At 45.5% G+C, this 72,089-nt stretch overlaps 1 protein-coding gene across 1 annotated transcript; it reads left to right on the top strand.

Moving 5' to 3' along the window:
- Window positions 1-44,614: 44,614 nt before the first annotated feature.
- On the top strand, window positions 44,615-59,193 carry LOC120839571. Its single transcript, XM_040209881.1, has 5 exons — window positions 44,615-44,728; window positions 46,038-46,204; window positions 50,516-50,601; window positions 52,813-52,884; window positions 59,021-59,193. The coding sequence occupies exons 1-5, from the start codon at window positions 44,615-44,617 to the stop codon at window positions 59,191-59,193; spliced, it is 612 nt and encodes a 203-aa protein (XP_040065815.1).
- Window positions 59,194-72,089: the final 12,896 nt, after the last annotated feature.

Genomic DNA, 72,089 nt, shown 5'->3' with positions numbered 1-72,089 from the left:
TAAATTGCTTCTCACCTGTCGATCGTATCCATACGTCCCACAATATTCGTGACGAAAACATTTGAACACAAACTCCAAGAACCCTCTCTCTGTCGAGAGAGAGGTCTATCGATTGATCGACCAGAGTCATCGTTGGCTAGTTGTCACACAAGTCACTCAAACCATAGCAGGACTTGTTTCACGAATCCACTCAAACGCCGTAGTATCAAGCGAACAGACACACAAAAAAAAAGACTACCCGTGTTGGAGCGTTTAAGTGTTTCTTAATAAGCCATATGACTGGCACGAGGACATCGAAAACGAGGAGAAAATCGGCCAGAGACGTCTTAAAAGGGAGCGCGTGGCAAGGAGCTGGCGGCCGGGGGAGCGCGTGGCCTGGGCGCGAGACGAGGCTCGTGTTTGGAACGGTTGGGAACGACACGTCAGATCGCATCGCTTGCAGCGTGTAGATAATGTAAATAAAAGTTTGCTTGAATGTAACCATCGACGACTGCCAGAGGTTCCTACATTGGTGCCGAAACCCGGGAGGAACGACTGAACGAAGGAAACCTGGTGGTTTACAGCAACTTTTCATCAAGCCAAGCCAGAACGATCGGCGATCATGGACGTCCTCAAGAAAAAACGGAAGACGCATCGGATGCAAGTGACACGACTGACTGGTGAGGCCGACGCGTTACTACTCTTAGCTTCGCCAAGCGTCAACGACCTCGAGGTTCTAATCGAGCGTATTCATCTGGCCCGCGACCAACTGAACGACGTGGACGCCGCGATCGAACCTCTAATCACGGGACAAGATGCAGAAGCAGAGTTCAGTCATGCGATCGAGTATTCGGACAAGATCGTCACGTACCTCACCAGACTTAAACAAAAGATGAAGAGCGTGGAGGGCAGCCACCCAGCAAGGGGATCATCGAACGGAGATCGGAACGGAGGATCCTCGGTGACATCAAAAATCAAACTCCCAAAATTGAAACTAATCCAATTCAACGGGCACCTAAAGGACTGGCAACCCTTCTGGCAGCAATTCGATACCGCCATTCATCAAAATCCGGAACTCACGCCGTCAGAAAAGTTCAACTATCTGCGATCAGCGCTGACCGGCGATGGAGCAGCCGCCATCGGTGGATTGCAGCCGACCGCTGAGTGTTACGCAGACGCCATCGAGCTCCTGCAGCAGCGGTTCGGGAAGCAAGAGACGCTTATCCAGGACCACATGGAAGGTCTCATGGACATACAGCCAGTGCCACCACAACGGAACACCCGAGCCCTACGGCGTTTATACGACACTCTACAGGCGCACATCAGAGGCCTTAGAGCGTTAGGGGTGGGCGAAGAGGCGTATGGAGCTATGCTCTACACAGTTCTTTTGCGAGTGCTACCGAGAGATATCACTCTCGATTTCAACCGGAAGATGTCGGCGGAGGAGACCGGGAATGCCAACGCCGCAAGGGCATCAATGACAGACGCCAGTTTGGAATCCGCCCCACAGCAAGTACAGCTGAGGGCTCTGCGGTTTCTCCTCGACTTTCTACGCATCGAGGTGGAGAGCCGCGAAAGGACATCAAAACACCAGCTGGAAGACGCCGTCGGTAAGCCCAGACCTTCTTCTCTGACGCATGGCTCTGTGAAGAGGTCAACGATCAACGCTCAGACTCGCAGTTCCACCGCGGCGGCATTGCACGGCAGTGTGGACGTCTTAGAGTGCTTCCTTTGCAAGTCAAAAGCGCACGGAACACCCGAATGTAACGCAAGAATCGGGCTAGCGGAGAAGAAGCGTAGGTTGCAAGCAGACCGGAGGTGCTTCCGCTGCACGAAGGCCAATCGCATGGCAAGATTGTGTCGAGGAGCACCCAGCTGTGGCAAATGTCAAGGCAGGCACGCCTCCACCATGTGCGACCCGAATTACGCGCCGGGAAAAATGTCCACCAGATCAAATGAGACAGAACCGAAGGAACCGGCACCGGTCGCTATGCATGTGCGTGGAAGGAACAGCAAGCCGGCAGTGCTCCTACAAACGGTTACTGCGTGGGCAGAAGGTACAAACAGAAGGAAGCTTGCCCGTATTATCTTCGACAGCGGCAGTCAGCGCTCCTTCATAACTGAAGAACTGTCTCAGCGACTGGACTGCAAATTTCTCGGGACAGAGATCCTCACAATATTCGTGTTCGGGGGCGAAAGCACTGAACGTACGTTTCGCAGGGTTCAAGTAACTTTGCGAGACCAACTCTACAACAAAAGATATGACATCGACGCTCTCGAGACACCTACCATATGTGAGCAGGACCTTCCGAGCCCAGATGAAGCCATCGGGGCAACATTAGAGGAACTTGGCTGTCCCGTGGGAGACAACATGACCGGACTGGAACAACGCGGCGTCGACATACTGCTGGGATCAGACCACTACTGGGAATGCACCACAGGAAGAATTCACCGACTGAGTGGACGCCTGACTGCAGTAGAGACCGTATTCGGATGGGCGGTTCAAGGGCGAACGATGTCAACCTCCGCGGTTATTAGTTGTTCCCAGGTGGTCGTGCTGAGAACGGCGGTGCAAGAGCCCCAAACCTTGCCAAGCTTTAAGCAATCCTGGGAACTTGATAGCATGGGTGTCATCGATGCACCGGTGGAGGATCCTTCGGACAATGACGTCACGCGAGACTCTGAAATCAAGATCGCCAGGACCAAGGGGACATACGAAGTCGGCCTTCCATGGAGGGTAGACTTCAGGTTGGCAGACAACAAGGTTCCTCGGATGCTAAAGAAGAACTGTGAAAGCGCAACGTGGCACCACTTGCCTGCAAAGAAGAACCCCGTCGGCCTCATGTCACGAGGTCTTCCCGCATCTGGATTGGTCTCCGATCCCCTCTGTTGTTCGGGGTCTAGTTCGTTGCCACTGCCAGCTAAAGAACGGCTCAAGGAGAAGCGCGAGGAGCCACGTCGAGATAAGCTCGAGGAGAGAGGATCGAGAGCAGAAGTGTTTGAAGTCACAGTAACGCCCATTCCAAAGTTGATCGATATCTCGCGATTCAGCTCTGCTTCAAGGATCAACAGAACAACGGCTTGGATTTTTCGATTTCTCCACAACGTCAGGTCAACTGAAAGGCGAACGGGACCACTGACAGCCGAGGAGATCGAGGCAGCTCGAACTCACTGGATAAAGGAGGCGCAGCGCTCGGCGTTCGCTGCCGAGCTTCGCTGCGCGACCAACTCTACGAAGACCCCGCCTGGTTCACCCCTCCAAGACTTCGCCACTTTCATCGATCAGCGGGGAGTACTTCGCATTCGAAGTCGCCTCCAGTCCGTCAGCATGACGTATGACAAACGAAACCCAATCGTCCTGCCCAAGCAGCATCGATATTCAGCCTTGCTGGCAATCGACGCGCACCGACAGCTGCTGCACGCGGGAGTCAGAGATACTCTCGTGCAGCTCCGTAACCAGTATTGGATTCTGCGGGGCCGAGAGCTGGTGAAGAAAGTGGTGCGTGCCTGCGTGACCTGTCAGCGCTTTAGCGCGACCCCCGCGAGTGCCCCCACGGGACCCCTGCCGGATGCCCGGACAACACGAGCGGACCCTTTCGAGGTAGTCGGCACGGACTTTGCGGGCCCCCTCTACGTCAACGGCAAGGACCTCACATGCAAGTCCTACGTGGTGCTGTTCACGTGTGCAGTCACGCGGGCTGTGCACCTGGAGTTGGTTCCAGACCTGTCGACCCGGAGCTTTCTCTTTGCCTTCCGTCGATTTGTGTCGCGCCGAGGGCTGTGCCGCGTAATTTATTCCGACAATGCGTTGACCTTCAAACGAGCGTCGAAGGAACTCACGGAACTGTGGAAGACGTTGCGCCACCCAGACGTAGTCAACCACTTTGCGAACGCGGGTATCCAGTGGAGGTTTATTGTCGAGAGAGCCCCATGGTGGGGAGGATTTTACGAGAGGCTTGTGCGCTCGGTAAAGGTGTCTTTAAGAAAGGTTATCGGAAGGAACTGTCTGGACACAGAGGAATTGACCACCGTTCTGATTGAGGTAGAGGCCGTGTTGAATTCGCGGCCATTAACGTTTGTGCACGACGCGGTCGGAGAGGGGACCCCGCTGACGCCGGCCAGTTTCCTAGTTGGAAGGCGGCTGACGACACTTCCGCCGACGGGTGGGGACACGCTCGCTTCCACACCGGAGGAGCTTCGCGCGCTCTGGCGGCAGCGAAAACAACTGCTTAACCGATTTTGGGGAACATGGAGGGAAGAGTATCTTCGAGAACTCAGATCAGCGTACGCCACACCGAACAGGCAGTCTGCGCCCATCAGAGAGGGTCAAATTGTTCTGTTAAAAGAGCCGCTTCCACGCCGGCTATGGAAGCTCGGGCGAGTAGAAAGAGTGTTCCCCGGCCGAGATTCTCGGATCCGGTCGTGTGAGATCCGAGTGCATCGCGGCACCATATTGCGAAGGCCAGTGCAGCTTGTGTATGCGTTGGAGTTAATGGAAGTTTAGAATGGACTTCCATCCATTCGGTGGGGAGTGTGTTGGAGCGTTTAAGTGTTTCTTAATAAGCCATATGACTGGCACGAGGACATCGAAAACGAGGAGAAAATCGGCCAGAGACGTCTTAAAAGGGAGCGCGTGGCAAGGAGCTGGCGGCCGGGGGAGCGCGTGGCCTGGGCGCGAGACGAGGCTCGTGTTTGGAACGGTTGGGAACGACACGTCAGATCGCATCGCTTGCAGCTTGTAGATAATGTAAATAAAAGTTTGCTTGAATGTAACCATCGACGACTGCCAGAGGTTCCTACAACCCGAGACTACTGTGATGACAGAAGGAATACGACGGGAAACAATTCTCAAAAGTACCACACACAAGAGCAGTAACGACGAAACTCTTAACTTTGTCGACCCATCTCTTGCTCGTGTGCGCTCCCTGCGACAATGACTGGATTTTTTTTTTCGGCTTCCTTCCCTTCTGAAATGTCTCAGCGTTCCTTTTCAGACAGTCAGCAGCTCACACACAATGTAAATTTACCAGATTCAGAGCCCGTATGAGAGAAGAATTCGCATCGAAGAGAACAGAGCCAGTTCATTCGGAAAGTGTGTGGAGCTGCGGGACTGCTCGTGGTCCCGCGGTTACGGAGATACTCATAAATATAAATTTGGTACTCTCAACCTTGGTAACGCGTTGTATATTATGTTTATATTATATATATAACAAATTGAACAAGACTGCGCCTTTAAAACGTATAATAATGTCGGATAAACGCGCACGAACACCACCGTGCCGCTTGACAAGAAACTTTCTTTTCACGTCGATAGAATCGATAGCAGATATTTTCTCACGTAGTTGCGCCATGGCCTTCGTTCCTCCGACATTGTGACGTAACCTCTCAGAGCGCTATGGTCCTCTTCTCTAGGAGGTGTTGGTGAATCCCTCGGCACTGCTTTCCCAAGCCTCGCTCCCTCCCCTTCTCTCCCCCCTCCCCCCGCCTCCTTGCGACGTGACGTCCATGGAAACGTGCCAAATGTTGGAATCGGCACCTGTCGTCTTACTCTACAATCTTTTCCGAATACGCTTCCAGGTTTGCCAGTTAGTATGCTAAAATCCACTGTATGGAGCGAAAGTGATTCCCAGCTGCGCTCCTTTGTGTAAAAAGTAACATCACAATTTTCTCACAAGGTAAAAATAATGAAAACATTGAGCAGCGTTGGCGCATCAAATATTGAGGAAATATCGGGAAGAACACATGAGAAATTCAGAAACCGCTACGGCAAGTCTTCGGTGGCCGTGTTCAACGAGAAACACAAATGTGTAAGTCGCATGAACATTTCTAGCCACGTCAAGAATCCATGAAAGACAACTAACAACAGGGCGTCCTTCAGCAAGCGTTACAGGTGAGAATGATAAAAACACCGGCAGGTTAATTTGTGAAAGAAGTCAGAGTAGCATCGCGGACATTTCTGAAAAACAAAAGATTAGTTAGGGTTAGGGTAACCATACTCCTCAGATTTAAAAACGGGACATCAAGGGGAAGGGGAGGGGGAAGACAGGAAGAAAAAAGTTCGGCTACATTTCAGTTCAACGTGAATACGCGCACTCGTTGAGTATAGTTGAGTTCACAAGCACTTTTCTCACCTGTTCTGCCAAACATAAATATGCCAAATGTAATATTATACAAAAATGCACCGTACAGACGTCTCTCCGAACAAAACGTATTAGACAATCAATCGCCTAAAAAGCTTTTTATACTATGTATGTTCTAATGTTATTGTTTATAAGTATTTATTTATAAGTTTATAATTATTATGAGTGTTTAACTTACTGTTATTTTGGTCATTTTATATCACTGCAATTAGTTCTGTGTTTCACTTATTCATGTCATAATTTATTTTCTATTCTGACTGCTGTAAATATGTTTTATTATTATTGCTACCATTAACAGGAGGTCCCTTTCCAGTCTCTGACTCTAGGACCTCCTTCTGTAATATTTCTAATGTATTTACCTTTGATCTACGCACAATAAAACCAACCAACCTAAACCAACCAATACACCGTCACAAGTAACCTTTTCTTTTTTTTTTCAAAATCCCCCACCAGGTGGTTGCCCAGACATCAGCAACTAAGGCTCGTCGTAATCAAGTTTATTCCTCCTCCTTCCACTCACCTGGTACTCATTTCGCAAGCAAGTTCCCACAAAAACGGGACCTTTGGCCATATTCAGATAAAATGACAGGACGATAGAAATTAACTTCAAAAACAGGACTGTTCAATTGATGACCAGAAGTTTTATCGTCAAGGTAATAAAATATCGAAGTAATACAACGGCGAGGTAATACAACAGCCACAGAGAGTCTGCCTTCATAAAATGCGTTTAGAATGTCCTCCTCTTGATGGCTGTTCAGAAACAAGCCCTACACTATCCCTATAAAATGGTGATTCCTTAACTACTAAGTATATTTTTAAGCGTGGCATATTGATTGACCAATTCTGCTGGATTTGTTTAGTCAGTTACAATCCAGCTAGATTTGTTTTGTCAGTCACAATTTTTTTTTCTTTTTACTTTTTTTTTCTTTTTACTTTTGCGTTTTGACTTGATTGCAATAGGAGAAATTTTTTTCTAGTTTTCGTGCCTCTTTTACGTTCTGGTTTTATTGCAGTAAGACGCTACGTAGCTGAAGAACCAAATGGAAGGTAGGAATAGAGCTCAAAGCTCCGATTTGCTCAAAAGAGCACTGCTTTATGCACGTGTTCAGCCTTGTATAAATCTCTTTTGGTTGGTGGTCCTTTGATTTAAATGCGGAACAAAGGTATATCAAAAGTATCGAATTAGAGACAACCGGTAATAAAAATACATTAGGGATTATTTTTGCGTAAAAGGTGTGATTTATTAGTGAATATAGTAAAACTGGTCTGATATAAACCACGAGGTTCAGGCATGTTTCTATCGGCCTGGGGGGCTCCAGTGCTTCCACAAGACACACAAGACCTGATGGTGTAATTCTAGCATAAAGCGGTGCTGTAGCTTTGATTGTGTGCTAGCCACAGTCATACGCGTGGATCTCTAAGCGTCTGTTTACATGCGGAGGAGAGCGTTTGAAAGTGGAACAAGTCTGAAATCAACCAAATACAGTTGCAGCTGGCGCCTTCCTTGACCAATTAAAACCCAAAAATTCGTGCCTTCGACTTTTATGTCTTGTATTATCTCCCATAATTATATTGACTAATGTAGTCGCTTCTGATAGCTTAAGCGTTCACGAGAAACGACAATGAACGTGGTGATGCAAAACTAAAACGCAACTCATATATTCGGCAGTGCACGCAAAGGGTCCATGTGCAATACATTTCGCAACAAAAAAAAAAAACAAGCACCAATAAAAAAAAAACGGCGTTCTGCGTTGCAGAAAGTGCACATATGCTCCAATGCCTGATGTATACTCTGAAAAAGTATGAACAATAGATAACCTTTACCTTGAACAAACATTGCCGAGAGATTCTCCGGAAAACGGAAATCCTGTTGAACTTTGATTTCCGCATATATAATTTTGCTTTTTTATTTCTTTAGAAGCTGGTTAGTAGAGAATCTTGGAATTAATAAACCAAAATATTAGTTTGGTATATGTTACCAAAGCCGTTTCGTGCAAATACGAAATTCAAACAAAAAGTTTCAAAACTTGCAGGACTGGAGAGGCACAAAACGCATGTAACGCGGTGCGACTCCATGCTGTCCTTCTTTGCCGCTTATATATATATATATATATATATATATATATATATATATATATATATATATATATATATATATATATATATATATATATATATATATATATATATATATATATATATATATATATATATATAATTGGCAAGTAAAACAACGGCGTCAATTTCAGCACTTGGCGCGTGTTTATGGACATTGCATGGTTTACGAGAGGAGATGGGGAAGGAGGGGGCACGTGCTCCGGGGCTTAGGTAAACCAGGCTCAGTGATTCACGTGCTAGCCTTGAGCCAACTCCGAGATTTGATTATTCTTCATCAAGTAAGCAAATCTGAGATCCGACTAAAGTCTAGCGCATGAGTCACCCAGCAATACATTTCCAAACCTCACCCTTCACCTTCTCCTTCTTCCCCGTTGAATAGGCGACGTGAGGCAACACTCATATGATCAGATAGCCTAAGGGCTGAATTTTTTCTGCGTTACCAAAAAAGGCCACAGTAGGCCAGAGATTGGACACGACTGCGGCGTCAGTGTTCAGCAGGAACCCGTGTCAAATCAGTAAGAACACGACTTCTTACCGAACGCTGACGCTGCAGTCGTGTCCAATCTAAGGCCTTCGGTGGCCTTTTTTAGGAACGCACAAAAATTCAGCACTTAGGCTTTCTTACCTGGGAAGTGGTGCGTGAGGTCCACGAAAACACATTATCTGCAGGAATTCGGCCCTGCTGTCTTACTCAAAAAGCTTTATTTTTATTTATTTATTTTTCTTTTTACAAATACGCTTTTTGGCGTATTTCCCAGTTAGTGTACCATACTTAAATATAGAAAACGAAAGTGATTCTGAACTCCGCCATTCGCTTTAGAAAAAAAAAAATTCAAAGCTTTCTCGCCCCTTAAGAAGTGTAAAGAAAAATGTGAGCAGCATGGGAGCACAAAATCTGCAGTAAATATCGGAAAGAGCACATCAGACACCAAGGGACTGCTTCAACGAGCTTTTGGTTACTGAGTTCTACGATTAACACACACATATGAGTCACATAAACGTTTTAAGCCACGTCAAGAACCGACCGAAGACAATGAACAGGACGCCCTTCGGCAAGCGTAACTAATGATAATGTTAAAACATCTGGCTGCTAATTTATGAAAGCCGTCAGATAAGCATTTTGAATATTTGTGAATGACTCGATATTAGTCGCAGTTCAGTCAGGAACCTCATATTAACCACGTCACGGAAAAGGCTAATCAAACTTTAGGCTTTTTAAGACGTCACTTACACCTGGCAACACGGGAAACGAAACTGATTGCATACACATCTCTTCTTCGTCCCAAGCTGGAATACGCATCTCTCATCTGGAACCCGCATCAGTCATATCTTATTGACAAGTTAGAAGCCATTCAAAACCGTGCCATCCGCTTCGTTCTCCGCAATTATACCCGTACAAGTATAACAACACCAAAAGGACAAACTAATATACCCCTTCTTGCTGACCGACGTAAAATAACACGACTAACTGCCCTTCATCACATGTACTATCATTCACCCTCAAGGAAAGAAAAATATTGCCGAGCTGCGCACCCATGCCTCGGCACGCGCAGACAACTCACAGAAACTTCAGCTTGCCACTCCTAGAACTAACACTTTTAAATTTTCTCCCTTACAGTTATCTATATCAGACTGGAATTCCCTCCTTGACGACATCGTGACAGTAAAAGAGCCCATTAGAATTTGTTCCGCAATTGCCACTCTTCACAATATGTAAAAAAGAGCGGAAGGAGGAAAAAATTCCTAACTCTTGTTGACTTGTATCTGTATTGTTGTTTTTGCCCTTATGTAAAGCCCCTACCGGGCGCTATAAGTGTACAATAAATGAAATAAAATGAAATGAATGTTTTAAGGGGAAAAAAACTAATCACGAGACGAATCTCCGTCAAATCTGAGTCATGCAGTCTGACGAGCGAACAAAAAGAAGAAATAGATGCAGCAGATCTTCCGAGACCTCATGACTACAATTTCTGGTTCAGAAAAACATGACTGCCCTCACTAACCCTTCATATTCTGCTGATCTTTTTAAAGTCAAAATGTGTATTATCAGCCGATTTTCATGGACTCACTCTAACGCTTGGTTGTTACAAAAAAACAATACCGAAACAAGCTATATCCATTGGGAATCATATAAAAAGACCTCAGTTCCCCAGGAGTATTTTAACTAACCACCTCGAAATTTTGAGGCAAGTGTTTTGCCGACCGAGCTATCCAGGGTTGGTGGTCGCAGCACGCAAAGGCGACGTCATTTCCGTGGCGCGCGAAGGCGCTGTCCCGCGCTTCACGTTTTTTCCTCTCATGGGGCGTGATCTCACGGTGTATGTCAGAAGTGAGAGCGGATCTTCGGTAGGCGGTGCTATTCAGGCGCCCGTCTCTGCTTCCCGGAAAGGCCTATCACACATTATGTGCGTAACAGTCTTTGTCAGTATGATCCATAATTTTGATTTAAACAAATATATATCTGATCAATAGAGGAATATATTCTTTTTTTCAGTTAAAATTTTCAGGAAAAGACAATCCTTGTTTCTGGACGACCTTATGGAGGACTTTATCAAGCAAGTTAGCACTCGCGGAATCGCTGGGACCGTTTTATTACCTCACAAGGAGACAACTTTCAGGGACGTCAAAGCCGAAAACTCTTGATGTTATGAATTCAGGTTTTGAATAGAACGAGTTCGAAAACATTCTTGTACCACATGCGTATATAGACACAAAGTGCTACAAAAAGCAACATAATTGTTAAGGGAAATCTCTCTCGGTTTATCGTAGTAACCACACAAATTTTCGGAATACACAAGAATATTTCTTTCCAGTTCGATATTTCTTTATCTTTTGACAACGCACTCTCTGTAGGACCGTCACCTTCACTAGGGTCTGATCCTTCATCTGCGACGCGGGTGAGATCCCGGATGAGTCGTTCGCCGTGTTCTCCATAGCTGCTATGGAGAACACGGCGAACGACTCATCCGGGATCTCACCCGCGTCGCAGATGAATAATCAGACCCTTGTGATGGTGACGGTCTTACAGAGAGTTATCTAGAGCATATTTGTTCCGTAACTTCAATAGCAGTGGCGTCAGCCGGCAGCACCACCTTCAACCACTGAATCTATTGCGTCAGGAATGCACTTTTTTTATCTATTTATACCAGACTCCCCACTCACTGCCGCTAAAGGCCTACACCAGTACGAACTTTATATAGTAAAAAAAACTACTGCAACCGGATTTACATTTCGCCGTAGAGGACAGACCGACCACACTGCCATCGTTTTCAGATCTCTTGTTTTTTTGTTTTTTTTTAATTTGTACGACAGGTAACAGCGCAATTGGGCCCGGTTAGTATTTTTATCGGGTATGACATTGCACGATAACAATTGCTCATCGAAATCCGCGGATTTGCGCCTCAAATTTACAAAATGAAGGAATTTCAAAACGAGTTTGCCCACCAGCCGGATATAAGGTACAGCCCATTTGGCGGAGCAGACGACGCACGGAGTGAGAAGGGGAGGGTATTTATCACTCTCCGCTCCTCGTTAAGTTTTGCGTGTGTGTGTAGGCGTTGTAAAAAGAGAGCAGGGGGCGCGTTGTTAATACGCGGCGCGAAGTAGTTCTTACAGGATTTTGTTGTCGGAGGCAGAAGCGATGCTTTTGGAATTTGAAACGTGCACCTCTTCAGAAGATAACATATATCTAATCTAAAATGCACCTACATATATCTTCATTCTTAGCATAAAGGAGGAAATTAGTAGTGATCCGCGAGGAGCCGGACCGCCTTTATTACGGGTCTTGAGGTGAAAACGAGTGTAGTCTTTATTTTCCTGTGTGGTGAAAATATTGGGTGGGATGATTTGTGCGAAGCTGATCACTGAGTCGGTTGCGAGCGTTACCCGGCTGGAACCTTACGCGTTCGTCTTAGGAAAGGGTGTGGTATTGGGAGTGCATACAAAAGAAGGGATCTCGGTTAGAGTCCCAGTGACTTGAGCCCAGTCTAAAGAGTCAGGACACTACTTGCTTAAGATTGTTGAGCAGAAGCGTCACATTTTTCGCTGTCGCATCGCGGATTCCTGAATGACCCGTCGTCTGGTAGTTTCTGTGTGGAGCTCCAACCTAAGTCGAACTTGTGCGCGGTGACGAAAAGCGCAAATGACTGGGGAGCTTACATCTATGATATGGCGACCAATTGTGGACATTTAGTCGGTAGAGTCTTACTTAAAATTAACTGTACTTGGTTTGGCGGCTGTTTTTAGTTTCAGAACACGTTAATCGTTGGCGTTTCATCGTTAAAAAGCTGAGCCCGGATTCTCAAAACCATATTACGACAACAATTTCGGAAATGTAACGTAAGCAAACGTTACGTGCTTTTCCGTATTTTCGAAGCATGATATTCTTAACTTTTTGAGTGAGATAAGGCAAAGTCTTACAACAGGGGTCCAATTCCTTTTACGAAAGTGTTCGCAACTATTCGTCCAATATCACTGCCTACGTCCGATTTGTGCTTGAAGGGCAGCAATCTAACTGTTGTTGAGGAACAAGCCATAACGCGCGATTCGGGGCAGTGTGTTCTCTGCAATTTTTCCTTGTCGAATTCAAAGTGTAGGGTAATTAGCATTTACGCGGCGACCGTAAAAATAAGCAGCTTTCGTTGTTGTTGTTGTTGCTTTACATTTTTTGTTATTTAGCGAGCGATAGACAAGTGATCGCCACCATTCTGATCGCCACCATCAGCATTTGGCGGAAATAAACACTATTATTATTATTATTATTATTATTATTATTATTATTACGTTACTGGCATATTTTAAGTGTGTTTGTGTGCCACAAGACCGTTCGAACCAATCTCGCAGTAGAGACTAAGCATGCAAACTGCGAGACCAAAACATTAAAGATTCCGAGCCTGAGGAGGTGGCGCACTGCGTGTCGGCTGGAAACCACGTTATGTACATCCACGCATCACCAAGGAAGTAGTCACGCGAGGCTCAGACGCCGTCACCGTGTCAGACGACACGGTGACACGGTGTGGTAACTACAAGGTCACTTATGTATTGTTTAGGAATCACACTTTAGTTATGTATACGTTGGGACAACGTAAGCCATCCGCTTGCTTTTCATTGGGATATTTGGAAGTTTATTGTAAAGCTCTTTGAATCTGCGAAATGGACTGGAATGGTGCGAAGTAAATTGTAAACAAATATAGCAACGTGTCTGATAATAAACTTTGTAGGGAGTGGTAATTATTGATACAAGCTGAATTGGCGCAATAGAATTGGGCATGTTACATAAAACGAGAAGAGCCTGGATGAGAAAAAAAAAAGACTCCGACTAGATTGACAGAGGCTTCATGCCCAGGAAGGGAAGACGCCGGGAGTCATCAGGGACGACATTAATAATATTAAGTCATAACTAATAAAAGAAGATGGACGAAGATTGTTATTAAGGGGAAAATGTGGGAGCCTGAGACGCAATGTTGCTTGTGGGAGAAACGCCCACCAAACAAACTTTTGTGATGAAAAAAAAAAATAAAAACTACGCTAGCGGCAATTAGATCAGGAAAATGAACTATGATGATCTACTAACTTGCGATCAGGCTTGCTTACCCAGCAACCTTTCGTTTAATATTTAAGAAAAATGTTTGATGAAAATATACAAAATTCTTCTCCTATCTTATATAGCTAGATACTGTTAACGATCACTTTTTGAATGTACCAATCAGCGTAACCGAAATCAAGAAGACGATAGATAAGCTCATCATCGGCAAGTACTGTTGGTGTGGTTTACAACATTAAATTGTCCTGAGGCAATGCTGACATCGGACAGAGCGGCAGATGTGAGAACGAGAGGTTTAAGAGCCCATGCTCTATCGGTTAGATCATCGCCAGAAGGTAACTTTTCAGTTGCTATTGTTGTTTATTATTTATTTACGTCAACCATAGCGTACAGGATACTCGAGGCTCGCGGAAAAAGCTGCCACAAGGTCAGCTTGACAAAGCTACAGGCCCCCACATTGACATTTATGGAGCACTATAAAAATAATGAACAAACCATACAGTTTCCAGCATAAACATAAAAAATATAGAGAGAGAATAAAGAGACGCAACAACGGACTGAGTCAAAGTGCGTCATAACCACACAATAGAAGGATATCTTGAAAGGCATTACCAAGAAAAAAGATCACGTTCATGCGTTCATGCACAACAACTCTCGAAATTGAATAATATTTGACAGCATTTTTTTACGTAAGAAACGTCGACTGGAGGCCGAAATACCAATGGAATGCTTTAAACGTAATACCTAAAAGCTCAATATTTTTGCAGCTAATCTATTTAGTAAGCTTGGTAGTTTATATTTTAAAGTATCTTCCCCGTAGATTGTTCTATGAATGATAACTTTCCAAGGCTCCCTACTGCGGGTTCTGTATTCTGTAGCATTATTTTGTAAGTTAGCTAGTCCTATAGAAAAAAAGATGATTTAGTTTTCACCTCTTGTTTAAAAGCTTTAGAAAGTCGATAATCGCACATTTTATGGATTGTTAATACATTATATTTTACAAAAAACTCATTTGTGTGAAAGTAAGACGGAATATTTTCACCAGCTCTTAGGAACTGTTTTTGTAAGACACGTATTCTACGTATATTTGCTTGAGTTGTGGATGCCCAGACTAAATGGCAGAAATTAAACCTAGGTAAAAGCAAACTATTATAAATTAAAATCATAATATTTCGCAATGTGATAGGTGCGGTTGCAAACCCGTTCGTGATAAAACGAGTATATTAAAACGACACAGTGTATACGGATGACTAAATAAAGTTTAGAGGCTCCTAATATTTCGAAGCAAAAAGATAGGTGCGTAAGTTTGCCTTTTGTCGCATTATTTGACAAAGAGTTGGCATTCTTAGACAGATTTAACAAGTTGGGAAGGGGGGGGGGGCGGTGACTATATGTTTTTTGATGATTCATGATGCCTGTCGACTTGTGTTTTCTTCCAATTAATCAGTTCAGAGTTAGCGCTTTGTTTGTACACGTTGTCTTCTTGTCCTCTGTTTTTTTTAGAGCTGTATTACTTTTTCGGCAAACATGTACCACCAACTCGCCCAACTATCTACCCTATAGCCAAGTGGGCAGCGCGCTTGGCTTCCACGCAGGTGGCCGGGCTTCGAATCCCGCCACCGCTTGTCGTGTCTTTGTTTCTTTGTGTAAGTAGAAGATTCTAGAACGTCGGAGAGCCGTGTTGCTTGTTCAAACTCCGAATGTATAGTTCCATAACGAACGAGGTAGAATGTTCTAGGCTCCCAGGGAAGGCTCAAAAAAAGCTGCGCCGCGCCGTACGGATTGAGTCTCACCCCAGCGCTCGATCTTGCTGTTGCGCCGCCATCGACGCCTGCGACGCTAGCCTTTTTTACGTTCCTTTTCCTTCAGCCATTTGGCACCTCGTTAATTGTCATTCGTGGCAATGCGAGACTGCTCTTGCCGAGGCGACGCGTGGTCGTGTTGACGTGATCCAAGGACGTGAGCAGACTCGACGAGACGACCGCTCGGGTCGTATTCTCATATTTAAATAAGTTTAAAGTGTTATTTAGAGCAGAAGCTTGGTTTCTTTATTTAGATATAGTAGTTTGCGTACACAGTAAAAGCTGTGACTACAGCTGGGTGTCTTTGTGGTGTTGCAACTACATCGGTTGTCTTCTTTTTTTTTTTATGAGGGGGAGAAGAGGGAGGGGTAGAACACAAATCGAAAGCTCTGTGACGCAGTTTGCGACAAAGTTAGCGTATAAGTTTTATCGTTCTTAGCGCGCGTGAGTGAACGTGTGCTAAAATTTAGTCTACGTCTACAACTCCATATGTACAGGGTGTCACAAAAGAAGATTTACACGGTCTTTTTTTTTACCGCAAAAATAAACTAGGCATCGCCGAACGCTTATTCTCCGCCCAAAGGTAGCGCTAGAGGTCACAACCAGATACCAAAGTTTCAGCCCGATCCGATACCTTATTCAAAAGTTATAACTCATTTTCTGAAAATTTCACTGGGAAAATGGCGACCGACGGGGTTTTCGAACTCACGGGGTTCTATGGCACCAGAAACCGAAAACAGGCAAAAATGGGCTCCATTTTCCCATTGAAATTTTCAGCAAATCACATATCTTTTGAATAAGTTATCGGATTGTGCTGAAACTTTAACATCTGGTTGTGACCTCTAGCTCTACCTTTCGGCGGAGATTGAGCGTTCGGCGATGCCTAGTTTATTTTTGCGGTAAAAAAGACCGTGTAATGTTTCTTTTGCGACAGCCTGTACATTAATGGCAAAATATTTTTCTTCCAGCTTTGCTGGTGTGGATAATTGGAACGACGAACAAAACAAGATTGCACGAGACTTGCCATTCTAATTACAACAAAAAAAGTGAATGAGACTGGTGACCTTACAGATATTCCAAAATATTATATCTACAATGAAACTATGTGCGGTAAAAGAAAGTAATGCTACATTTTTATATATATATATATATAGAGAGAGAGAGAGTGAAAAATGTAGCATTACTTTCTTTTACCGCACATAGTTTCGGATATATATATATATATATATATATGCAAATATGTACCAGCAATGAATTTAGCACAATACCAGAGAGAACTTCCAACGAACTTATGAGCGCCAAGGGGAGGTTCACTGTAAGAAAACACCATGTGCAATTCAATTACATAGATTTGAGTCGAAAGTTTGGTCTTTATACGTATAAAATAAAACAGAGGGTTATTTTCCCCAAAAAGCTTTTCATATGGTTTCGCAACCCGAATAAAAAACAAGAAAACTAACAAACGAGTCTTTATATCACACGGCTCCTTAAAATTACCACTGGGATTCCTTTCGATAAGGGTGGACTGAGCACCAAGGTGAGTATAACAACCTTTTTATTTCTGGTACGTGAGAACTTCGGCCCCCTCCATGAGCCCGCCGCCACCTCTACATTTCGCTGGAACCTCGGCAACAATTTGGCTGCGTTTTGTGTCAGCTTTTAGGACTTATTGGCCAAGTACAGGGTTTCCATCCAGTAAACGTGTGAAACATATATACCGTATATACTTTTTAAATAAAAGTTATGGTACTTTTATAGGATTTTTGGTATTTTTATAAGTGCGCTAGCAGAGCATTTTAAAGAACAAAAAATAAAATTGAAATCAACAAGATACAGTTGCAGCCAGGCCCTATCAAAACGCAAAAAAAAAAATTTATTTCATTTTTTTTTGTACTCTATTTTATATTTATATTGATGAATGTAGTCGTACGTGACCGTTCAACGTTCATGAGCAACGTGAATGAGCTTGACGATGCAAAAATAAAACTCTACCCAAATATTCGACAGTGCACGCAAGGGGCGCTGTTCAAAACTTGAGGGCCGAAAACGCTATTTTTAATAACAATAATACAGCACTTAAAAAAAAAACGGCGTTATCCGTTGCAACAAGCACACATGTGTTGCAACGCTTAATATTTACTCTGCAAAATAATGAACAATCGATAACCTTTTCCTTAAAGCAAACATACTGTGGAGAGATGCTCCGGAGTGCCGACTTTTTAAGTTTTCATTTCCGGATTTATAGTTTTGCTTTTTTTTATTCTTTTTTTTTTAGACGCTGGTTAGTGGTGGATTTTGCTATTAATAAAACAAAATATCATTTGCTATGCTACCAAAATCGTTTCATCCAAATGCGAAGGGATAACAAAACGCTTACAAAATAACAGCATTGAACAGGAACAAAACGCAGGACTGCAGCGCGACTTTACCTCGTCCTTCCCAACAGGTTATTCCGAAGAGCTACTAGACTAATACTAGATGACAAATTCCGGCACTTGGCGTGTTTTCATGGACGTCACATCGCATGGTTTAAGATGCTATCGCAGTTGATTTAGACCTAAGGTAGGGATATTTTACAAATCCATGTTGCACTGCGGGTGCACGCAACCTTCTTGCCCGTTCGGACTGCGCTAGTCACAAAAGTGTTCGTTCTTTCTATTAAAAAAAAATAAAGAATAAATTACCGTCTTTTGCTCAGCTTACCTTTGGGCGCTCGACCGAGAAACAAAGGGGTCGGATTGGGGGGGGGGGGGGGGGGGGGGGGGGGATGGGCCGCTTTCGTCTGTTCCGTCTGTGTTGTAAGTTTGGCCTGATGCACAGCAACAGAAATGTTGTAATAATAGCATAGGTTTAGATTGCCCTGCACCCCAAAATATCCACGGAACGTAGTTCTTTCTTGCAAAGATCATACTTCCAAGTCAAATGTAGCCAAATTCTTTTTGATATTACCCAAATTACATGATGCACAGAAAGACAAAAAGCTAAAAACATATGGCTTGACTGTTATAGTATATCATTTATAAAAGAAAAAAAAAACAGTCTTAGTTATGTCATCTAAATTATTTCATAGAGCACAGACATTTTACTTTATTTCCACGCTCGACCGCTGAGCAGATGATACCACAACGCAGTCCCCAGCTAATCGCTGCCCGCCTCAATAAAAGTGGCTTCAAGCGCTGATTGAGGTCACCTTTTCTTCTGTGGCACCAGGGTGCGTAACCAATAATAAATTCAGCCGTGCGCAACCATAACTAAAGCTCAATACCAATGAGAAAACAAAAAGATACAGAAAAATTCACCGACACACGGTATTTATTCGTGTATTTCTTTCTATGACTGTACAACATGTTCTTTTTTGCGAATTTTCTCCCTGTGCTTTTATTCTACATTCAGTTCAGCAACATCGCGACAAGGTGTTTTGAATGATAGATTTTTGCAATTATTTCTTCCTTCTCCTAAACGGTGAAGCGCCCCGAGCAAACTTTATTTTATCGTTTGCCTGTTTCCGCGCAAAGCGGTTTCGCCTGCATGATGACCGTCGCTGCCGCGCCTCACATAAGCTTGATTTTTCCAGCTGTAGAAAACAGTCCTAATGCATGGCAGGGCATAATGAAAGCTCACTGCATGTTTCCGTACACACATTGACGGAAATGAAGAACTCTAACCATACACGCTGACGAATCGGGACCAGGTCACTCTACGCTTGAGTCCCGGAAAGGACCTGCCTCGTTTATATACACACACAAATGGACGCAGCTTTCGTGACGTCATGCAGCCCCGACGCATAGTTGCTGCGAAAAGTACCCGAAGAGAAGTACATTTCTCTTTTGCGAGTTGGATGAACCATATGACTCCCGAAGAGATGTTTTATCCAATTCTTCTGCAATAGCAGCACGGTGCTGATGTCGAAGTCTATTGTGTGGCCGAAACGTCCAGATTTTGTTTATTAAATTTATGATCAGAATTCTTAACGGGTGGCTTGGGTCGCACCTTGACCGGACAGACAGCTGCCAAACCTTTACCTTTGTACACACATGTACGCACACATGAGCAATCGTACTCACGTGTACAAAAGCATGCAAAATCGTATAGGTGTACACAAAAACATGGGCACCCAAACTGGTAAAGATAAGGTTACTTTCAAAGCATACAGATGACAATCAAATATACAACGTAGCTTTTCTGAATTTTTCTGTACATATTCAAGAAATATTTTTTATAAACATTTGACATATTTTTATTTGAGATATCTCCGTGCACTTGAAATTCACCGAGTGTGACAAAAGGCATGCTTATTTTCGTGCTGCCAACAATGAAGCGGGAGACGGTGTCGAATTGTAGAGTTTTCAGATGGTCATGTTTTCGATTATTTGCCGAAAGCTAGATTTACAAACTGTGCTCATCTAAATATTCATACAAAGTTTGGAATTAGGACATCATTCACGCGCGGGAGAGCGCTCAAATCTGTTCAAAATATATAACTATTTTTATCGAAGATCTCCGGCTTCTGTAGATTTTCATCTTTTTTTGTTTCTGGCCAGAAAAGGCCAGTCACTTGAAACCTGACTGGTGCCACATGACGAACTTCGGTCCCATAGTCGGCTGGTCGACAACATACACACCCGCCTAGCCCTCAATGACCACCACAACCCTGTGTGGAAAAAAACTATTTTTTTTTGTTCTATTTACAGTTTGGTTCCGTAGAAAGAGGTCACGTGCAGATCCTGCTCTCTAACAGAAAAAAAAAAAACATGTTCGCGTGCAAAGAAAAATTAAACCCAAAGGAAAAGAAAATAAAACGCATATTTTTTTATCAAAAAATAGGTCATTCAAAATATATAACAGGTGTGCTATTATTACAACGATAGAATGTGAAAGAATCGTCGTAAAAGGCACAGCAAAGAAAAGCGGCCCGGGGCACTGAGCATGATCTCAGAAGCAACACATCCTCAAATATACTCGGCGAAATGCGAGACCTGTGTTACGAGAAAGTAATTTGAGCCCCGAGAATGACTGCTTTACGCTGGCCTGTGTGAATGATATACCAAGGGCTGCTTGCGCTAAAGTGTACAGTTCCGATTGGCGTTCCTTTCACTCTTCCCAAAATTTCAATCATTCATGATTCTTCGAAGGCGTGGCTCCTTATCCAGCATTTTTACCTATGTGCAGTTCGCCTAGCTCACTTGATATATGAAAACGCACGCCAACGTCGGCTTCTCTTTTTTTTTTTTTTTTTTTTTCTTGAGGAACATTTTGAGGGCATCTTCCGGTTCTTCTGAAAGAGAGAAGATACTGAAATACCTGAACGTTCCCCGTGAGCCGAAAACTGATAAGAAAATATTTCCGGTTTCGCTCCGCAGCAAGATATTAAACAATGCTGCGATTATGTTTTTTTTGCGCATACACATATCGTTATGTTTTTGGTTTTTCGGTTTTGTTTTCACATTGTTCCGACATTCAGCTTCAAACACTGCGGCGCAATGCTAGGACTACTCGGACCAAATAGCACAAGCACTGAGCAAACAACGACTGCGCCGTAAAAAATGCAAAAGAAAAAAGACCGACACAAGCCAGTGGCGCAGACAAGGAAAGAACTTTTGGGACCACTGATCTCTGCTGTAGTAGGCTGAACGCAGACTTGTACCGTACGCATTACAAGTAATCAAATAACTTGTAATCGATTACTTTTTGGAGTAATTTTGTAATCAGTTGATTACTTTTATTAGGCAGTAATCACAAGAGTAGTCTTATTACTTTTTGAAGCAATAAAATTACTTGTAACCGTTACAATTTGTCCAAGGGACCCCCCCCCCCCCCCCCCCCCCCCGCACACGCCTTTTTTTTTGAAATGACAAAAATAAAATTTGCTCTTTTTTTTTTTTCGAACGGAAAAAAGAAAGGTTTTTGAGGAGCTGTAGGAAACGAGGTCAATCTCTTTCTATGTACAGTTTCTGTGGAATGTCCTTTTTTTTTTTGAGCTGGGAATGGGAAGCCCCAGGGAAGCCACAGTGCGTGACAAAGGCCATTCAGGGCTAAGTTTGAGGAAGCAGAATGTAGCTTTGTGAGTCCTTTGTTCAAACTAGCCCCCTCACGCACACACACACATAAATAAAAAAAATAAAAAATCCTGCTTAGGGTTCCTACTCGCAGCCCATAGGAGAACCATAACCGAAGAATGCCTAAAGCGGATGCAAAATATAACAAAGGCAGTTGAAATATATCCCCATTTCCCCTACGTGGTCTTTGTGACAAGCAATGTTTCGAGTTGAGAAGTGGTCGGGGCGATCTCTTCCGCTAATGGATACTACACATGATCCGTTTCAAATTCTGGAGCTACTGCTCTTTTGTATAACATGCGAGCTCATCCACACATGAATAATAAAATGAGCGAAACTAACTTTGAGCGACAACCCTTGCCCAAGCTTAACAAGATGTAGAACCCCCTCCGCTCCCCCCCCCCCCCCCCCCCCCCCACACACACACACACAAACTGGCGAACGCCCAAATCATTAAACGTCTTCAAACGAATTCTATGCGTGTGTCCGCATTGTGAAGGTGCAACAACCACGAAGAGGGAGCCAGTTTTTCTTCTTCAATACTTGTGCAAATGTGAAATATAGGTTGGAAGTAGTTCATTGTTATGAGCGCTAAAGATGTGTCTTCACACAATAAAGTAATCGGAAAAGTAACGATTACTTCTTTAAGTAATGTCCAATTACCTTTGCCGTCGAGTAATCAAGTAATCTAATCGAATACTTTTTAGCCAAGAGTAATAGTAATTGTAATTGATTACTTTTTTTTAGTAACGTGTACAAGACTAGCCTGAACGGCAGATCGGGAGCCCGTCAGTGGCACCACCGCTGACCTTCGTTTTCATTTGTCTTCTTATAGTTCTCCGTTTTAAAAGTCATACCTCCTGGAATGATCAAGGTAAACATTTTCAATCGTAGCAAATTTAAGCTGTCTATCATCGTTTGAATGTCTGTGGTATTCAAAATACCTTGCTGCACTTCGGTCTTGACAACGCGGAAAGGGCCGAGGAACTTTGAGTTTGTCACGGGAGGCCCTTAAGAAACAAGGACCCAGTCGTTCAGTTCAACGTAGGGTATCGGGCTGTCGTAAAAAGTGTCAAAGATTTTTTTTATTAGTGCGATATTTAAACAGCTTGTCAGTTCTCTTTTTTTAATACGAAAGTATTAATTGTTTCATGGAGCACAGCTGTGACCGCGAAAAACAGGCATCTAACAAACGGCAGTTAAAATGGCTGCACACGTTTCCATAAGCTGCGACGCGTCATATCAGATGCTTCATCACGGAAGTAGGCGGGGCGCCAAGGTCAAAGCGGAAGTGCCTTAGAAAAAAAACAGAAAGAAAACCATAGCAACGCAGATGCATATTCACGGAAGGCGTGTAGCCGGTGGAGTTCGCCGCGTCTGCGCAGTGAGGAAGCGTGATATCATCGCCGGAGCGCCGTGTGCGATATGCAGACCTGGCGCGGTGCTTGTACGAATCCGCTGCCTGTAGTAATACCTACGCATTCATTCACGTAAGCAGTCTTAGGTGTTCTCCTTAACTTTTCGTTGTTCCTTCAGCTCCAACGTTTCACAAATTCCCAACTGATTGTCTGCTAACAGCGTAGAGGCTCTTCCGTAGACCGCACAGTGTGGGCTGCATCCGAGAGCGGTTGTGTGTGAGTGGTTGTGTGCCACTGCCGCCACGGGGAAACATTTTCATTTCCCTTTAAGACCCGGGTACATCGTCATGTACCGTTTGATAACTCTTTTTACCCTTGCTGCCATGACATTTTCTGTCGGATGGCATGGATCCGAACGTTGCGAGGTGACCCCACGTTGTTTCGCCCAGTGAAGGTGACGTGTGCATATGAAAGCTGATTAATTAACGGAAATGAGAGTCTTCACATTCTTGAATATATCCTGTTCCAGGAGACGTAAGACGCTATCTGCCTCCTTCTTTCTAGGGCGGGCGGCGATCTTTAGTGTGCACGGGTCAATACAAATTAAAAACGATTGGGTGTTGTGCACTCGTTCGTGCTTTTTTTTCAGTTTAGCAAAGCCCCTAGATGAAACGTCTCGAAGAATAATTCGGAATGCGTTGGGAGATTCATCTCATCTGTTCTGTGTTTGTACTTGGCTTTAGTAACCTCAGATGGGTGATTGGATTTCACGTAGGTCCAGACGTCTTTTTCCATGTGATCCCAACTAAATCTTTGCAGCATCTTGTTGTAAGCGCGCCAAAAGCATCACGCCCCCCTGAGTCTGTGCTATCGGGATGGATTTGCAACACTTTAGAAATCAGCCTTTGGGGTACAATGTATTTGCCATCCTTGAACTTTGGTTGTTCCGTTCCTTCACACACCTTGCTGAGATTAGCTACCTCGGACATTATGTCTACAGTCAGCCGTGACAATGCTTCAGCGTCAGTCAGGTTGCTTCCACGGCGTTGATTCACTTCAAATTGAAACTGCTGTAGTTTATCGATCTATTTCGCCAGCTTCCCTTTTGATTCTGTCCAACCAGGAATGTAGGTCAGAGCTTGATGGTCGGTGTAAAGGTTAAACTTCTTTTTCCGTCGATATATGCTCAAAAGTATCCAATCTTCATCAATACAAATAGTGCAGTCTTCTCAGTTGTTGTGTATAGCTTAGTTGTGCTTCCCAAATTGTGAAACAGTAGTATCCGATAACGGTAAACTGTTGGCTCAGGGGTGCAGTGTTGTCTCATTGATACAGCACAGTCCTGTCCCGTAGTGTGTGGCACCGGTATTGAACTCGATATGTAGTTGGAAATCGGGTAGTGTAAGAACAAGATCACTGAAAATACGGCCGATCAGACCTTGTTACGCAATCTCGCACTGGTCAGTCCAGTCAAACAGCACTTCTTTCATGGTAAGTTCTGTGAAACATTTTGTTAATTTAGAATAATCCTTTATGGAGACCAGAGAATTCCCGGCCAATCTAAGAGAGACACAAGCAGGTGAACATTGTACGGTCTCACCAACTGATGCGATCGATGGATTCCTGCTTTGTCGTCTTCGTTGCGCCATCAAATACACGATCCAGGAAAACAACATTTAGTTGGAAGAGCTCGCTTTTCGTCGCATTGATGAAGAGCTCGCTTTTCTTCGCATTGATGAAGAGCATCTTGAGCACCTTTGCGAGGTGGTCAAGATGCTCTTCTGTAGTCCTCGATTAGAATATGATGTCGTCAATGTAAACATTGCATAACCCTCCTAGTAAAGTTTAAGGACCTGGCTCACCTTTTTTTTTTTTTAATTATGCTGGCGAATTTTTTTACTTATATGCCAGTCGGTTGGATTCGTAAACATCATATATGGTTACGAAAACAGTGTACTCCTCGTATTGTTCCTCTAGTTGGACTTGCCAGAAGCCTTTGCAGAGGTCGATGCGTGAAAACATCGTACAATCACCAGTACCGTCGATGATTAATTCGATGCGTGAAATGGGAAAAGGAAATAGATTAGTTTGTTGAGTGATCAGCCGGTGGTCCATACAAAGTTGAAAGGTACCATCTCCTTTTGAAATAATGGTAACTGGTGACGCAAAGCTTGAATTGGACAGTCGAATTATTTTTGCGCCTAGGATCTTTTCCAGCTCCAGTTTCAACCACACTTCATTTTCTCTTTACATGTTGTAGGGTTTTCCCTTGATAACGGTCGAGAATTTTAGCTTAAAAGGTTTCTTGATATCTAAAGTTGCTTCCTGGTATCCCCGAGACATTGAAGTTTCAGGTACACCTGTGTGACCTCCCCCCGCTGATTCAAATTGTGGGGTTCCCCTTTGGGGGCGCCACATAGAAACACATAAGGTTCCTTGGTTATGAATATTGACGTGTTTATTGACGATAACGCCACACGTTTGCACGATTTCCAACAATGTCCGATATTGGGCAGGAGATCGAACTATAGGGGGCGCTCTGACCCGTTTGTTTTCCCCACGCTTGGTGTTTACTCAACACAAGGCCTGTGCACATGCCGACAGGCCTTATGGGCATGGCCATGTCATCTTCTACAATAGAGCGCTGGGCGCAGTTTAATAAAACAAAATACTAACAATCGACGAAGCGACGTTAAGTGCCGGATCTATCGTCAGAGAATGCGAGCTTGACCCACTTCGGCTTTTGTGATGAGCTGGGATCGTGCATGCTGCATTGTTCATGCACGCCGAGTGGAAACAAAAGGGCCCCTCCTCCCCTTCGCCGGAGAACACGAACTCCAGCCGAACGCTGACGCCGCGTTCGGTTATGTCGGCCGAGCGCTGAGTCATTGTATTTGTTGTCCCCATCCGTGTACTTGTAAAGTTAACCGCTTGTGGCGTCACGGTCTGTCCTCCTCCCCAATAGCGGCGCTGTCTTTTTTGACAGTATCACGGAAGGGGGGAGGGTAAGGGCAGGAAAGCAAGGCTCCGTCGAGCAGAGCCTCCGCCAGCGAGAGTCGCTCCTGGCCGTTGGATTTTGCCTTCTTATATAACCAGAGGGAATAGACGCACCCGAAGTGGTTAGATGTAGATGGGCTTCCCGAAGGGCCGGACGTGTCCGAGTACCGATATTCCGAAGGGTGAACATTCGGCAGATCATCTGAGAAGGGCGCGGGAAAGCCGTCCACAAAAGAATACGGCCCCGCCTTGCATCCGGGACCGCCCCGATATGGAGACGCCCCACGGCCTGCCTGAGCGAGGCCTAGATAGGGATGCGTCGAACACGTGGTTCCCACACTCCCCACTCCTCTAGGCTGGGGTAGATTTAAAAAAAAAAGTATACTACCGACTTTCGAAACAAACCAAAACAACACGGCGGTGCCGGATCCCACATACATTGGGTGACTATTAATTCGACGTCTTCGGTGACGTTCCCGACGACGCAGTTGCTTGCTCACCAAGGCGTAGTGTCCTTTGTGAAAGGTGGTTCGTATGGCCCTCGGGACTTTTCACGGGACGAACGGGAACGGCTGGTTCCTGGTCGGCGAGCTGTCCGACGCCGCGCGGGTCCCGTGGATGAAGAGAGGGCAGTCCCCTGACCGGATGTCGATCCCGACGGCGCACGAAGACGACGGGTCGCTGGTTCTGCCCGCGGCCGGCCGGGGTCGGGGTGCTGCTTAACGAGTCAAGCGCAGCCGTGGTCCAAGAACGCAGCTGAACTGCCGGAGCCAGGAGACAGGAGCTCCCAAACGGCGCGAAGCAACGTCCTAGCTGGAGATCCTCTTCGTGGGTGCTCCTGTGGGTTCGTATACTGCAATAGAATGGCCTCGTGGTCTCCGACCGCTTCTGACAACGGCTCGCACCGCGCCCCTGCGGTGATGTGTTATACATGTGAGCGTAGGTGGGAATAACTGACCAATGGCCAGATGACTAGTGTGCGCCTAACCACCCAAGTGAGAAAGCGAGTCGGCGCTGCAAAGTCATACTCCACTGCGGAGAACAGAACCATCGCCAGTTTGCTCGTCGTGAGGCACCCCACTGCCAAGAGAGCGCATCCGTTCTCGGACGTGACAGGCTGAATATAGTGAGCGCCGCCGAGACCGCTGAACAGTTAAATACACACGGGATAACCAAACTGCCCCAGGATTCCCGCAGGTCTAAGAGAGTCGCTGGACGACTGCCACCTGTGAGCGCCAGGAGCTACCAAAGCAACATAGCCTGGTAAGTACGTTTTGTGCAAGAAAAAAGGCGGAAAATGTTTATTGAAACGACATACAATTCATTAAGACATATTTCTCCTTAAATTAGCAGAATATATCTCACTACCTGGTTTTTCTAGCTGTTATAAAATTCAGGCGATGTTGTTTCAAACTCACAAATTTACAAACATTTTACACATTCTTAACTTGTGTTCCTACTAATGTTTGTCACTCAAACGTGACTGATATAGCTATTGCCAACATTGTAAAGTTATTCTTTAACGGGCTTTGATGGGAATAAAACAAAACCGGACTGATCATCTTCCCAGATATAATAAAACGGGAATCGGTCTGCGTGCTTGACAAGGTGAAAATGACTAAACAACTGTTTCTAGATACGAGATGACAGTGCCAGCTTCTAGCACTTTAAATAGTATGTTTAGAATTTCTAAAATGTTCTTCATTCTGTGGAGTCTCAAAAAATGTTCCATGCTAGCTCCGTGGAAAAAGTTGCGTAGTGATATTTGGACTACTCTGCTTCCCCATTGGCCCTCCAATTTTGAGAGTAGAGGACTGATCATCTGCTGCAATGTTTCTATCCAGCTACAGTGATTGGGGCTCTGCTAGACCACTGTTACCAGTTTTAGTATCTGAACGTTGGGACGCTGAGGAAGTGTCGTGACCATATTTCGGAGGTTGGCACTGGCTAGCACTCAGAAAGCGGTGACGCTCCAGGCACATATGGCTACAGTCATGGGACCGTCGTGCCTTCACGGATCCTGTGTAACCACGTATTCCTGCTGACATTCAACATGCTCGAACCTTACCCAACCCCGGAAATCATCTTGCAGAGACCTGCAAATCGATCAGTCATTTCCGTACATGTGACAACCCTCCCAGACTTCTCGGCATCACTCCCAACTTCTTGTAGTGATGCATAAATTTCAGCATACTACTGGCTTAGGGAATTAGAGTGGACACACGGGCTATTGTTTCAATTGCTTCATGTGCGAGCGAAGTCGAAGCTATGAGCATGAGCATGTTGCCCTGAACGACCCTCCTACTACGTGAGCCTACATGCTTGGCGGGGGCATTGAGAGCGTGGGTCTCGCACTTAAAGTGAAACGGAATCTAGCATAGTGAGTGTTGTGTGAGTGTGTTTGGCAACATCGGCGAGTCAGCAGAAGTCAAGCCAAGACGAGTCAAGCTGGTTTTACCGAACTGTTCGTCATTCCGGGGACTCGCCAGGGACCATGTGCCTCTTGTCTAACCCCTCTTTTCTGCACGGCCCAATCAGCAGATTGAATAAAGGCTTTGGGTGACGACGAGAAAGAAGAACCCCAGCCTACGGGGCACGCAGCCGCCCTTTTGCGAGCAGCGACAGCTTCGTGGCAACTTGGCGACGACTATAGCCCATGGTGGAAAAGAATGGGCCTCGTTGTCCCTTCCACTTGCAGAAACGTGCAGTGCCATTTCTGCAAGTGGAAGGGACACATCGTCCGAGCGTTCCATCAGATGGAAGCGGCAAAAAGCTGAGCAAAATGCAGCGACAACAGCACAGTAAAGACAAGCGCTGTCAAATCGGGACGCGCCCCGCTGTACGAACTTTACAACATTGCGAGGGACCTGCCAGCGTTCATGGCAACTGTCACGGTCAACGAAAACCAAGTACTTATGCAGGTGGACTCTGGTTCCGTGTGCTCCATTGTTAACCAGAGGACAATGTGCAAGCTAGAAATTTCCGAGAAGGCGCTTCGACTAGGCACGCGATGAGTCCGCATTTACACTCAACAACCTGTGTATCTCGTGGGAGAGGAGAAATTGCAGGCCAAGTATGGCGGCAGAGAAGCTCAGCTTGCGCTAGTCATCACGAAGGAAGCCGGAATCAGTATTTTGGGACGGGACTGGTTCTATCCTTAAGGCATCCCCCTGGAAGGGCTTCATCAGCTTCATAAAGCTCCCGTTTCCCGGAAATGCAATGCAGAGAGCCTTCCAGCTGTAGGCCAGCAGCACATATTGGAACGAAAGTGGCAGCTTTCTTCGGGGACTTCTCGGAAGTGTTCATGCCCGAGCTGGGGAAGAGCAAGGGTCCCCTGGTGCAAACTGGAGTGGATGATCAAGCCGCACCCAAACTGAACAAAGCTCGTCAAAGTACCATTCGCGCTTTTGCTGAAAGTGGACGATGTATCGAGAAGTTTGTGGAACAAGGTGTCCACATTCCGGTCAAGCATTGTCGTTGGGCGACGCCTATCGCCCCGGTTTTTAAATATGGGAAGGTGAGAATTTGTGGTGACTACAACGGGACAATCAACCCAGTCGTCAAAACGAAGACTTATCCGCTACTCACTCCAGGTTAGCTACTAGCAAGGCTGGAAGGTTGCTCGGCGTTTTCCCGGCTTGACTTCTATCAAGCTTATTAGCAACTTGGCGTCAACGCGGAGATTTTATTCTTCTTGATTGTAACGACGCACAAGAGCTTTCTTAGGTGACCCGATTAAAGTTTGATGTGTCCGTGTCTGTGGCCATCGTCCAGCGTTATATGAAAGAACTCTGGAACGACCTCGAAGGAGTGCAGGGTTTTTCGGATGACATTCTCATCGGCGGACAAACGAGAGCATGCAGAGAACACGACAAATGGTTGCCGAGGGTGCTGCAGTGCATCCATGATGACGGCCTGTGCCCGAATGCTGACAAGTGCGCTTTTCAGGTCAAGGAGATATCGTACCTGTTGTACCGTGTCAACAAGACCGTCGTCGATCCTTCGGCCGAAAAGGTGGAGGTCATCAAAAAAGCTCCAGAATTGACGAACCAGACAGAGTTACAGTCGTTCTTCGAAGCTCTGAACTTCTATGGTTATTTTCTGAAGGGAGTCGCCCATGTGTTGGAACCACTTCGTAGCCTTCTGGATAAGGATAAGGAATCGGCCTGGACGAAGACGGAAGCAGAGGGGTACAAGCGTGCCAACGGTCTGCTAGAATCCTCAACGCTTCTAGCACACTACGATGTGCCACGTCACATAGTGCTGGCCTGCCCGCCTCTCTGCCCGGGCTGGGAGCTGCATTGAGAGAAGTGGGAGAAGACGCGTCATTGAAAGGCCTGTGGCCTTTGTATCGAGAACTTTCCCACAAACAGAGCGCAACCACGCACACAACCAACCACGAGAACAATTAAAACAAGTATTGCTGTCGCCCACCGCAAGCTACACTACCCAACGGTCGACTGGAAGGTAGTCGTTGGAAATGAGTGCCCCCACATAGGAGAATTTCAAGGCTGCATTCAGGTTCCAGGACGAAAACCTTCAGCTGGACATCTTTTTCCGAGTCTTCGTGTCAAGTTATTAACCTTTTTCGCACTGACGGATAAGTAATGTGCTAGACATCTCGAAAGGAAGTAGAAAGAAAACTGAAAACTTTAGTCACTAGTTTGAAAAGTACCAATCACATTCAAAATCTACAGTTACAAATACTAAGCTTTCAGTAAACTGCTTTTTCCGAGGGGGCTACTCTATGCATACTCCGCTGCCAGATTAGACATCACAGTGCACCTGATTGTTTAGCACATAATTTGGGATAGTAGGGCCAATCAAACCTGCAACATCCCTGATCGAAAATGGAAGCTGTTTGGGGTGTCAGCACCTGTGCCCTCAAAGACCCAAGTACCAAACCCCAGCATCCACCTAACCTTGAATGCACTTTGCTGATACGTCCAGTGAACTGGAGCCAGTTGTTGAACATAATTATAGGCTGTCTGGTTTCTTAATTGCGTTGAAGGGTGTCGCCAGTTTGAGTCAGCGTCAGTTACTCATCACTGGTCTTCCTGGAGGTGACCAACGTGGCAACATTTAGGAGAGTTGAAAGGCAGATGGTTATCCACTGACTTGGTGCATACGGTCGAAGCGTATGGCAACATGAAGATAAAATATGATTCTACAAAGTGCTTGCGTGTTTGGTGGTGAAAGGATTACTACAGGACAACGTTGGCTCAACAGTTACTGTACAAATTGGTGTAAGAAGCATTGCTGCTTCTATATATCTTTTATTAAAATAGTCTCCTTATGGTGGTGGAGAATTGATGGCCGGTTGCGTTAGTGCACTGCAGTTGGGAGCTCGTGGGACGAAAACTTTCGCTGCAGAATCAAGGGATCACAAGTTCAGTGCCTTTGCCAGCAGCATCTTGGATAGCAAGGCATGCATAGTGAATTTACTTCATCTACTATCTTCCTTGATCAACCTCGGCACGTCGATTGGACATGACTGGTGAGTCAGCATTCGGCTGGGACTCGTGGTCAATCAGTGCTTCACCGACTGAACATTAACTCCAGCCAAAAGCAGATGCAGCAGTCATGTTCAATTTGAAAACTATGGTCAATCGTTGAAAGTGTAGTAAATTCACTAGTATCTTGCTATCCAGGTGATGTTGCCCCTGCCCATTTTGATGTGTATGAGGATCGTACTAATGTGCGTTTGTGTATCACCAGGCTAGCAATCACACTGCATCGGTTTAATTTATAATGTACTACAGCAAAATGCATTCTCGCAATACCTCAAAGACAAATAAACACTGCCGAGGCACAAACGCCTAATTTAGCTTGCTTTCCTAAGAGAAAATGGAGAGTGCAACTGTGTAGTAAAGAAAAGTTATTACAATGGAAGTTTACAATAAAGACGAATATCACAAGTCATTACTGTTAAGCAAATTCCTTTGATCCGTAACTATTAAATACAACAGATATATAGATAGGAGCTCCTTGCTCCGCCATTTTATTAAGGAATGCCATCACTGCTGCTGCAAGTGACTCTCGCATCTTCACGGTGCTATAGTAGAGCATTCGGGCTGCTTCATAACTGAGCCGCAGCAGCTTCTACGGCTATGTGGCCTCTTCGTTTTAAGTCTTGTCAGCTGCACATTACTGCTTTCGCCACTACTACTTCGTTGGCATCACTGCTTCGTTGGCGTGTTTTGTAGCTGATGGTATCATCACTGACATTGTCACTGGTCTGAAGTTTCTTGGGGCTGTTGGGACCGAGCGGTTGTCCGGGGACTCTGGGTACGGCAGGGAGCCGAGCCAGGGCAGGAACTCATGTGGTAGCCGGACCCAGGAAGGACCATGGGGCAGGAGGGTGTCTCGTAAAGGTAACTCTTTATATATACATATTAACAGGTTACATCATTTGACGGGAGAGCGCTTGAGAGCGCTTGAGAACACACGCTAGCAGCGGCCTGCTGCTCATTTTATAAGGTCACCTTTCCCCACATTCCTAGTAGGTAATCCCCAGGGTTCAGGCCTTCACCAAGACTGTGGGGCCAGTGTCCCTAAGATTCAGGTATGCCCTTCCCCTCTCTTTCACACTGCCACACGCGACACACACACAGAAGGGCCAGACATCCTTGGCCGCGGTGTCGCCGGTCAATGTCGGCGGACAATGGTGCCATCGAAGTTGAGAAAGGCAAAAGACATTCGTAATTGCAGGCGTCCTGGCTTCCGCGTGGTAGGGGATAATCCCATGGGCGATGTAAGCTGGGGAAATTGAGTAAAGCTCCCTCCTTTGTCGAGGGCGTCCCAAGGCTGTCGTGTCGCCGTACGTCGAGGTCAGGCAGGAGAAGCAAAGAGAGGGGCCGGACGGCAAAGACGACCAGATGACACTGCCGTGGGTCAACCCGATAACCCCTCGGAGAAGGTCACGTCGTCCCCGCAAAGTTGCGCAAACCAAGGTGCGTTGGCGACTCCAGGACGCCTCTCGCTCTGTCTCAGGGCGCAGCTGACCGTAGCCACCTGGCAATGATGCTCCAGGGCGATCACCCGTGCCGGTCGGTATGGAACGGCAAGGTCGTTTCCCGGGGCCTTTCGCGACAGGGCCAATACCAGTGGTGGCCCGGATGCTGGTTATTGCACTGTTCCTCGTAGGCCCCACACAATTCTTTTAATGCTGATTTTCCAGAAGGCTCCTCTAACAGACCAAGTTCTGCAGTGCGTTTGCACTGCCCGTCTGTAAACAAGTGAATGTCACACAAGGGGCTATGGCTGCAAGAGACTGCAGCTTATTATTCAGAGAGTGATCCCGAGAACTTGTAGATTTCTCTAACGAAGCCAGTTCATTTTGCCTAATTCTACGGTGGCTCCTAGCAGCAGATGTTTTTCTGGAACATGTAGATTTATTCTAAGTGGCAACTGTGCAGCAACTGTATTCAATGTGTGCAATACCTAAACATACAATAAAAAATTTTTAGAATGTTTTGGAATAAAATTGTGCACGAATCATTTTCCTGGTGATATCATGCTTAGATGTAAACACACGTAGCATATTTTACTTTGAAACAGCATGGAATTTTTCCAACATCATATTAAAGATAGCTACAAATATACACGTTAAGAGATAAAATTCAAGCAGCCCTTTTTTTTAGCGTATCAATGGGAACGTAAAACCCAGCAGTAGGTCAGGGTGGCGAATACCTCCACTACAGACGTTGAGCTACGCAATACTGCGACGGCCCACACACGCAAGACGGGTACTAGGCGGCCGTCCCTCCAGCTAATTGTTTTGCGTGCTCCTGTTGACTTAGCAGCTTACGCCCACCATCATAGTTATACCTTACCCAAACACGTTCCTTGAGGTTTCGGTGTTGTGATGGACTTGAGGAACCCGAGAGCTTCTGAAGAAGTTCGTATGCCGGTGCAAAACCCGCTGTTCCGCGTCTGCCACCGAAGACGTTGGAGGCGGTCGTCTCACATAGTTTGAGCGCCGACGTCTCTTGGGTGTCCAGTTGACAGGTGGCCGTTTCTTCGCAGCAGACGCTCCTTCCGACAGCGTAAAAACGCGTAAATGTGGAGAGCAACTGCAACCAACGAACCAAGAGCCGACCGAGGCGAGCAAAGGCCATGTTCAGAGCCATTAGGCCTACTGTATAACTGGAGCCGTGGGTAGCGTACCCTCGTTGAGTGCTGCCGACGAGGGTACGCTTTACGAGCCGTAAATAAGTCTGGGGAATTCAGTTTACCTAAAATGACATTTAGGTTAAATGCCATTTGAGTTGCCGTGTGGCAGTGCCTAAACTACATTTACACTGAACGTCATTCGGCATAATTGCCATTTGTTGCGCCGTCTGACAGGGGTATAAGACTGCTTACGTGTGGGAATGCGAAAGCATGACGCACGCAGGCATAGCTCTAGTCAGCCGGGACCGTGGAGCCTCCGTGGCGTCGGGGAAGCGTTCTCGTCTAGCACCCCGAAGGCCCGAGTTCGATTGCCACACGGACCGAAATGTAGGCAATTTTCTTTTCAAAGCCATAATTGACTTTGTTTACAGAAACCTCCCTGAGACATTTTTCGCAGCCAATGGGAATTTAGGTGCCGCTTCGGTGCTACAGACAACGCCCAGCCAATGGAAATTTAGTTGCCTTTTTCGCAGCTTGACCGGCTTCACTCAATGAGACAGTTAATGCTTTCGCATTCAAAATGTCATTCAAGGTGTTGGTCGGAGCACGCAAAAGCGTAGTCATTTGCGCAGCGCCCGAAGGCGCAGCCGCGCGCTTCACGCATTTTCCTGTGACAATGCGTCGTCTCACAGCGCATGCTTACCAGTCTTTTTCAGCATTACCCTGCTGGCATAAATTTCTTAGTTGTAAATTCTTTATTTTCTTTAACAAAAATAACTCTCAAGGGACGGAGATTTCTTTCACTTGAAAATTTTAAGGAAATACAGAGATTTGTTTTGAACACTCTGAAGGAGGCCTTTGTCAAGCATTTTTTCAAGAACAGATTTTTTTAGAGTATCCCAGGCTGTTGATGGACGGTCCGAATCTGTCATGGGTGCCTTCAGCTTGGTTTTTTTATTTATTTGGCATTGAATATACTTTCCGCCTCTTTTGATTTAATCTCTTTATGCATTCCTAGCCAAAACATGTAACTTCTATAGCACTTATCATGGCTGTGGTTCCGCGATGTCCGGAGTGCACCAGAGCCAGACTCAGGTCGCAGCACCGTTGGTACCACAACAGGTGATTCCCGTGTTAAACATCCTCGTTGCGTTGATAATTCAGCTTCCTTGTTCTAGAATTGCTGAAACACGCCTTCACTGAGGTTTCTGACGTTTCCGTTTTGGACGGCGTCGTACACAGAATGACATCTACTGTGGTGTTCTCTGCCAGACTCTCAGCCCTAATCGGCGGTTTGGTTAACGCTTCCAGCATGACATCATCTGCGGGACTGTGTCGTTCGTTTCCGGTCGCCCGTGAAGTCCGTCTGATTTCCGTGTCTACATTACGGTTCTGTTTTTCGTGTTAATAGCTCGGGTCGTTGTCATAAACTGCGTGCTTAACATACCGCCGTTTCATGCGTGGCGATAGAATATATAGGAGCCGGATTGTGCGGGCCCATCATCTCTAAAACGTGTTGGCTTGGTGAACCGTTCTGATGGTCACATGTCGCAAGGAAATGTAGCTGTGAGTCCGACTTGTGGCACAGACCCACGCCCAGCTCTCGTGACAAAACATGAGCAGAAAGCTTGCGCCCGTGAATGTCTCGGCCAAATAAACGCGCAATACGCAATAAGAAAAGACTTGCACAAAATAGGCCATTATATCTGCATTTTTTGTTGAACATCTTCATGATCTTTACACCGGTGAATGATCTCCTACTAGGAAATAAGCCTTCAACAAACAACCAGAATAAAGCTCGTTCAGTTAAGCACTTGGGACGACCCCTTTTAGCATATTCCTTATCTAGTTTCACTTCAGTTTGACCATTTTACACTTTAATGCGATCAAAACCAGGTCAAAGAGAGGACGCAGGCGAACTCCTGTTGGGTACAAGATTTTGACTCAGAAATTCGGGGGAAAAGTAGATAATTCGAAACACAAAGCTTGCTGCTTGTGATTTTTTCCTCAGTCTCCAGGCCCTGAGAATAGAAACGCTACCTTGATTTAGAATTTTAGATAGTTTCCAATTACCATTGCGCCGTGCACAAAACACTGACAGCGTTTATCCCACACTCCATTACCAAGCGATGAAACAGAACTCAACCACATTGAGACGGTTTTCTCACAGCTCAGCGCACTCGGAGCGAAACTTGCGAAATGCTGGTTCTAGGCAATGACTCGCCTGCCAGCAGATATGGTTCCGCAGACATCCTAATTTTGTACAGACGTTTCATGAATATCCTGCGGGCGTGGTTAAGATATATGATCCACCTAAACCTCATTACGTTATTTAAAAAAATTAGAAACGCAAAGTGCACGGCCGGTATTGCTTATGGCGAATTCCACTGGGCGTTTTGGAGCGCGCCGGGATCAGTTGACCAGATCCGGACTGGAGCACACGATTGGAACGGGGTCGCGCAGCCTACGGATCCCCAGTGGAACATGACCATTGCTCCGGGATCGACGGATGCCTTCCCGTCATTCAACTGCTCGGGAATTCCCTTTCCGCGGCCGCCGCGGTCGTTTCGAAGACGTTTTCGCAATCGCGGCGCTAACACGTGTTCGACGCACGAGCGGCAGGAATGGCTCAGGCGCTTCTAGCAAAGATTGCCGAAATGCCCGCAGCGCCGGCAAATACCTTCTCTTCTCCTTCCTGGAAAACGAACCGCCTGCCGAGCCAAGGGGTAAGCAAGCGGCCATTACGTATTCTTCTGATGTCGAGACAATCTAGGAGCCCAGCCCGCGACGTGCTTCTTCTTCTGAGGCGAGATGGACGAGATCGGTCGAGATGCCCCACGAGAAATGAATTCACGTGTGTGCGCCGAGGGCTGGCCCGGCTGGCTTCCGGTTGAATCCCCCGAAATCGTGGGAGCGACTTTTCTTAGATCCAGATCGAGGTCTGGAACGGTAGCTAATCCAAAATACACCAGTGAAACACGTCGGTCTCGATCCCGATTGCCCAGTGAAATAGGCTCGCTCCAGAAAAGTCGATCCCGGCGCGCTCCAAACGACCAGTGGAATTCGCCATTAGAGTTCACAGCGGAGGTTGCTTTCAGGCACCAGTGATACCCGCACTGATCTTTGTGTCGCCTCAACTGTACTGGCCTATTCTAAATCTAAGGCAGAACGTTCACCCTAAGCACTTTGCAGGACTAAAGCACAAAGATGGTTACATTAACAACCAGCTAGTGCATCAGCGAGTCCACAAGTTTTCTAGTCACTAAAGGTATATAGTTCCAAAAATTACATATTCATGTTTTCTTTCCTTCCAAGAACAAAAGCTGAGTAGAACAAATTTTACCCCATCTCGTAAATGCAGCAATTTTTATAGATTTTTTAGCGCTTTGTAGCAAAAGTACAGCACTAAAATCCTTTCTAGCTAAGCTCTCGAAAGAAACCAGCAGTATAAACAAATAAAGAACAAAAACCCCAAAGCCAAAACCAAGTTTACCCCGAAAAATCATTATCCATTCCGCTCTGTAAAGGTGGATGACCAGCAAGCTGTTTAGCACACGACAAAGACGTGAGACGGAATTTTGAACAAAGGTACGAACACATTTATTGTCTAGATCAGTGGTCATCGTGGCAAAAGGTGTCGGAGGGTTATCGCCGCCCCGAGGAGCCGGAGGAAACTAAATGGATGGATGGATGGATGAATACGGCTGAGCCCTTTGGATCGGGCGGTAGCTTACGCCACCTAGCCATTTTGTTTTACCATTTAGGCTTAGAATATTTAAATGTGAAATCTATATTCACTCCGCAGTGAATGTAAACTCGCGCGACGTGACCGCCATCCTGCGGATGGAAAGGAAACTAGGCACGCAAGTAATGCCTTCGGGCCCTGAGAGATAATAAATGAAAAAAAAAAAGTGGCTTGGAACGACGACAAAGAGAGGGTAATGCGCTTCCCTTCTCCTCCTCCTTCGCGCTAATTTTGCAGCTAAATTTAGCGGAAAAATTCCACCGCCAAATTTAGCCAGCAAATTTTCCCGCTGCATTTGACGAGGAAATTATTCCGCTAAATTTATCGGGGATACGTTTCCGCTAAATTGGGCGGGGATATTTTCCTGCTAAATTTGGCGGGAAATTTTTCCGATGAATTTAGCGGGAAAATATTTTCGCTAAATTTGGAGGGTAAATGTTTGCGCTAAATGTGGTGGAAAAGTTTACCCGCCAAATCTAGCGGGGGAACTTTTTCGCGAAATTTGGCGGGGAAATTTTTCTGCTAAATTTACCAGGGAAAATAAAGTATTTGTTGATGCGCACGAAAAAGCCACGGAACCCTAGCCATAAACAGCTTCGCTGTACTATACCCCGAAAACGTAGGACCCTGTGTATAAAACTCTTCCTTTGGACTTCAATGTCCGTTTAAGCCCCAGCAAATAATTGTACGAAAGACTAACAGCGCAACCACGTTTTGAATACCACTGTGAAGCTTTAAGTGAACTTCCGCAGGCAGCACGGCAAAAAATCGCTTAACTTTGCCTAAGTATGCCAATCCTAGGTGCCAAACTTGGGCTTAGTTAGGTTTTTCTCCAATCCGTTACTTAGTGCCAAAGTACTTTTGGTGGCGAAGCAAAGAAAGGAACCGAACACGACGAAGCTCGTGCCAAGACTATTTTTTTTTATATCCGTCACGCGCTTGTCGCCTTCCAGCAACGCGCTCCCGCTTCCGATGGACGTCTTTTTCTTTGCTGCTTTGTCACCACATAACTCTCCTCCCCAAAGACGGAGTCGCTCGAACGAACAGTTTTATGTTGAAGTTATGGAGGAAAAGTAAATGGGCAACCGGAAGCTTCCTGCCTCGATGAGCACTGTGTTTCTGCGTCTAAACACAATGTTTGAATTGCCTCGAGGTAGGCCTGTTTGAGGCGGTCCTTGGCAACCACTTCCTCTCGTCCATTAATCTTGATGGTGCAATTTTTCTAATTTCACGCAAAGACAAGATATGGACCGCTGTAGGGTGGCTGAAGAGAGCGTCGTACCACATCTGGTCTTAAGATAAACTTGTGTTGCTTCACTAAGGTCTTTGTTGATGAATGGTTTGGTTGTTGCTTTTGCCCAAATGGGTAGAGGCCTGATCTCTCTGAAGATACTCTGTAGTCTCTTGACGTATGTCTCGATCTTAGAAGGTGTTGCTGTAGGGTGCAAGGGCTTTGCCAACTAGGCCGACAACCGAAGTGAAGTGTCATAGACGAATTGGGCTGGCCAACAAGCTAGGTCTTTTCTGACAGCCGCACGAAGACCAAGAAGAACGATAGGAAGGAGCTCTAACCAACGAGTTGCATCTTGGTAAGCCATATTAGAAGCTTTTAGTTGACGGTGAAATATCTCAACAAGTCCATTCGCTTGAGGATGATAGGCAGCTGTCCGTGTGGCTGTCAAAAAAGACCTAGCTTGTCAAACTGTCGTCCCCTGTCTTTGACGACCTTGATAAGTGTTCCGAAGCACCCGACCCAGGTTTTGATGAAAGCTGATGCAACGGTCTCAGCTGTGAAGTCTTGGATTGGTGTTGCTTCCGGCCAACGAGTGAACCGGTCAACAATCGTGAGGAGGCATCGGTAGCCTTTGCAGGGTGGTAGAGCTCCGACGGGATAAATGTCGACTTTTTTTAAAGGGCCGTCGGGAGGCGCAAACTTGGCAAGTGGCGTTACGGTGTGCGGATGTTTTTGCTCGCTGGCACGGCGAACATGCTCTCGCCGAATGTCAGACGTCGCCGTTCATGCCCGGCCAGACGCAGCGTTCCTCGACCAGTTTTTGTGACGCTCGAATTTCAGGGTGAGCGAGAGAGTGAAGACAGTCGAAAACTCGTCGGCATAACTTTTCAATGACGAACGGGCCTTGCCTGCTTATGGAAGTGTCACAAACAATGGTGATGTCTGACGAAAAATGAGGAACGTCTGTGAGCTGTGGGGAGGTTGTTGAGTGGCGTAGGTTCCTGTCTTCTTCGTTTTGTTGCTGCAGACTAGCGAACGTTTCCCGCGACAAATCGGCGGTGTCAACTGAAGCAATGTGGCTAAGCTGTCTGCAGGGATATTTTGCGTTCCTTTGACATGTCGTATGTCTGTTGACTATTCTCTCAAGAAAGAGAGGTGCCTGACCTCTCTTGGAGAGTAACTGGTTCTGGCAGCTAAGGAAATATGCGTCAAAGGCTTGTGGTCCGTGAAGATGATGAATTGGCGACCTTCTAAGAAATATCGAAAATGTTTCACAGCCAGGCAGGCAGCTAATAACTCTCGGCCGAAAGCGCTGTACAGTTGCTCAGTGCTGGTCATTTTCTTCGAGAAATAACCGAGCGGTTTTCAGGCTCCACCAAGGACCTGCTGTACCACAGCGCCGATAGCGACTCCGGAAGCGTCTACCATGATGCTTCGAAGAGCACCATGTTGGGGATGCTGCAACAGGGTCGCCTGGGTTAACCTATTCTTGGCAGCGGAGAAATCGTTGTCGGCCTCTTGATTCCAAAGGAGTATAGCTGCTGGAGACTTGGATTGCGTGAGCATTGCTTCAAGAGGTAGGAGGATGGTCGCACAATGTGGTATAAAACGGTGGTAAAAGTTTCCCAACCCCAGAAAACGACACAGTTGACGGAGGGATAAAGGCCGAGGAAACTCAGAAATGACCTTGAGTTTCGTCGTTAGTCGTTGAATGCCTTGTTTGTCCACCGTATGTCCAAAAAGTCCAACGAAGGAAATCCGAACTCACACCTGTCCACGTTTATGATGAGGTTGTAGTCTCGAAGGCCTTCAAACAGGAGCCGGAGATGATAGAGATGGTCCTCTGGTGATGTACTTGCGACAAGAATATCGTCGACGTACGCGAAAACGAACTTAAGTCCTCGTGTCACGACGTCGATAAATCTTTGGATAGTTTGCCAAATGATGTCGTGGTGGCGGTGTTGGGGATGTCTTCTATGGCTACAGGAATTTGATGATATGCTTTCGTAGGATCTATTTTTGAAAAAAAAAAAAAATAGATCCTCTGAGGTTGATAGTCAAGTTTTGAATGTTAGACGATGGGTAGCGGTCAGGGAGCGTGGCTAAATTTAAAGCACGGTAATCCCCATGAGGCCTCCAGTCGCCAGTTTTCTCGGGAATCATGTGGAGGGGCGAGGACCAACAGCTCGAGGATGACCTAGCGATTCCCATTTCAAACATATTTTCGAATTCTCGCCGGGCGATGCGAAGTTTCTCAGGGGTTAATCGCCGGGGAACTGCATGGGTAGGTTGACCGTGGATGGTGATACTGTCTACAACGTCATGCGTGGCAGGTTTGGTCCAGTCAAGGGAGGCAGTCAAAATCGGGAATTCCTTGATGAGGCTTGTGTACGGCTCGGGTACGCTGTATTTTATCGTTAAGGCGAAAGGTGAGATGGTTGTGGGCTTGCCCATTATGGAGAGTCAGGTGGTAGAATCAATGAGATTCTTGCGTGCCATGTCGCCCAAAATTGTGAAATGGGATAAGAAGTTCGCACCCAGGATGGCGTGGCTGTCTGGTGCAACAAGAAATACCCATCGAAAAATTCGCCGATTGCAGCTAGTTCGACAGCAAGGGGTCTCCTGTACACAGGGAGGCTGCTGCCGTTTACTGCTCGTAGATAAGAGATGGGAGTAGAGCCTTTGTCAGCGGTTTGCGAAGCAAGAATGCTGACCTCGGCCCCTATGTCGATGAGAAACTTAACATTTCAAAGTTCGTCTTTGAGGAAAAACAGGCGATTGTCAAAAGGTTTAGGAGGAGCACTCGTCGCCGCCAGTGTTTTATGGTTTCGTTTTTTGACCATCCACAAGGCTGCGTGCAGCGTTCTGCTCTGGAACAAAATTTTTGATGGTACAAGCAAGGTTGAACTTCTGGAGACTGGCTTCTCGAAGCGAAAAAAACGTCGCAATTGTGATGCTCGGTTCGCAGTTCGAGCAGAACGGGACGAGTCATGGGATGGCTCTGAACAACGAACAAGGGAGCTTGCGACGAGTGTGGTCAGGTTCTTGATTTCCTCCCGAAGGGCCGTCATTTCTTCAGAGGAGGCGAATCTCTGCTGTTGGGGTTCAGAGAGCTGATGTACGTTCGAGTTGTGAACAAAAATCTGTGGTGGTGCGACCTCCATGATTTTGTCTTAGTGCTGTGGCAGAGCTGGCAGGGTCAAATCTGCTGCCGTGGTAAGTATAGCATCTGGACAGTCGAAGGAAGACGTTGTGGAAAAAGTTATGTTTGTAATGTCGCATCAAACATCGCTGAGCGCTCGCCAAGGAGGGCCTGCATGTGACGGAGTAAATGTGAAGATCGCCGATCTCCGATCTCTTTTGCTGCCAGCAGCTGCTGTAGGCGCTTGAGTTCCGGAACCGCCGTTCGTTCTAAGATTGCCGCTTTCAGCGCGTCGTACGGTGCAGCGGTGGGGGATTTGAGAAAATGTCATAACCTTCCGATTCTACTTTGTTGGGAAGGGCAGCTGCAGGTGGTCGAAACGCGTCGTTTGCGACGTGACCTTCGAAACGCCGAATTGGGCTTCAACCTGCAGAATCCAGATTTTCGGGTGCCGTGGACAGAAGGGCGGGAGGCATACAGCGTAGTGGTTGATGATATGGGGAGGCTCACCCGTACGATCCGTTTATTGCGTGTTCGCGGCCATAGTTCCCGGGTCAATAGTGTGGTGGCAAAGAAAGGAAAGGAACCGAACACGACGAAGCTCGGGCCAAGACTATTTTTTATATCCGTCACGCGCTTGTTGCCTTACAGCCCCGCGCTCCCGCATCCCAAGGACGTCTTTTTCTTTGCTGCTCTGTCACCAGATACTTTTCTTGGCTTTGCTATGTTTTTTTAGAGCGCAGCTCTTAGGCGCCCGTTTCCGGCTAGAGCGGCGTCGCCGTCGCCGTCGCCGTCGGCGTAACCGCGCGGTGCATTATGGGTAAATTTCCCCGCTAAATCTAGCTGGAAAATTTCCCCGCTAAATCTAGCGGAAAAATTTCCCCGATAAATTTAGCGGAAAAATTTCCCTGCTAAATCTAGCGGAAAAATTTCCCCACTAGATCTAGCGGAAAAATTTCCCCTCTAAATCTAGCGGAACAATTTCCCCGCTAAATCTAGCGGAAACAATTTCTCCGCTAAATCTAGCGGAAAAAGTTCCCCTCTAAATCTAGCGGAAAAATTTGGTCACGTGACCTGGGGAGTCACGTGACACCCCGAGGTCACGTGACCCCCTCCCGTGGTCACGTGACCTCTGATGGGGGCACGTGACTGCCCCCCCCCGTGTCCCCACCAAGGTCACGTGCCCTCGGGGGGGGGGGGGGGTCACGTGACCCCCCCCCCTCCGAGAACAGGTAACCCTCAGTACCCTTCCCTCCTCCTCCTCAAGAGCTGCGCTCCAATTCGTTGTTACAGGGAGTTGTAAACGGCTTTCACTTTTTTTCTGATCCACCGCATCATGGTCAAACTGCTACGCATGAGCCAAAGATGCCATGTCTTAATCAAACAACCAGCAATGAAGCCTGATTCTCGCATTTCCTGCGAAACTAAGGCCCAAAAAAGCAAGGTAGCTACCGAACAACCGCAGAAATGCCTAACTCTGGAACTTCTTTTAAATTTGAGGTAAAAATACCAAGACCCTGACTAACAAATAAGGAGTTTGGTTATACGTCGGCTTTTTTAGAGATTTCAGGCCTTTAAATTATCAAACAAAACCAACATTTTTGCCCACAGAACTGTGCTAGATATGTCAGTTGCCATACCGCCCGTAGTAGCATCGTATCGTAAACAGTAATAGTTAAGCGAACACAAATGAAAGTATATTAGCCAGTTTTAAACGTCCAAAACCCGATTCTTCTGAAGAGCTAAAGAATAAAAAAAAAATATCAAGAAAAAAATGTAGAATCGGCTGATGAGATTTTACTTTAGGTTTCCCACTTGTCGGAACTGCGCAACAGAAAGCAAAATCGCAACAAGCGAATTAGGCGTAAGCGGTGCACGATCCTTGTGGATCAATTGGCTATCACACGAAACCTTAACTTGAATGTTACTTTCCGGTAGTCTCAGAATAGTAGCCGGCGTTTCGCTAAAAAAAAAACCTGAAGTTAAGTAAATCTAACATTTTCTTAATGCTGCTAAGTCATCGAACAGCAAATATTATTCAAATGACCTGCAATTGAAACTCATCCACTTGGCTCTATATTGTAGAAAAACGTGCGTTTGCACAATTATTTCTTTTTTTGGTTTGATGAGGTAAGAAACTGACAGGCTCGAGTGTGACCGCTGGATGCGCTTTGTAGGAAGAGTCTTTTTTTTGTCAATTCAGTGCATACAGTGTTTATGTTTTCGTTATTACTCTAAGGATGCGCACTTTTTGCCACCTAGTTGTTAAATCCATGTTGATAGATTAGACAATAACAAATGACCTTTCTAAATGTCAGCATTTCCAGGGTTGATATAAGCCTCTCCGTTCCTTCGTTGCGTCTTTGAGCCAGGACTTTACAACGCGATGCTTGTATTCCTTTGTGTAGTTGCAGTTTTGCTAGCATGTTCCGATGCTGCAAAATTATCAGAACAGCAGAGGAAAGAACGTCAAGTGAAGAGTTCCACTAACGCTTGGTTGGTACGTACCTTGTTTTGTTAAAGTGGGCAGGCTTAGCTACTGCTTGTGTAGAGATGAAAATAAATCAAAATGCCAAATAATGAACGAAGTTCAGCACTTTAATTTTTTTTTTTTTAATTTTCGTTGGTAAAGGTCACATTGAACTCTGGTGCCCGGCTGGAACGTGTGCTCCTCTGGTATTACGTATCTATCATGTCCCGTAGAGTACGCCAGGTAATGTCATAGCTTTGTAATTATGCGCTGCACCAAGATTTTCGCCGTAGCACTGCAATAAAGGTGGATTGACACCATGCGTCTGTCCAAGTGTACCTCTGTGCTCTGCAGTCTTTATGTAGTCATAGACAACACCAATCAAAGTTGGGGACGCCGAAACGACAGTCACGTCTGCGTCCGCTTAAGCTAGCCATGCATCGTTCACTTCGAAGGTTGGGTGGTAGAAAACACCAACTACAGGGGTGGTAAACACACTGCAAGCATTAATCTTTAAAGGCGGACTTTGTGCTTTAAATATTGAGTCGCTTTTAAGATTGAGACATGTCAGTAAAGTAGCTTCGTCTATAGCATATGCGAAATTAGGAATTGAGTAACTTGCAAAGCAATAAGCAACAAAAGTCGTCGCGTGTGCGTAACACGCTCTAATATTTATCAAGGACGTTGTATCGTGAATTTTGTCCTTGTGAAATTTCAAGTCGTAGCCGAGTTCCTGCAAAGCGTTAGGACATCCTGCTTGATATTGTTAATGTCATTGTATTTTTGAAACTTCAGAAAGTATTATATTCCTGGGGAGAATTGTACACTGTAATGGCAAATTATTGATTAATACCATCTAAAACATCAAGGTATGATTTTGTGTTGCTAGGACCGACATATATTTGTCTCATTTGTTCATTGGGAACACTTCTGCAGCAAATTTAATTTCTGGTCGCTATGATGAAGAAGCGTAATATTTCCGAGGATGAGCGCCGGACTCTGAACATGCATCTAAATTAAAATTCCATTGTTTAAATAAATGTGTGTTATACTTTCGGAACACACTTAATGTATCTCAATGTCTTCCATGGCTCAATGTGATCCTGAGAAAGAGCTTCTCAAACTGTGATGCTTGAAGTACGCCACTGTTCATCCTTAAAGTCGAGTCCAACGCCAAAGAAGGGTTAGTGTGCGTGGAGAAATAAAGAATGAATCTAATCATTTATACGCCTAATTAATTCTTGTGATTAGTGTTCCTGCTGCTGGAGCGCTTGAATATCGGCGCTCCAGTGCAATTATTCAAGAAGTTTGATTACATGGTGTTGCAATTTGATTTCAGCTGTTTACTGATGAACAAACACACTACCTTCTGTATCGTTCCATAGAAAACGATGCTGCGTATGGAGGATTCAGACAGTGTGTTACCATGTTATTGAGAGAATGTTGGGACCCCAGTCTGGAGCTCTGGTACTACTTCTATTATCAAGGTATATATACAAGTGAAGTGTACGTATAATCTTTTACCGATTCTTAGAACAAATATGCAGCGGTTATTAAGAAATATAAATCCTATCTACGGGTTTGTTTTTGTGGCTTATTCACTAAAAGTTTGATCAAGAGTCACCCTTACAAAACTATTTATCGACTTTTTACAGACATTCTATGGATTATGGTGTATAGTAGACTATATACTACTAGAGAATACGTATCCACTTTTCCATCGACTGTCTATGGCTTCTTGGCCGATTCTTTTAGACTTTTTATAAAGCTTAGATATAAATTGCATACAAAACAGATTCTAACATCATTTCTTCCTTGTATAACAAGGATATGATCTACTGTTGTGTAACAGTGACTTGATCTATTGTTGTGTAACAGTGAAATTGTTCATGATGTAGCCGTCCTCCCAGGAATTAGTGACCACAAGATGGTCACTGCTAGATTGATGTTCCCTCATCTTTTCGTTGCCCAGGAGGCCGACAGGAAAGCCTTTATGTACGATAATGGTTATTTTGAAGCTATCGAAAAAGGGCTGTCTGAATCTTTTGGGGATTTCGAGCGTTTCGCTTTAGAAAAAAGGTGTAGACGATATATTGAAATTTTTCAAAAACCGATTGCTGGAATTAATAGACAAATATGTTCCCGTTAAACTAATACGTGCAAAAGCAATGAATGACAACAGCTATAAAAAAGCGCAGACGGAATTTTCAAGATCATAAACTACACCCATGCATATCGGAAGCCGCAGAGCTCGGGAAACTCATTGTAACCAATAAGGGAGCTGTTACCACTGCAAAACGCGAGTATTTTGATAAACTGTCTGATGGAATGCGACCTAGAAGCAAAGAATTTTGGAAATACCTAAAAAAGACACGAAATTAGATTATGGAAATTGCAAATATACTATATCTTGGGAAAGCGACTCAAGAAGGTTCCAAAAAGTAAAGCTGTTTTAATACATACTTCCAGTCTATTTTTGCCTCTAACGTGAAAACTCATCCTTGCCCCTATCTCAATGAAAAAATGTAAATCAAATTGCTCCTGTTGTCATCAGTATAAAGGGGATAAAGGAGTGCCTAGATGAGCTTGATATTAAAAAGGTTGAAGGTCCTGATGGTTTGTCAGCCAGAGTTTTAAAATTGTGCTCATTTGTTGTGTCTCGCTACTTAGAGATTATGTTTTGTAAATCTCTAGAACAAAGCGTGCTCCCGGGTCAGTGGAAGGTGACGTGTGTTACGCCAATCCATAAGCAGGGATCAAAACACAAAGTGGAGAATTATCGCCCCATCTCACAAAACGCATATGTTGCAATATTTTAGAGCATATTATTTATAGCAATGATGTGAGGCCTTTCAATACAAATAGTTCTTTCTCTTCTACCCAACATGGTTTTAGAAAGGGCCTCTCATGCGCCACGCAGCTCGTAGAGCTTTATCATGACTTGGTTTCAACGGCTGAGGGGGTAGAAGAAACACACGTCATCTTTCTCGATTTGAACAATGTTTTCCATAAAGTATATCCCCCTTTGTTGCTACACAAACTGTGCTCCCTTAGCTTTGATGGAAACGTATACCGTTGGATAGAAAATTACCCCTCTGAGAGAAAGCAGTGTGTCGTCGTAAATGATGCAAGCTCACACTTTGTTGATGTGACTTCTGGCGTGCCGCAGGGGTCAGTGCTGGGGCCTCTTTTATTTCTTGTGTTTATTAATGATATATCATCGACCATTAACTTGTTGATAAAGATGTTTGCAGACATTTGTGTTTCGTATAGCAGGGTGAACAGTGTTAGTGATTCGACTTTTTTACAGTTCGACCTGGATAGAATATCGGATTGGTACAGGATTTGGGAGTTAGGCTTGAATGGGGATAAGTGTGTGAAGGTTATTTTTGGAAGAAAACGTAACCCTGTATCATCATGTTATTTTATTCATCATCATAAATTAAGTAGTAATATTGATGTTAAATATTTGGGGATTACCTTGTCAAGCACACTTTTTTTTAATGTTCATGTCACTGAAACTGCTAAAAAGGCCAGCTAAACTTTAAATTTTCTTAGTCGAAATTTACGCAGTGCTCCACAGAAACTAAGGGAGACAGCCTACTGCTGTTTGGTTAGACCAACACTGGAGTGCGCATGTGTTTTGTGGGATCCGCACCAAAAGTACCTTGCAAATAAGTTGGAGAAACTTCAAAGCCGCGCGGTGAGATTCGTAACAGGAAATTATAGTAGAAGCAATAGCGTTACAGAGATTAAAAATGTACTTGGTTGGGAAACTTTATTGTTAAAACGGAGGGATTTTTGATTCAGGTTCCTGCTCGCAATTTTTAACGATTTCACAGGTGTTGATAAAAACATTGCCTAACTATATTTCAAATCTTGTGGATCATTCCAGAAAGTTAAGGGAAATTTTCTGCAGAACAGATTATAAAAAGTTTTCATTTTTTTTCCCACACACAATTACTCAGTGGAACCCATATTGCTCGAGTCTTTTTTTTTATTAATGATGACGTGGGACAATTTACCTCAGGAAATGGTCTTGATTTTTAATCTTATTTATTTGTATCGTTTATCTATTCTCTTTCTTGACAGCTCAGGCTGTATATTCAAGAGTTTTGTTTTTATTTCTTTATTGAGCGTATTAATTCATGGGCTGTACCTGCTATAATGCAGAAGTTTCGGCGCTGCAAGATTTCTTTTGTAAAAAGAAATATAAAAATGAATCCACTTTTTTGTTTACTATGTAGCTTCTCGGCCTATTTTTTAGACTTTCTAAAGAACTTAGCATATACAAATTAGATATAAATTGCATATAAAACATAATCTAACACCCTTTCTGCCCTATATATAACAACACTAGGTACGTTTTTGGTTAAAAAAAAAAAGAAAACATATTCCGAACAATAATTTTATTTTTTCTTATAATAAGTCCATGGAGACTTCACTTTCCACTTGCCGCGTGCACATACACAGACATGAGACATTCACACGCCAATGAGCACTCATAACACTAGTAATTCAGCGGTGTTGACTGCTTCGCCGCTATATATACCCTACATTTGAAAGGCATTCATTTGAATGAGGATCATCCCAGAAGATTAAAAAAAAGATTACAAGTATGTTTTTTGTTTGTTTTTTTTGCCACTAATTTACACAAAATGTCTGTTATAAGGGTTGATGAACTGCGTCTCAACCCTTATAACGGAAAGGCGATAAGTATTTGACGCAGTCGAAAAAAGAAACGTCCACAAGGAGGCTCCAACTGGGAGTGATGTCGCTTCTCCGCACTGCACCATATCATGCCATCGAGTCTAGTTCATAAAAATTGCATAGAAGTATGTTCACAAGATGTCTCTTGTAACGTGGAAATACACATTTTATAGCATTTCTATCATGTTTACTTGATAGACTTCGGTTGAAAGAAAGTTTATAGAAAGTGTGTGGGAAAGTGTTTTCAAAACAATTTCGAAAAATGTTTTGTAATAGGAAGAAGTCGGGACCCGCTGACCAAAAAGATAATGGAAGCTAAAAAAAGTAGCGCTTCTCGCTGAAAGGTGTGTTAGTAGTCCGTCCTTAACATTGCCTCAAAAAGAGCTCGAATTTTTATCTTGATATTTGCGGTGGGGAGCGAGAAGCATATTTTGAAGTGTTTCCTGTATTCGTGCTATTGTTCTGGTCATGGAGATTGGGAGAGTCAACCCATTGACGAGAACAAAGAAGTAACAGAATACAAGACGAGATGTAAGTCAGCGCGTGTGTTTGTCCTTTTGAGTGTCGGTGTGGGTGATTGATCTTGCGCTGTTAGCCTTAAAATTAAAGTTAAAGGTAATCCAACCCGCACATTCAATATACAGTTCACATTATTACGATAATATTTACAATAATGTGGCTCCTGTGAAATATCTCTGAAGAGGAAGTACTTTGGGTAAAAAGCGAGGAAGAAGAAGTACTTCGGGTTAAGCACAAAGAGGAATTATAACCTACTTGTCTGTCAGCGGTGTGTTTGTCCCTTTCTAGCCTTTGGGTGTTCGTGTTTATGTTCTAGCTGACTTTTATACTTAAACATTTGTTAGTTAAGTTCCGTCCTTTGCTTTCATTCATGTTTTGAGGCACTGAGAGAAAACTTGAAAATCGATATACGTGTGTGTCGTGGGGTGGCTCACTTTTAATTAGCCATTATTAAAGTTTCGATATGAAGACTTCATAAAAGCGATTAAGATATGCTAGAAAGACTGGTTTATTATATATTTAGGAAAATAATATTTATATTTTTTAATTCTTTAAATAAGTATTTAGTTTCATTGTTTTATATTGTAGGTCACCGGTGAATCATTTGTGGATCACAATGAATTCACCTAGCGAACGCAGAGACTTGGTGGAATTTAAGTATCCTTATTATGCAAGTAAGTCGTTACTGATATTATTTTACAAACTCACACGTTTGGAAAACTAACGTGGTTTTTAGTCGATTAAATCAGGAGACGTATTGCGCTGCACTGTGAATAATTATGCAATAAAACTTTGGTTGGGTCTAGTTCGATCATATCATTTAAAAGGATAAAAGCGCGAACTAAAACACGGGAAAAAATAAAGGAAGTTCTATTGATGGATCTCAGGAAATGTGTAAGCACGGCTTTGGAAAACGCTAACGCCGATAACTTCACTTTTCTGCTTTGGCTTTCTCTCTTACTTCCTCTACTTTTTGCTGCCTCTTTTTGGCTTCGTCACGGGGTCAGTGTTAGCGTTTCCCAAAGACGGACATGTGAGCCGTTTCCGAGGGATCATGCCAACGCATTCCCTAGGGATCCACCAATAAATCTTCCTTTAATTTTATTTCTGTTTTTGTTTTTTATTTTATTTTTTTGGTGTTGTCTAGATTGTTTGTTTCGCGACTGAACGGGTAGAAGAGGAGTACAGTCTGCCATAAAAAAGATTGACACAAGGGAGCGATTGCCCGGCCGGCGAAAATGCGACACGGGACGCTTCGGTAGCGTAAGCGCTATTAAGGCCCCTTTAAACTGAAAGGTAGCGCAAACCATTGTCTGAAAGAGAGAAAATAAATTTCTCCTTGTGTATGCCCTTCCCCTCTCAAAAATTATACTTCCCCTCGCTTCAATTGGATCGAGCGCGACACATGACAGTTACCTTCCCATGATCTCGCACGACTGGGTGGTCTGCTATAAACCGACGCCATCTTTGTGCAAGGCGAGGTGGTGCTCACATTTCGACCGTAGATCTTTTTTTTTTTTTTTAATTATGACGATTTTGGCGGCAACGCGATCTTATTATGCTGCGCTGTGGATTATGCAAACAGCGTTGCGAAAGAAAAGATGCTTTTTGCCGTCCCGACGGGAAATGAAAATCTTCAGTAGACGACGGCTCCGGATCGGTCGGAAAAGTGTCGACTGTTTCCGAGGTGGACTTTGCGAGGTAAATTATTGTAAAACTCTGGATCGTATGACCTGTCTCTTTCGGTCTCGCCGATGAAGATCGCCTATACAGTCATGTGACGAGAACAGTATGATCTATGACGACTCCAAAAAAAGGCTCGTTTTGTTGTTCTTGGGATCTTTTGTTGTTTTGTTTTTGTTTAAGAGGTTGTAGTGAGAAATGTGCAGTAGTTATATTGTTACGGGTGTCTTTGTAGTTGAACAGGAGTGTTTTTTCGAAAAATCAACTTGTCCAGATGGTGACCACTGTGCAATATTGTGTCTTGTAGCAATAAACATTTCGTTGTCTTCATCTTTGTATGTGATTTGTCCTGCGTAAATAATAAAATATTATTTATTGGAAAAAAAAAATTCTTGTCTTTTAAAGGCTCTGCTGAAGGATATCTCTGTACTCATTTAACTCACACAGTAAGGTACGCCCGCGGGTGTGCGGCAAGTCTTATACGCTATGCAAGTGAACTCAAGGCTGGCGTACCTTGGGCGTGAGAACGTCAAAACAATATCGCGAACCACAGCAAGGATGAAGAAGGGCCTCCCTAAGCTTATAATTGAGATAATGAGGAACGCGGAATAGTTCCTCATTCCTCATTTATCTTATAATTGAGATAAATGAGGAATGAGGAAGTTTTGCTAGCATGTATAATGATTATGAAGATGATGAAGTACGCATTCTTTGTTTTGTATGTTTATGCATCGCTTTATATGGGCGATGTAGGCTTTATGTTGCTTTGGCCTGCACTCAACGGTTTCTCGTCACGCTCAAGTGTGACGCTTTTCGCACGAAATCCACCCCTAAAACGCGTTCTGTGTCAAAATGATTAGAATTAGGGACAGTCATTGAATACAGTGGAGCACTGCAACGGCAGTTAAGTTAAACCCGATGTGAGCCTAGCATGAATTTGTCCCAATTTGTTCACTTGGACCTGGTTAGAAACTCGACTAACGGGAAGCTAATTATTCAATGTTACTACCTTTAAAAAAATAATTAGCGGAAGAAATACTGAGTTTCGAAAGAAAGTGAGTCGGAGTTTCCTTTAATAGGCATGACATCACATATTTTTAGAAGTTAGCTCAATTAGTAGAGGCAAACTTGCATTATTTGACATTGTTAGCCGCACTGAATATGTCCCGTACGTCTGATTTCTGTTTGCAAATTATTTTCAGCGCTCGTATTTCTTCGGCTGCTTTTTACCGACTATGAAACCTGCTTCGTCTTACAACAGGTCGATAATGGAGGTGAGCAAGAACTCTTTTTTCTACTACGTTTATTTTGTATTATGTCAAATCTTATTGGCCTGCTCAATTCCTAGTACTTTGACTAGGAAAACCAGTAACTAAATATTTGTAGCACGTTCTTTCTTTGTCGTGACATCTAGAGCTGTAAAGCTTGAGTGCTTCGCTAAAAACTAAATTGACTAAAAATGTTCATTTATTTAAATGCTGTGCATGCTAAGTTGCTACCCCGTTCAGAGTGTTTCTATCAGTAAAGCGTTTCATAACGCAATGAAGATGAATAGTTCCTGTCATTAGCAGCACAAAATATTTTGATAAAAACCTTTACTTGAAGCTTGAATCTGCAGATAACTTTTTTTCTACATTACTTACACTATTCACAGAAGACATAATAGGATTGCGCGCTACAATTAGGTCGTCAATCACCGACAGTCTGAAATTGGGCTTGGTACTAAACCTCTCGTGTCTTGTGATTTTTGGTTCCACCTATACTCGTTGTCATCTCAAGAAAAATAAAATTTTAGGCAACTGTTCACACGCCGCGTGAAGTAATTTTTACAAGATTTGGTTGTCGGAGGAAGAAACGATGCTTTCGGCGTTTGCAACGTGCACGTCTTCATGAGATAATATATATCTAATTTAGAATGCGCCTAATTATATATTAGGCGCATTTTAATTTATATATTAGGGGCATAATTAGATATAATATATATCTAATTTTATTCTCGAAGGGGCAAATCAATAATGTTCTATGAGGAGCCGGATAGTCTTTATTTTCCTGTACATCCTTGCCACAAATATTCACTTCTTGGCGAGGAAGCGAGAGCGCCGACGAATGGTGAAAAGAATGTGTGGGGTGATTTGTGCGACGGTGATTAGTGATTTGGTTCCAAGCGTTGTCCTCACTGGAACCTCAGGCGGTACGGCTTAGAAAGGGGTGTGGTATCTGCCGTGCGTACAGAAGAGATCTCGGTAAGCTGGCCCATTGTCCCAGTCACTTCAGCCCTAAGGAGTCAGGACACCACTTCCTTGCGGTTGAGCAGAAACATCACGTTTTTGCTGTCGCATCGCAGATTCCTGAATGACCCGTCTTGTGGTGGTTTGTTCGATTTCGTGCGCAGAAGCGAAAAGCACAAATGACTAGGGAGCTTGCATCCATGATACGGCCAGCAACTGTGGACATGGAGCCGGTAGAGTCGTGCTTGAAATCAACCGTACTCGTACTTGACTTGGCGCCTGTATTTAGTTTCAGAATTTGTTAATCGTTGGACCTTTGTCCTTAAGGACCTTTGTCCTTATTTGACGTATTCACGGGTGTTTCGGCGGACGTAATCCCGACGCGGGCGTCGGGACGAGCGCTTTCTCGACGCCTCAAGGCGTATTCTGCGATCCTACCGAGACAGATCTCGGTGCTTCGGCGTATTTTAGCGCGGCGTATCCGGAAGCACACGGCGCAGTGCCGGCCAATCCGCTCGCGAGTTGACAGCCGGAAGTTGCTTGAGGATCGGCTTGCCTAGCTATGCGGCCGGCTGGTTGGCTTGACTAATGCCACGGAAATGGGAGCTCGCATGTCGCGCTCGACGGTTTATCGGTTAACTGTACGAAATCGCTATACCTATTTAGAACGAACGATGAACGACTGATCAGAAGAGAAGGACATCTATAATCGAGATAATTATGAAAGCTATAGGTCCTTGAGCATAGATCCCGGCCGTCTTCTTGTAGTACCTTCTTGGCAACTTGGCGATGTCAAGGAACATTTCTGGGATATGCGTTGGTTAATTAGGTTTTCGTGGTTCATTATTATTTAGTTATTTCTGCCCCCTTGCGGAACACAGTAATATAGGAGCCGATCTACATATTGCCTCGTCTCATGAAAAACAAGACTTGGGCCACAGTGCACTAAACGCCGAGGAGACGACTACGGAAAGCGCCTTGCTTGGTTTGGCGACGTTCCCCTCTTCCCTTCTGTGAAATGAAGCGCCCGCCAAACGCCGTGATTACCTCCGCTGAAGCGCGAGTAAATATTTTGAGAATACGTCCTATATGGCTCACTCGCCAGCAACTGTAGCCTGCGGACGAAGTATATGCTGGGCTAAGTACGACTCGCCGTGGACAGTCTTGTGCTACCTCATGAGTCAAGAGATGGCACAAGACTGCCCGCGGCAGGTGACAGACGCGACGGCAAGTCCTACTCGTGGTGTTGGGAGTGATCGCTCAGCTACTGAATGCGGACACTCGATGGCTCGCTTAGATATAGATGTGACAACGGTCGCTGACAGCCGTGGTGAAAATGCTTTTTGCGTCACTGCTGACTACCGAATTGTGTTGCTGACGCTGCCGGTGGGAGGCAAGGTAAAGAGCGTGTTTACATCCACTGCGACGTCAATGCCAGGCCATTTCGGCCATTTCGGATTGCAGACTTTAAGGAGCCCTTGGACAAGGTCAGTTTACGCAAGGACGTGATAGGGTTCGGCGTATACCAGATAGGTCACGTGAGGCTCTGTAGCCTAAAGAGTGCTGCAGCGAAAGAACAATTGCTGTAGTTATGCTGTCTCGCGGTGAAAGGAAAGCTGTGCCTTCATGTAAATCATAACAGGCAACGAATATTCGCGCCAAGCTTCATTGGGTCCCCTTCGACGCCCCCAACGACGCCCTCCGGGAGGCTCTGAAGGAGTCTGGGACGGTTCACGAGGTGACCAGAAAAAAGTGGTGAGTTGACGGTTTTGAAGACGTTGAATCAACCCCAAGGATCTCCAGACTAATGCTCAAGGAGGGGGTGAGTCTGACAGCCTGCCACACCAGCTGAGGCTCCAATGAGGCACGGTCTGCGTTGGCGTGCCCGGGCGTGCACCACTATGCCTGCGGCCACAGGGGAGAGTGTCGTGCGCCCCCGTGCGGGCAGTGCCGATGCTTTGGTCACGGAGCTTAAGACTGTGCGCGCTCATATGTTAGCGCCGTAGTCAGCCGCGTCGGAGATGACAGCCGCGACCTGATTATGGGCGACACGGAAGAGGAGGATGCTTCAATGCTGTCGGTGAAGCCTTTGGAGGCGACGGAGCCAAACCCGCGTGCGATGCAGTCAGTACCGGGACGGCGGAAGAGACTGCCAAAGCTGCGCCGCTTACTGGTGCGACTGCTGGGGACAACGAAAAGGCAACGCAGGTTTCGCCGACGGGCACGACTACGCCGGGAAATCAACGGAGACGGCAGGAAGCACTGACGCCCCGCAGAAGGCAGACGACAGGGAGCAGAACATGGACCTGGACCTCGTGAATGTGAAAAGGCGACTTGGCGTGGCGGGCGGGAACAACGAAGAACAGGAGCGACACTGTTCTGAGACGCCGTGGCAAACGCGCCCGAAAAAAGGGAGCTGAGGTCCTCGTTGCCATCTCGCGAAGAAGTGTCACAGTGAGCGTGCTTAATGGTTGGTGTCACGGAGCAACAGCTAAGTACCTCTGCATTTTGAAAACTCAGTTTTGCGGGAGACATCTTTAGATTTGATTTACATATATCAGTACATTGGCTCCTCACTTGATGTGATAACTAGAATAAAAATGACACCGCCCCGCTGGCATGCTGGTATTTTTAATAGAACAAAAGAACAAGAAAACTGCCGTTTCCGTTGCTCAATTTACTCAGGAATTAACATAAGCTCAACATGTTCCTAAAAAAGTACAATCAGTTAATTTGACAGTTCTCGCTGTCCTGACGATTTTAGTACAACACCCTGAACAAATGTCTGTCTTTTAATGGTGATATCTTTTTCTTTTAAGGCAAAAATCTTGAACTTGTAGCTTTACCTTAGGCAGCTGATCCTGCTGATCGAGAGTTCTCGCAGCCGAGATGCACCTTTCAACATAGAGCTCGCGCTTGCAGCCAAATAGCCGAATTGTTGTAAAATACAAAAAGCTGGGAACTAAAAAATAAGGCGAAACAAAGGGCAAATTAACGCAGATAAGTAAAACCAGTATGAATACGTTAAAAGAGCAGAACTAATTTTCGAGCGAAAATGAGTCGGCGAGATGAGATCACTATTGCTCATGTCACTTCTATAGTGCTCAAGACATGGGAATCGGGACTCCTAGTCGGCTGTCTGCAGGCCTGGTCCCAGCGAGTCGCGGGCTGCATGGGCCCTCATTTCGCGGGTTTGAGACCCCTGCCATATCGGAATGTATTGTGTCATTGTGCCGGGTGCGGTGCAGACCGCTGTCGAGATTTCCGAGAGAAGTTGTATCCTCCTTTCGTATTCTTTTTGTACGTATAACTACAGAAGGCTTGTCTATTGTTACATCCAAGAGGTTGACGTTGAGAGGAGACAGACTTTTCATCTCCACAGTGGGGTCTAGTGTAAAGAGAGGCAATTAATGGGTCTTACGAGCACGTAGCTTTCACTTGTGGGGATGAAAAGCCTGTTTTTATTCTCCTTTTGCCCGGATTCCATACGTTTTACTGTCGTTTTTAAGCGCGAATAAAGGTCTATGACGTCATTTCCGTTTTGTGTGTGCGCGCGCACCGGCGGCTACTGGCCCGTGGAAAGATTGTGCGCCACTTATTACGGACACTGCAATGTTTGGTTCAGTGTACCTTTAGAGAAGAGCGCCCATTACTCCACACGACATTCGTTCTTTAACTGCTGTCAGTGAGCAAGTACCGTATGACGCAATCATGCTCCTGAGGCTTTATAGTACTATATGGAAAAGCGAGATGGCGGTGCGGCGTGCAGATATCGATGTCCGCACCGTCTGTGAGTACTTTATGGAGAGCGTGAAGCGCCTCAGAGAACGCTATTTAGAGATTAAGAGCGACATATGGTGAGTTCCACGGGTAGATCTGGAGCACTTTCCACAATCCGCTAAGGAGGCGAAATTCCACTCCGTGGGACCCGCTCTGAATCGACGAGCGGAAGATGGACTCGCAGTTTTGGAGCGACCCACCGACCCGCGCGAGACGGCCGGCCGTTCAAAATGGCCGCTGCTCGAACTTGGCAAGCCGACCAACGCCTCAGCCGAGGGGTCTTTCCAGGGAAGTTAGAAGTACTAGGAGGGGGCACGTTGCAATATTGGTGAAGCCTAGTCATAAGAAGTTTAAACGATTTTGTGCCCAGCGTGACCGCAGATCTCTCTGGCGATTGGTGCGCGTGACATGTCACGTGTGAGATGGTGGTTGATTGTAGAAGGGCTCCTAGCAGGCTTGCATGCGCTCCGTCCGGTAGGTTTTATCACGTCGAAGTCTAGGCTGTGGTGTATTTTAGTACCCCACAGCAAGACGAAGGCTAGCTACGGTCACGTGATGTGGTCACGTTGGCATGGTAAGTGAGGAGAGTAAGGAGGAAAATGAGAAAGATGCGAGGCGTCAAGGGAGCATGGCTTGTGGAGGCTACGCGGCCGACGTCATGCCCTCTCCTACCTTTCTATTCTCCATGGGTCTTTCCGACGACCAGTGACAACTGTCACTGCTTAGCTGCAAAAATAACACGCGACACAGGATGGGCGAAAATATCCGTACCACGGAGCCCGTGTAACAAATAACGAGGAAGACGTCCGCGTTTCACACCGTCACATACCTTTCGGCCGCCTCGAAGCGGCGGGGCACGCACAGCGACTGCCATCGGTGGAGTTACGATTGCTGGTACACCTTTAATAAACACAAAGAGGTAACAAAACCATCTCTTGCACGGTCGTTGCCGAATTTGTTCTTGCTTTATTGCACGAGAAAACGCTGGCATATGCATTGTAAAAAGGTAAACAGTGTCGGCAAAATGAACAGGCATAGCCTTGCGTCTGCCTCCTTCGGATTTTTGTCGCTCTTTTTCTCGTTCTTCTGACGATCACTGATGTTAGCGCTTACGATTCGCCACGCTCCAGTTGCGGCTTTGTATCCCTACGCGAGGTAGAAGCGTTCGAGCTGTCCGAACAGGGCAACTCGACGGCCCGGTCGGTCCGGCGACTGCGGCGACGGCGGCTGCGGCGGCGACCTCGCCAAATTCACCGCGCATGCGCACCGCTACGAGCGGAAGACGGCCAACTTGAGCCAGATCTGCGAGCGGAATATGGACGCTCCAAATGCAGCGCTTTTGGAGCGCCGTGTTATTCTAGAACACTTTATGAACATTGACGGCGAAACAATTTCGTTCCAGCTTTGCAGGTGTGGATGATTGAATCGACGAATACAACCAGGATAAACGACACTTGCCATTCTACATACAACCAAACCTTGAATAAGACTGGTAACCTTTCGGAAATACCAAAATATTACATCTACAATGAAACAGTATGCGGCAAAAAAATAGAAATGATTCCTTATTTTTGATATATGTGTACTTATGAACCAGGAGTGGACTTACTCAAGAGCTTCAATGGAAGTTTCGCTATAAGAAAACACCATGTGCAATTCCTTTATATGAATTTGCGATGTGGATTTGGGTTTACGTATAAGATAAAACAAAACTTTACTTTCCCAAAAAGCTTTTCACCTGGTCAAGAACCGAATAAAAAACAAACAAAAAAGAGGCGAGTTTTATATTACACAGTTCCTTGATATTACCAGGGGTCTTCCCTTCGATAAGCGTGGCCTCAACACCAGGTAACTACAACAACCTTTTTTTTATTTCTAGTACGTAAGAGCTTCGGCCCTGTCCATGGAGCCCGGCGCCGCCTCGACATTTCGCTGGCACCTCGGCTACTATTTGGTTGCTGAGGCCACAGGCGTAGAGTAGGGGGGAAGGGGGGGGGGGGGGGGGGGGGGTAGGGGGTGGCATCGGGGCTCGTGCCGCCCCTGGTGAGATCCCGGGGGGGCAGAGCCCTCCCCCCCCCCCCCCCCCCCCCCCTTCCGCGCCATGATCCTTACCGAGCGCTGTTTACGTGCCATGTAACGAGCTTCTAGTAGTGGCATGTAAACAAAGTAACGCACACAGCAACGGACACATGTCGGTAAACATACGCTATAAAATATACCCCCTTAAAATAAACTACTGATAATTGCGGGTGTAAAAAAAAAATTGTGCCGAGAAGCACGTGAGGTGCTCCCCCCCCCCCCCCCCCCCCCCACCCCCCCTCTCCCTTTCTGAAAAGCGAAAGTCTACGCGCTGGCTGAGGCAATCAAATAGCTGTGTTTTCAACCAGCAACCGGCAACGATTTAGTTGTTTTTTCGGCCACGTTTTAGGACTTATACGCCTCGCAAGTGGAATGACCACCCGTCCCGCGACTCGCGGGACTGTCCCGCATTGAGGGCTCGTGTCCCGCGTCCCGCAAGAAATTCCAAAATTTTCAAAATGTCCCGCATTTCGCACTGGCGTGAAATTCATATCGCAAATTATGGCGCTTCCGAACAACGGGCAACGGGGAACCGCGGAGGTCGCTGATAAATGTGTGAATCTCGATAGTATGTCATTTTCTTGCGAAGCACTGCGAGAAGCGACCGTCGTTTTTGTAGGAGACTGACGCACATGCCCCCTTGATGGCCAAATATTGCAAGCGAAAATTGCTCGCCAAAAGCTGAAAAATAAACTATTGTAATTAGTTGCAAATCATGCTGTATCATTTGAAAGGGGTGTTGTGGAAAGCTTTTTCTTTTTTTTTAGTGAAGACGGCCTCAGAGGGCAAAAAACCTGCAACTCACAACGGTCAAAAAAACAACACAAGGTTTTATTTTTGTGTAGGAGCATGTTAATATAAGAATAAGTATCGACAGGAAACAATAAGCCGAAAAATAGTTACAGTTTTTTATTTCCTTTTGATGCATTGGGGTCTGGTGCAGTCGATCTTTATGTTTTCAACTTAGATACTTTTAATAAAATATTTACCATTACCAATAAACAAAAGTATCTTACTTATCTTAAAAGTATCTAAAGTATCAAAAGTATCTTAAAGAAAACTTATCTTAGTTTAATTGCCGCGTACAATTTTCAGGTGTATAATACGCTTCCGGACAGCACAGGATTTCGGGTTGTGCGCGTTGGTGAATTTCCCTTAATACTTATTTCTTAAGTCATGAAAATACCGTCCTCCTCTTACTCCCTCCCTCCCTCCTTCCCTCTCTCTCTCCCCCCCCCCCCCCCTTCCCCGGTCAAGGTGTCCCGCATTCCACCTGCAGGAAGGTGGTCACCCTACTCGCAAGTGGGCTCATTTTCGTCTTCTGCGCATGAGAAAGGAAGTAGCGGTGACGTCAGAACGCCGAGCCCTGATTGGCTGATCGCGACCCCCTATCTGAGCGTCGGCTGCTCCTTTGCAACGTCGTCTGCTCGCAACGTCGTCTGCGTCTGTCTTACCTGTCCTGCGACTTTCGGAAGTCGAACGAGCTCGACTTCGCCTTTCAGAGAAGGCAGACGAAATAACTCGAGCGGTACGTTGTATTTGTCTAACAACTAGCAGACGCATATCAAGGAGGGAAGTCAAAGGACTCACTGGCGAGGTGTCCGGAGGCGCCGAGGTTTGTTTGCTAAGAACCGAGAGTGAGCGTGTTAGTGTCCGCAAGTTCCCTCCCAAATACTTTTTCCCTCCTTTCGTGTGCGGCGAGACCCCTCATTCTTTAACGGCGTCGGCGGGTTGGCGCAGTTAACGTCGTCTGCTTTACGACTGCTAGTCAAAGCGATGGCTGTTTTACCTTTCCTGCGTCTGTTGGAGATTCACCGCTTTTTCACCGGCGAGAGTCACCGTTGCCTAGGGAAACAAGGAGATAACAAGAGGAAGAAATTGACCTCTTAATCTAAAACTGAGGTCAGCGATCAAAGTATAATACGGGAAGGGTTCACAAGGGTCGCGCGGGCATATTCCATTCAGCACGCCAGCCAGTCGTGGGCTGACGGTCGCCGAGTCGCGGAGTGCCTACTAGGCCTAACTGCCGTGCTCGCTTGGTCGCGTTCGGTGGAATCGTGGCCGTTGGAGCTTTTCCCGGGTGTTTGTGGATCCAGCGTTCTTGTTCGTCGTGGTCTGTTTCAATTGCTTTTTACTTTTTTCTTGCTGCTTGAAGTCGGGACTCGTGAGAAGCCCACGTAGAAAAATAAACGCCCGTGGGTCGACGCGACCGCGACGCTGTCGGCCATGCTGATTTGATCGTAAGAAGTGCTTAAGACAGCTTCGGAGCTGTCCGTAGGATTTCGTCGAAACCTCCGCAAAACTTACGAAAATTTCGTTTCGTGAATACGAATTTGTTCTTAAGTTATGTCTTACGCACATTTTTGGCGTAAGATGGTTTCGTGAATCTGACCTCTGCACTTCCGGAAGTCGCAGGAAAGGTACAACAGACGCAGACGACGTTGCGAACAGACGATGTTGCAAAGGGGCAGACGACGCTCAGATAGGGGGTCGCGATCAGCCAATGGACCTTTTCCGAGAAGCGTTCTGCGCACGCGCGAGCGCCCGATGCCAAGCGGTGGAAGTCGGCACGAAAAATCGAGGAAATTCGGAATGAGGCTCTAGATCGACGAGTAGAACACGTAATTGCAGGATATATATAATTGTGTTACACAAAAAAAAGAAAGTGGACGGAAAGAAAAACACGACGTTTGGGTGGACGCTACGGATTTCCCTCTTTAAAGTCGCGTTGGGCACACGACGCAGCTCAGAGAGCGAAGCAACTGGTAGCGTAGCTCCCAATATCGATTGGTAGCGCAGGTAGGTCACTTTCTCGATTTTTAGTTCGTGCAACCACCGCCTGGTGCCGTCGGTATTTGGAAAAAGTCCATCAGGGCTTGGTGTCCTGACGTCACCGCTACCCCCTGCGCAAGAAGCAGACGAACTTGCCCTCCGCATTAGCTAGGTGCAGGGTTTATATCCAATAAACATAAGGGAAGATATATGACGTACATACTTTTTTACATAAAAATTGTGATATGTTTATTTAACAAATATTGTAGAACCTTTTTTTTTAGGGGCTTTTCTTCAAACTAGATTTAGCATAAAGAAACAAAGCTACACTATTTTTAATATAGTGAACTCATCCTTCAAAATTTTTAATAAACAACAAACTACTTCACTACATCGCTGTTCACTATTACATCACAATGCGTCAAGAAACCGATTTAAGCGGTCCCTTTAAAAGGCACGAAATTGGGGTCGCCTTGTATTAGAATTAAGATTTATTGCTCGCGGTCCACCATTGAGCCGAAAGCACTTGACATGTGAGCAAATACAAACCGCCTGTGTGCCGTCAAGTCTCCATTCAAACAGCGTCTCACAGCCTCCAGATATGACTTTACGTGGTGGAAAAGTGAAATTGATGTATATATGCACATCTCTGTCGGCCAAGGCGGCACGAGTGCTTCCACAAGACCCACAAGACGTGATCGATTCTGGTATAAAGCGGCACTGTAGCTTTTATTATGCAGTCCACTGTCGTAGGCATGCGCCTGTGAGCTTGTGTTTACGTCCGCTAGCATTGTTTAAAGGACAAAAGGAAACCTAAAATACAAGACACAGTCCTATGTAAACTGAAAGATTATCTCCTTGGGTTGTTTTTATGTGAGTGTGCACTCGCTCTTATATTTACATTGACTAATGTAGTCGCTCGTATACCACACTCTCTTCTATTCCTTTCAATATTACTACGGCTACACTTGTCAATCTTCCAACACTTGCAATATATATAGACCGACACGCCGAGCGGCTCAGTTTACCAACACGGCCGAAAGGCCGCGCATGCGCGGTAGCTATGTGGGTAAAACCGCCTAGGCTCTCCGTGTCTTCGCCACTGCGTTGTGTGGCGTGCGCTTGTTGTTGACGTTGTAGGGACGCTTCTAGCTTTATGTGAGTCGTATTTCCTGACAACGTATGTCGTATGCTATGCCCGACTATTTGAGCTCGCTACCCGAGCCTGAATGGCAGCGGTATCGAAAGAAACTGTGCATGGACGGCGTTGCCTACGAGGATCCGTACGCCGTAAACAAGGCTGGACTTCCGACGTGAAGTTGCTGCCACTGAAGTCGACGGCTAAAGTCGTCGTTTATTTAGTTTTTTCGCCAAGCCAGTTCACGGCCGACACGGTGCAGGAGTACAAGTCCCTCGAAGCCTACGATTACTTCGAGTCGGTTTCCGCACTGCCGGCGGGATCAGCAGACTGCGGGTCTGCGGAAGTATATTCATTATTAAATAAATACACACAGCGGTCTTGAAGTCAAGGTATGACCACAAGCATGACAAGCAGTAACGCTTTATCCGTTCTGCAGTCTTGGCGGTAACATGTAACAAGTAACGGCGTTACCAGGAACGCGTTACTTTTTTCAGTAACGTAGTAACCTACTCGTTACTTTTTCGACCCAGTAACGGGTAACGTACTTGCGTTACCATTTCAAGTAACGCAGTTACGTTGCTCGTTACTACTTCCCAATTCTTAAAAATATTACACATAAATTTTTTCCGTGTTTTTAGGCGTCAAGCCATGTTTTTCTTTGCGTTTTTTTTTCGTGAGTATTTAAGTGAAACCGTAAAAAGTGATAAAGTAATTATGTTCAGTTTCTGCATCAACATAATGTTTTTTTCTATATATAAGCTTATGCATACCTGTATTGTGAAAACCGTAAAACGTGTTAAATAATCATTGAAAAAGTAACGCAGCAATAACGTGCGTTACTTTTTATCGGTACCGGTAACGTGTTCCTTTTACTTTTAGGTAACTAGCTCAGTAACGCGTACCTTTTGTTTGCAAGTAACGAGTAACGTATTTCGTTAATTTTTTTTCGGTAACGCCTACAACACTGCCCTTGCAGTCGCCGATCCCCTTCTGGGTAGCACGGGCGTAGCGAGCCTCGGACGAGCGCTTGGCCGGCGCTTTGTGCCCGAACATGCATGGAAACAAAATCCGGGTGGTATCGATCAGACAACGATTTCCCTGCACATAAGCAAGTTTCGGGACGGAGATTGAAATAAAAGTCGCACTTGCCTTCAAGAAAGTGCTTGTTACACAAACGGTCGTTCGCGCGAGGCGACCATTATTTTCGAACCACGGATATTATCCACCTTTTATGCCTTTCAGAGTCTGTCGGGAAGTTGTGGAAACTCACTCCGCTACTTTTCTTGTAAATTTCAGTGCAATTAGCGGCAACACAGCTTCGCGGCATTATGAAATGCTATGACGGCCATGCGAAACGTGCGCGCTTTTGCCCACACCACCCGGCTCCGGGGCGATCGCAGCGCCGCCGCAGCTCCGTGACGTCAAGCCCGCCGTGTCGGCCTATATATATATACATACAGAGTGTTTTTTTTTTTATTTTTTATTCTTGCATATTTGTTTTAAAAGAAAACGTGAAAGCTACACTAATGCGGTTTGCGCATATGGGTTAATCGGCCAGGCGGACATTATGTGGGTGGCTAATCTTTGCGATAAGTCGGTTAATTAATAAAAACTCGTTAATTAACTTTTTTAATTAGTGATATAGGCATATATTTTCAATTAGAAACTTGCTGAGCATTATCAAAATCCACTAAATCAACTGTTTTTAGAAGGATATAACGCCGGGGCAGGATTTTACGGCGCACTGTAAAAACGCTCCATTTGGATGCGTTTCTGGATTTCGGTTTCTTATCGGAGCGCATCTTTACGCACGTGGTCCTGCTCCCCGTCGTGGTCGAGGCGCGAAGCCACCTCCTCACCTCCCTCGTAGAATGGAAGGAAGTAGGGCGCACGTGTGTTGTGCGTCTCAGCCACTAAGGAGACGAATTGCGGGCGCGGTGACGCGCTCCGATAAAAAACCGAAATCTGGAAACGCGTCCAAATAGAGCGGTTTTACAGAACATTGTAAAATGCTGCCCCGGCGTTATATCCTTCTAAAAATAGTTGATTTAGTGGTTTTCGATGATGCTCTACAAGTTTCTAATTGGAACCATATGTCTATTTTCGCTAATTAAAAACTTGATTAACAAAGTTATCCGGGGATGAGAGCACCACTTGTATGTCATATCGGCTATGCGCTTCAAGTTATGCGATATTTTATGGATCTAAAGAACGACTGCTGGCCGTGTTCTTTTCTCAGCACTTCTTGTTCTTCTTTCACTGGGAGTTGCTAAGCTCTCTGTAACATCAAACAACAAGGAATTTGGATACTCTGACTTTTGTAGTCTTAGAACTTGTGAATCGAAGCTCTTTTTGGCTGCATGTTTGCAGGACTTTTGCATGCGGCTTTTATACAGCTCTGCACAATTCCTCGTTTTATGATTCTTGAATGGGCCGAATCAAACTGAAGAAGTCGTTTTTTAGACTGTAATGAGTAAGTTCAACACTTATGGTTCTCTCCAAAACGAAGTTGGAGGTCCAGCAATTGAAGCTTACTGACGGTTGGTAGCTCATATGTAAATTTCAATCCCTTACCCTGTTTACAGAAATTACACTGAATGGTGTTGACTGTCACTGACTGAAGCTGGACAGGTCTTTCATGCAGGAGTACGAGGTAATCATTCATATATCTAAAGACATGTCCGTGTCCGTGAGAGAACACGGCCAGCAGCGGTTCCTTACATCTACAAAATAACGCATAACTTGAAGTGTATAGCTTCAACATATGACATACAAGTGGCACTCTCAGCTCCGGATAAACTTAAGAGGCTTTGTTTGAAAATCAATAGACATCAACAAACTCGGAGTTGATGCACAGTCCATCACAAACATAAGTACGTGAATTGCGACGTCAATGTGGTCTACGAAATTCCGTGCTCCTGTGGGAGTGTGTACGTCGGACGAACAGGCCGCTGTGTCAACGTGCGATTACTAGAGCATACCTTGGCTCTTTTATCATAACCATCAGGGCATCTCGCCATCCATGTCAGAGACTGTGCCTGCACCCCTTGTTCAATCAAACTACTGGGTATTTCAAGGAGCGGCCAGGCTCTTTAAATGGACCGTAAAGTTCGGTTTCTTAACCTATCGCGCTACGACTTTGTGCAGAGTCGCCCACAGATGGTGCATTTTTTTTTTTTGTGAAATTTGCAAAGAGCGAATTTACCTGAGGAAAAAGTAAAGAAAGAAAAAGGTTTAGCTCATATGGAAAGGCAGCGAAGCCACCGGTCTTCAAACAATACGACGCCGTTTCGCACGGGAGACAGGAGATGGCGCAAGCGGTCGCGACGCCAACTGCCGCCAACGAACGAGCATACGGCGTCGAGAGCCGGCGTCTTTAGCAGACGATACTTCCGACTCAAAGCGGCGCGCGTCCCTTAGCGGCGACAGTCACAGAGGCGACAGTCGCAGAACCCAAAACAGGCGCGGTAACAGCAAGGAACTGCAAAGCAGACGACATCAGCACCCCGAAAAAGAAAACAGTCGAAATATGAACAAAACGTAAGGGTGCAAACGAACTGGTGTACATTGCACATGGTTGAAAAAAACCCAAGACTGCGGGTAAACGACACAAAATTAAAAAGACTTTTTAGTGTTGTGTCGTTTACCCGCAGTCTCGGGTTTTTTTCAACCACAGTCGAAATATCCCGACACACCATTTTTAATCAATTATATCTCCACTCAGTATGTTTTGTTACTAAGAGTGATAAAATAATGCATTGGTAACTAATATCAGAAAAGCTCGCGCCGCTTTTGAGTCGAAAATATTGTCTACTAAAGACGCCGGCTCTAGGCGCTGTATGGTCGTTTGTTGGCGGCAGTTGGCGTCGCGACCGCTTCCGCCATCTCTTGTCTCCCGTGCGAAACGCCGCCGTATTGTCTGAAGACCGGTGGCTTCGCTGCTTTTCAATAAGAGCTAAGCCTTTTTCTTTCTTTACTTTTTCCTCATGTAAGTTCGCTCTTCGCAAATTTTACAAAAAAAAATGCACCATCTGTGGGCAACGCTGCACAAAGTCGTAGCGCGATAGGTTAAGAAACCGAATTTTGCGGTCGAATTAAAGAGCCTGGCCGCTCCTTGAAACACCCGGTAGAGTTCTCAAATTCAATCACAGCAAGAGGGCAAGAGAGATATTTGAGGCTAAAACTATCATGGCTCACGGGACCAAGTAAAGCCCTAGGAAGTAGAGTTCCTGTATAGGCTCCCTAGGGGAGCCAGAGTTGCGCGTCTGTTTTCCACGTGCCGCCACGCCGCTATTCGCCGAGATCCGATCACGTCAGGAGCTGGATCAAGTGTCGTGGAGGAAAGTAGACGTTGTGCGCGCCCCGGCGTACGTTCCCCTGCGTTTGAGCGCGCCACGCGCTCCGAACGCGCGGCGCCGCTATTCGCTGAATTCAGTCATGTGAGAAGCTGGATCAACATGCCGTGCAGGAAAGACGGCGCTACGGGCAGGAAAGACGGCGCTACGGGGGTGTCCCACATTCTGATTTTATACTTGCGGCGTGGTTAATAGACAAAATGGGTGATTACTAGGGGTGTGCGAATATTCGAAATTTTGAATACAAATCGAATATTTTCTTTATTCTAAACCAATTCGATTCGAAAATTGCATATTCGGAAGTTCCCGAACACAGTTTATCATACACCGTTTGCCCACTGTAGAATAAGTCTGTGGTAATCCCAAACCACGTGATCGAGGGCCTTGTGTGAACAAGAGTACATTGTAGAACTAAACTCATAATATATTATTCACACAATCTAAGTTATAATGATAACTAAATAATTTAGAAGGAGCGAAAGTTCCTCAAACAAATATTTAAACTCGTAAAAGCGCCCTCTCACAACGAGTGCATGGGGTAGCTAACCACTTTTTATGTTTCGTTCTTATAGTTTTGCTTTTCAAAATGGCGGCCCCCATGGCATTTTGTTTACCTGCTTCTCGCGTCCGCGTGCGTTGCATTTTCGCTTTAGCTTTATTGTAACGTGCGCACTACCGAACGCCAATCACAGGTAATTTATTCACACAAGAGTTATTTCACGCAGGCAACTGTTTATTTTCGTTCTACATAGAACAATTGATACGGAAACGTTACAAACAGCACATGCAATGATGCGGTTGTTGACGGGTATAAGCGAACAGACACGGTAGTACAAACAGTTTGAATGTTAGCCTCCAAGCTATGTGCCTAAAAAATGGTAAACAGAAGATCAATAAACATAGTCTAAACAGGTATAGGTAAAGTCGCGGTAAAGGCATTTCAAAACAGCTATTCATAAGCCATGCAAAAAGAATGCACAGTGGCTACATTGCTTTACACAATGAGTGCGATTACAAACCAGTTGCTTTAACAGTAACTACAGGCTAATGTGGCTAAGAATAAAGCTGTTTTTGGAGGTGGATTTGACCTGCTCGTCCTTTTCCCCTCTAAGATGAATGTTCAACACACCTGGGGGGCTATGTTCGAAAAATGTTTCGTTTCTCCTAAAAAGAAACGGAAGTGATGGAAGTGACGATATTCCGTCTGATTGGTTAGAGGCCCAAATGACCAAAGTTCTCTCTTTTGTCATTTGAGCCTCTAACCAATCAGACGCGATATCGTCACTTCCGTTTCTTTTTAGGAGAAAGAATATATTTGCCGAACATAGCCTCCTGGTCAGTTTGCTATGAGATATGTTGGATCTAGCCAGTCAAATTCTTCAGCCCAATGTTTAGAGGTTATGTTAGATGACGGCGCGCCTTTACAACTCTCCGTCTCCTGATCTGCCTAACGGGGTGGGGCTACTGGCCCTTCAATAAAAAATCACCTATCATCGACAAACCGCCAGCACCTAGAACGCAACTTTCTGACTGCAGCATCACCATCAAACATTGTCGTCCGTGGAAGCGACCCCCTGACTGAGCATTCTTCACTCGTAATCCTCGCCATAAAGCTCACTTAATCCTGTTATTGCTGATCACTGGTGATGTACCTTCAAACTCTGGCTCATGTCCCACCTGCCCCTGCTGTTCCCGGTCTGTGTTCGTCAATGTCGCCACACTCCAATGTGACGTTTGGGATTCCATCAGAAATGCGAAGGTGTATCTCTCGCTTTGCATAGACTTATCTCCTCATTATCAACTAAGTGTCTCTGTGCGGCGTGTCAGCTCCCATCCCTGGCCAATAACCTGTTTCCATCCCCTAAACAGCACGGAGCCCCTGCGTAGCTCACCATCATCCCCAGCTTTACCAAGTAGTTCTCCGACCCGCCTCCGGCGAGCGACAACATCGGCAGCGTTCACCGTTCGCACGACAACTCCACGTTTGGCATAGTTGTCGTGCGAAAAGTGCGCGATTGGAGTCTACAGACTCCAATCACGTTTGGATTTCCAACGTTTGCTTACAAAAAAAAACAAGCTACCTGACTTTAAAGCACTGAAGTAATCTTTCCCGAATACAATATTCGCTGTGTGCGAGACACGGCTGGACGCCTGTCTTCGGTGGGCAATTAATGGGCAATTAATCGATCTCACACAACTCCCTGTATTTCAGCAAAGACCCTCCCTCAATTGGAGGTAACAGCGTTCGTCCTCGCCATGCCAAAACAGTTACCCTGCCAACGTCTCGACTACCTCACCCCTCCGAATCTAGAAGTCATCTTCGTCGAGGTCTTTTGCTAAGATGGAAAGCTTTTTCTGGTGTCTAATTATTGCCCACCTTCCCTCCGTGAGCAATCGTACGCCCTCCTCCAAGAGAGCCTACCGCATATCGACCCTAGCAGGTTCTCTGCACTGTTCATCTGATCCACTCGATGACATGCTGTTAGACGTACTGGAAACAGCTGGCCTCACCCAACCTCGTGACGCCCCATCCTACAGTTCTCAAAACGGCAACGCTACATTCCTCGACCTCGCCCGCACCAATAATCCAACCTTATCCTACCGCTGCACAGTAGAATCCAGCCTACCAGGCAGTAATCACAATGCTCTCCTCACCAATATCCATTGCTCAGCCCCTAAGCGAGATCATCAAGCCAAGAAGTTCCATCAGTTCTAAAAAAACAATTCCCTTATCTCAATCAGCTCATCCACCTCGCTCCCTGGTTCATCGCATTTGATCAATCATCGGCTGACGAGGCCTACAACCTCTCGCTCAACATGTCAGCAAATCAGCACAAATGTGTTCACCTTAAAGATCAACAGGAGGCGCGGCAGGCTTCCATAGATGACAAAGGAGATTGCATTTTAATCATACGGTAAACACTGGCTATTCAAAGAAGTGAAAAAAACTCGAAATCCCACTCACCTTAACCAAGCACGTACCGAAGTCAAGCATCTCATTCATATCTCCCATAACGATTACCTACAGCAACTAGCATCAAAAGCAACCTGCCAACCCAAACTCTTGCGCATGTTTTCACTATAAAAAATGTTCGATGCGCCGGTCTTCACACATCACAGCAGGCGCTATTCCAATCTTGACGACATAGCAGAGCTCTTCCCTTACCACTTTTCTCAGGCTGCAGCATAAGTCGACCTTACTGCACCTAACCTTTGTCCCACCCAGCCCACAACTCTGCCAGTCGCGGCCACATCAGCAACCACACTCTCTTCTAAGGTCATTCTTCAAAGTGAAACCTACGAAGCCCTTGCCCGTGCCAACACCTCTCAACGCGATGGATAAAACGGTCCCCACCCTGCATTGCTTAAATCCTGTACTGGCCGTATCTCCCCCGTCCTTACTCGCCTCGTCAACGATTTTCTCGCCCACAACTCTGTTCCTAAATCCTAGAAAGTTGCGCCAGTAACGCCTCTCGAAAAAAAAGGGACACGGTGCCCCTTCAAGTCTGACATCCACTCATACTGACATATCTCCATAACCTCCATCGTTTGCCAAGCAATGGAGAGAGTCATTAACGAGTGACTCTTAGCCAAACTTGAGCTATTCTTTAGCCCGCCCACCCCCTCCCCCTCCCCCAATACGGTTTCCGTCCCAGCAAGAGCTGCGAATCGGCCATTGCAGCTGTCACCCATGCACTCAGCACCAGCCTCAACAACCGAACTCCGTGCGAGTTGGTCCAGTTAGACTTCAGAAAGGCTTTTAATAACGCAAACCACAGCTTGCTCCTTTCCGAACTCCAGCAGATGGAAATTTCCCGTGTGAGGAATTAAAAATTCACTTTTTCACAGCACTACCTTAATCTGCAAAGGCTCCTTTCGTGATTTAGCACAAGCTGGAAACACTACTAACAGGTAGGGTGTTCACTGAGCTAAGTTATGTGTGTCATTGTGCCGCAAAGGGGCTTCGAGAAAACTAATTAAAGAACACTTTGTCCAAGCCCAAGAGAGAAAAAGTATTGTTCTTGACTACTGGCTTACACAACATGATGGCAGCAACTGGTTATTGTTGTTCTCTTCCGGTGACTTCAGAACAAGGTCTACTGGCACGACAATCAGCTGTGGTT

Source organism: Ixodes scapularis, unplaced genomic scaffold, assembly GCF_016920785.2.
Source record: "Ixodes scapularis isolate PalLabHiFi unplaced genomic scaffold, ASM1692078v2 PGA_scaffold40__2_contigs__length_1045541, whole genome shotgun sequence".
NCBI lineage: Eukaryota > Metazoa > Arthropoda > Arachnida > Ixodida > Ixodidae > Ixodes > Ixodes scapularis.
This window is presented reverse-complemented; position numbering and strand designations above follow the sequence as displayed.

What these genes read in the sequence shown, in the direction of transcription:
- LOC120839571 (XM_040209881.1), top strand. Translation starts at nt 44,615, where the DNA reads ATGCTTGTATTCCTTTGTGTAGTTGCAGTTTTGCTAGCATGTTCCGAT. An exon ending in TAAGTATCCTTATTATGCAA is followed by an intron (nt 50,602 to 52,812) that starts GTAAGTCGTTAC and finishes AATTATTTTCAG; the next exon opens with CGCTCGTATTTCTTCGGCTG. An exon ending in ACAACAGGTCGATAATGGAG is followed by an intron (nt 52,885 to 59,020) that starts GTGAGCAAGAAC and finishes ATTTCGTTCCAG; the next exon opens with CTTTGCAGGTGTGGATGATT.